Source organism: Physcomitrium patens, chromosome 9, assembly GCF_059467195.1.
Source record: "Physcomitrium patens ecotype Gransden chromosome 9, ASM5946719v1, whole genome shotgun sequence".
NCBI lineage: Eukaryota > Viridiplantae > Streptophyta > Bryopsida > Funariales > Funariaceae > Physcomitrium > Physcomitrium patens.
In genome coordinates, this window is record NC_143418.1 from 9588478 (window position 1) to 9660566 (window position 72089).

The window sequence follows — 72089 nt, forward strand, 5'->3', positions numbered from 1 at the left end:
GGATCTGGCTTTCTCCCATAAAATCCATACAAATATCCAACAATAAGAACTTCCTGCACTCCAAATGTAGATTATGCTCCTGAAAGTGTAAGATGAACCTCTTCAAGTCGTGTTAAAATCTTTTCATAATCTTGTATATGATCAACAATATATTTGCGACACCCCCTCTCATCTAAAGTTTCATCTTTTTTTCCTTCTTTACAACCTTTGATAGAAACATCATCTAAAAAAGGCATGGTTTTTTCAAGAATGAGGTCTCTTAATACCTTTTTCATCTCATTCATCATATGTACAACTTAGTTAGTAGCACCTTATAAGAGAGTACACATTTTAAGTAATCCAAGTGGCGTTCTTATTGTTGTTAGATCTCTACTTCCATATGCAAGTTGAAATTGATCATAATCCAAATATAAATCGTCCATTGAATAAATTACCCTTCACGCAAACGCTTCTGCAAACTCATCTACTAAAGGTCTTATACTTACATTTCTTATAGTTACTACATTCATTGGCTGCATATCTTAAATAAAATGTAACGATCCATTTTTCTTAGGCATCGTAAACCAACGACTAGAATATGGAGCAAAAGAAGGCTCTAAAATTTTGTTTCGCATCTTTTCTTTCAATAATTCCATCAATTTAGGTAAATGTGCCCTCGGCATGGGAATTGGCATTAAGTTCCTAGGCACATGAGGTACTGTAAAGATAATCATAGGAGCAAAAAAATTAGGATCTACACATCCTATTTCATGAGACCCAAAGGTAAATGATTTACCTTGTTTCGTAAAATTTTTTTTAAAATATTCAATTTTTGTTGGAAATAAAGAACCATCACATCCAATCTTCAATTCTTCAAAAGTCTCCTTTGTAAACTGATGTCCAATCTTCTTTAGATTTCTTAAACTCTCTTTTTTTGATGCTTCTTCTATTTATTCTTTAGAATCTTTTGATAAAGGTCCGACAACAGATTTTACCTTTTTATCTACTATTTTATATTTTGTTTCTAGAATAACTTCTGGTACTTGAAAAGATTCAAGTATAGTATAAACCTCCCTTGAATGAATTTCCACAATCTTATCATTCTTCCCTAATCCAATAGATGCAATTAATTCCAAAGAATCCTTCAATTCATTTTCTTCATAAACATCTAAAATCCTCTCATCATCTTCTAATGTCCCTAACTTGCATAATTTCCTTTCAATACTATTTAATCTTTTTTTTTTTTTTTTAAAAAAATCATCAACTTTCTTATACATAATAGTTCCATTTTCAAAAATATCAATAAAACTTGCATCAAAGGTACCTATATCTCACGAGAGTACCTCCTCTTTTGTACCTCTATAATCCTGCTTTATAGTGGTACTTTTCCAAAATCCTTAAATTCTTCAACAATCCTTGGCAATGGTTTCTCCCTCAACCTATCTTGGTTTCGTTTATGAATAGGAGGTATTGTTAGAAATTGTACAACTTTCCTTCTATCTTCACTATATATCCTTGCAAAAGCAGAATCATCATCAAGTAGTTTTGTTTCTATTTGTTGTCGTAATACATGAAGTCTTGCTTGAAAATGTACCGAGCACTTGGATGTAGAAGAAAGAATGGAAATTGCAATAACAAAATCTTTATTCTAATAGAATACTAACAATGCTCTAATTAGAACATAATAATACTAAGCAAACTTAATCAAATTCAAAAAAAACCTCAAAGAAATTTCAAACAAATAATAAGAATTCTTAAAGAAATATTAGAAGAATGACAAATATCACTCAAATACATCTAACTTCAATCTTAATTTAATTCTAGTTAAAATCCTATTGAACTTCATTCAAAATTTAGGCCAAAATTAATTGAATCTTAAATCCTAATAAAATCCTAAACTCTAAATCAAACCCTAAACAAACCTTAAATAAAATCCTAACTAAATCCTAAATCAAATCCTAAATCCTAAATCAAACTCTAACCAAATCCTAATCCAAATCCTAAATCCTAAACAAAACCCTAATCCAAATCCTTAATAAAATCCTAATCAAATCCTAAACCAAATCCTAAACCAAACCCTAAACCAAATCCTAAATCAAACCCTAAAAAAACCTTAAACCAAACCCAAACCAAATCTTAAACCAAACCCTAACTAAATCCTAACCAAATCCTAAACCAAATCCTAATACAAACCTTAAATACTAAACCAAACCCTAACCAAATTCTAAACCATAAACTAAATCTTAATCAAACCCTAAACTCTAAATCAAATTCTAATCCAAATCCTAAACCCTCAACCAAACTCTAACCAAATATTAAACCAAACCCTAGTAATTTCTACAACAAATTTTAATCTCAATAACTAATGAATGAACCATTGATCATAACTCAAATTTTGCATACTTCTTAAAAAATAAGTTAAAAATAAGCACAAAAAATTTGAAAAGGATCGAAATATCCAAATTGATGATAGCTTCAAAAATGTACTTAGATATTGGCCGGCCTCCTTCTCCAATCTTGATGCCAATCTTCCAGAGCCGATATCTCTCTTTTACACCGTTCAATTGATTTCAAACTTCTAGTGCACATAGAAAAATAAGTCTTATATCTTCTTAAGTAAGTTTTACTCCAATCCAACCAATAGATTGCAAGAAATCTTAAAAGCCCTCACTAGACATAAAATTCTATTTTCTAAGTCCTTGACCTACTTAAACCTCAATATCCTTTAATTCAACCGTTAGATCAAGCTCAAATTCATGAAACACAATAAACACAACTATAATCACATATGTACAAAATTTTATCCATAGATCTATTAGAAAACTCTTGAAATCATCCTAAACATAAATCATATTTCTTTTTATAAAACACAAGTCATCCGAAACAAACCTTGACTTTGCAAAGCTCTTACAAAGTCATTTAAACTCCAAATCACTCAAAATCAATATCCATAGAAATTTTATCCAATCTTCTCTCAAATCCCACTCTCCGATCTACCAAAGAATCTTAGAATCGTTGTAGAGACATGGTTTTGTATCCCATGGTCTGATTTTGATCCTGGTTCATAACCGGCCCTCTTTGGGTATCAATATCTAGTTTTTCTAAGTAATTTTTACTAGAATTTACTCTTAACTTCTTCCTAAAGATGCTTGTATTATTTGATTTTCCAATCTACCTTGTTTTTCCTTATTTATGGTCCTACAAAGTAAGTAGAAGTCACCATTCTAAAAAGGCAGCATTGCTACTAAAAGTTTTACTACCTTCTTATCTTTTATCCATATTTTTCTATTTTTCTTTTAACTTGGCTCTTCTATAATAAGATCCATATTATCATCTTTCACTATATACTCGTGTTATAATACGACACCATACTGCTGTAATATAAGGTTGTCCTAAAATCAATGGATAAGACATTGTATCTTGAACAAAGAAATGGTGTTCTGTCGCAACATCTCCATTCCGAATTTTGACATCTAGACAAGCTCCATATAATTCACCTCGTGTTTTATTAGTTGCTCGTATTACCCATCCATGTTCCATATCAATTGGTCATTTTTGCTTCTTATAAAGATCCTTAGACATAAGATTTATTTCAAAATTATGGTCGACTAAAGCAACAATTGGTTCTTCTATATCTCCTACTTTCACCAATACTTCAGTAGTTGCTCTTGCCCAATGCTTTCAAGTATAATGGCTTGAAGTTTCTATTTCCTTATCACTATAATCTTCAAAATATACTCGTTGATTATACCCATTCTTTTCATTTGTTGATTACTCTAACCATTATCAACCTCTTCTTCATCTTTATATAATCTTGCATCAATAGCATGACTCATTTCAGCTTTGCCTATTAATTGTCTCTTTTGCTTAATGCTATCAATGATAACATCATGAAATTTCTTCTTTGTAATTTCTAAAATTTCTTTTAATGTAAATTCCACCTTAACATTTAATATACATTCTTTCAAAACCGATTTAAATTTGTTGCCGCTTCAATATCAGAAAGTAGCTTATAAGCAATTGATTTATCCTTATCTTTTGTCTCTTTTGTTTTTTCTTCTAATAATACTGAAGTATCCTTTATAGGCAATTCTTGTGAAGCCGCCTCACGAGCCTTGTCTCTTCGAGTTTGCCTCTTAAAAGAATTTCCTTCTCTTGTATCATCAAAATTTCTTCATCTCTTTTCTTCCATCAAAGCTTCATATTGGCTCTTAGTAATATATTCATGAACTGAAAGAGACTCAACAAGATCTTTCCAACGTGTTGCACATCGTATTCTAGGTGCAATCCTCAATAACATTTCTCTAGGCATTTTTCTTTTTTGCATTGTAGAAATGGTAGAAGCCCAAAATTCACTAGTTTCTATACTTCCACCAAAGTCATCATCTACTCTAGCACCATAACTTGCACTCTCTCGTGTTGCTATTTCATATTCTATTAAATAATCTTGAATCAATGCTCTCATACCTCTTTTGCCAAAATTGGTTTGAAGGAGATCTTATGTATACTTTAATGCAATCTTTCCATCTTTCCAATAAATAACTTCTTGTTATATTATATTATTAAATTCATTGCAATCCTTCATAGTATATAAAGCGTCATCACACCAAATACTTCATTGTACATACCCTTATTTTGAAACATTCTTCAAATTGTTTGTAGAAGTATTTTCTTCAAGTCTTATCAATTTGATTTGAAGATCTCGCATTCCACATATAATTTCTTCAATCCCCACATCTCTTTTCTTTGATAAAGATGATGAAGGTTGAACAATAGACATTGTTAGTCGTGTTGTATGTACTCGAATTTTAGGTGGTTGTACTGCTTTTGGAATATTACTCCTATCCTTCCACTTTTCTCTTTTTGTAAGCAAACTTACCATATTTTTAATATTTTTCCACTTTGTTGTCAATCTTTCATCTTCTTCTTTGTCTTCAAGAAGCAACTCTAGTTTTCCTTGCAATTCTCCATTAACAGCTTGAAGAAATAATTCAACCTTGTTCACCTCTAATGTCAACTTTTCTACCTTCGATAATTGAGAATAATGCCTCCCAAATTCCCTTAGTAACTCTATTCTTTGTAAATTCTTGTTAGGCTGCTCAATTCATTCTAGAAATAATTTCTTAGTAATACGATCGGTGTCCTCAAAGAAATATTTGTCTTTTAATGCATGTAAAAAAATCTCCCATGAATTTCTATAATGCTCCATACTTAATGTAACATGCTCTCTTATTTCGATATCGTAACAAGTCCAAATTATTCAACCATCTTCTTCTTAGAAACCCGATTTAATTTCATTTCTTCAACATAATATCTTAAATAATGCTAACTTGCTTGAGCATGCACCGAGCCTCTAGCTGTGGAAGATAAAATGATGTTTTGCAAGTATCCAAGTAGTCTAGTGGGCTTCAACCATCTAAATACAAACTATTTCGGATTTTAATGTAAAAGCTTAATCCCAATACAAAGTACTTAGAAACACTATTTCTAATAACTTCAAAATATTATAAGTACAAATTCTTTTGTTATTTGTTAGTTTTTTTTATTTAATTTTTTTTATTTAATTTATTTTTATTTTTATTCTTATTCTTATTTTTTATTTTTTTATTTTTTATTTTTTATTTTTTAAACCCTAATCCTAGACAACGAGCTTTGGCAAGCTGTTATTCTCAATCTGACCGTCCAATTGTTGTAAAACTTCTACTACTAGTGTCTTTGCAAGTCTTCTAAATGCTCAAGAAGTTTCAATCCAATCTAACTTACAGATTGCAAAAAAATGCCATAAATCCGCATTGATGTCTCTTGACCGCCGCTTAGAAAGTTGATGATGAACCTTGACTTGCAATTTCTCCTTCTTCAACCGTTAATTCTCATTCAAACCTTGTGTGCAGCTCTGTCTTTAAGTCTTCGACTTACCACGTCAAAATTCATCTTATTCTAGCCCATAGATCTCCAGATATTACAGAAATCCTAAAAAACCCCAATATGTCGACTTCTGATATATCTTTACACTAATGTTCAAATATCCTTTATTTATACCATTAGATTAATATAAATTTTTACATGCGCTTGGCATACTCAACTATATAGACATCTCTAAAATTTCAACCACAGATGTTTCTCCAATTTCACAAAACAATCAAGAGTACTAGCCTTAACTTTATTGCAAAAAAACCCAATTTACTAATACAAACACTAACTTTGAGCAATGATTGCAAAGTCCTCCCAAATCCTATGAAATCAAGTCCTACACCTTTTGAAGGAGCTTGAAGCTAGCTCTCAGATCTCAAAATCTCAATCTCCAAATGCCTTCTTTTTTTTCCTCTCTTTTCCTTTAACTCTAAGAGGTTTTATATTCTTCTATCCTAGACTCGAAATTAGAACAGCTTGAAATAGAACCAAAGCCTTTGTAATCAGGACCTCATTGGATTGCCCAACCGAGTCAGGTCTCATACTGAGTAAGAAGCTCATAATAGGACCTGGATTGGATGTCTCCGTAATTGGGTCAAATTGGCCTTTTGCATCAGGCTCACCTGAATGTTGAATTGGTCCTTTCTCCTTTTGTCGACTCCTAATAAGAATGGCTTGGACACATTCCACCCAATTTATTGAAGTATCTTGAGGACCTCAATTTATCTCTTCAATTTTTTCTTGACTTTGGATTTGGTAATCTCAATTATTGAAATTGAACGAAGCATTATATTGCTGATAAGTATGCCCCGATTGTTTGCAATTCCCACAGACTAGCGTGTAATCATCACTGGCTCTGGGATTGGGACATTCATTAGTAAAATGACCAATCTGTCTGCAACAAAAACAACAAAGTGGTCTTTTTGTACCTCTATCAAGCATATTGGGTGTCTCCACTGGTATATACCTACTAGGCTTGTTCCATGTAGGGTTAGAAAATGATCCTGGTTGTCTCGTTGGTACGGAGGGTATTTGGTTTGATGATGCCGATGGATCATATTGCTGATGTCATGTACGATGGTATAGCTTGCAATAGGGTGACATTAAGTGACCCTTGGATATTGGCACTGGAATTGACTACTATTCCTAACATCCAAGATGACTAAATATTAATAAAATCTTTTTCATTTATATTTTTGCTATATAATCGTGTTACAACACAAGACCGATAGGTGTAAATGATATACAACTGGATTGATTTATATTGAAATAGAAAATGGTCTAAGCCATTGATAGTCCAACTTGTCACAAGGAGAAGTAGTCCTCATGTTGTGATGAAGTAACCATACCTTATCTCCCATGTAGAATCGTGGTTATTCCTTTCGATAGACCTCCGCATTGATCTTTAATTATTCTTCAGCTTTTTTTAACTGCCCCTTCATTGTTGCTTGTAGCTCTGACAAATGATTTGCCAAATCTTCCACTACAGGATTATCAACTTTTGAAAAGTCAAAAGTATCAAGTTGTGGATGATAACCATAATTAGTAAAGAAAGGTGTTTGTTTTGTAGAGGAATGTACCATATTATTATAAGCAAACTCTGTCAATGGCAAATGAGTTATCTAATTATCTTGTTTGGAGTTGATGGTAGATCTTAAATACTGCTCTAAAACTTGATTAACATGCTTTGTTTGTCCATTAATTTGAGGATAGAATGTCGAAGATAGTTTTATATCCACTTTTAAAATCTTGAAAAGAATCCACTTAAATCTTGATACAAAGTGAGTTCCTTATCTGATATAATATCCTTGGATAATCCATAATATCAATACATGTTGTCAAGAAAGAGCTTGGCTGTTTCTTCACCTGTGATAGATTTTGTACAAAGTACAAAATGTGCCATCTTGATAAAACAATCTATTATCATGAATATAGAGTCATAAGAACCTGAGATTGAAAGATCTTTGATGAAATCCATAGACACAGAAGACCATGGTTGTTTTGGAATGGGTAATGGCTAAAAAAGTTCGTAAGGTCGATCACAAGGAGTTTTTGATCTTCAGCAAATATTATAAGATTGTACAAAATCTTTAACTGCCTTGCAAATTTAGGGCCACCAAAAATCCTTAGGTATTAGTTTCAAAGTTTTATTGTACTCAAAATATCCTACTACTAAAAAGTCATGATGAACTTGAAGAATATGTAATCGAGCTTCACCTTGTGGAACATATATGCATCTCTTGAAATATAATAAATTGTTCTTGAATTCAAACTTAGAAGTATCATGAGACTTTGAAGGATTTTCCTTAATATCACGAATAAAAGGATCAGAAGACATACTTAACTGAACTTACTTAATGAAAGTTGAATCAACAGTCAATGTTGATTTCATTGCTCGAAGATGAAGATGCTGAGGCTTCAAGAGATTTTTTTTTTGCTGATTAAAAGATGCATTTTCTTTCTTTGGTGCAAGGTAAGATCATATAGAGAGTACATTTGACAAACCTTATTATTTTTTCAGCCAATAAGTGATCTTGAATTAAAATCTTGACAAAGACATATTGCAACCAGCTTGGCGACGATTCAAAATACGTACTCACATAAAATATTCAAGGTTCTTATGATCCATATATGGATTAACTGAACTAAGAGCACCTTCTAGATAATGGCACCATTCTAGAAACAAATCCACAATTACAAGAAGTTCTTTACCATAGATCTCATAGTTGATCTTGGTTGCTGAAATTTTTTTGAAATGAAAAGCTATTAGTGAAGTTTATCATCTGTTCCCATTTGTGACAATACGGCATTTAAAGCAAAGTTTGATGTATTTATTTCTCTTAAAAATAACTTGTAAAAATTATCACAATACAAGTTTGGTGCAGAAATAAAGGTTGTCTTCAAAGTTTCAAATACTACTTCCGCTTCTTGATTCCATTGAAGTTTGTCTTTACAAGTCAAACATATAAGTAGAGCTACAACTTGAGAGAAGTGTTTGATGAAGATCCAATAGTAGTTGGCAAAGCTCAAAAAGCATTGGACATCTCTTACTATTTTTGAGATCTTTCAATCCATAATAGCTTGAGCTTTCTTAAGATCCATCATAATTCCATCATTTGAAATGATATATCCTAAGAAGTTGACTTGAATAGTGTAAAATACCCACTTTTCTATTTTGGCATAGAGTCTTGCATCTCTTAGTTTTTGTAATACATGACAAACATAAAGTTTATGTTCTTCTGAATTCTTAAAATAGATTAAGTTGTCGTCTAGGTACCAAACAACAAAATCATCTAAAAACTCCCAAAAGACATTATTCATTAGATGTTGGAATGCTGCTGGTGCATTTATAAGTCCAAAAGGCATGATGTTGTATTTGAAATGTCCATACCTTGTTCAAAACATAGTCTTCCATTCATCTCCTTCTTTGATGCATATCAGATTATATACTCCATGTAGATCTATTTTTGTATGGATCTTAGCTTGATTCAATTCATCAAGGAGTTTAGATATCAAAAGTAGTGGATATCTATTCTTGATGGTGATTTTGTTGAGTCCTCGATAATCGACATACATCTACAATGATCCATCTTTTTTCTTCACAAAAAAAATTGGAGTTCTTACTGGAAATTTGGAATGGCATATGAAGTTCTTGGCTAGATTTTCTTCAATATATTCCTTGAGTTCAGCCAATTCATTTTGTGATAAACTGTAGATTTGTCCAAATGGAAGTTGTGCTCCTTCTTGAAGGTCAATTGAGCAGTCATAGGAACAATGTTTTAGAAGAGTATCCGCATTCTTCTTCTCAAATATAACTTGAAAATCTTGATATTGGCTTGGAATGCTACTATAAATCTTTCTACTAATAGAAACAAGTGCGACATAAATGATACAATATAATCTTTCTTTTGTAGCATGTAAGAAAGCTCTTGCACTTACAAATTTAGGTTTAATTGTACTAGACTTATGACTTTTTACTTGATTAACTATACTCTTACTTATACTTTTAATAAAGTCAAGACTATAAGAAGTCCAATTTATTTGAGGGTTATATTTTTCTAGCCATGATAAACCTAAAATGATTAGATTAGAGGGAGATCTAATGATATTAAATATTACAAAGCTACTATGACCATTAGTTGTTACTTCTATAGGAAGGATTTCTTGAGTAACATCTTTTGAAGACAACATACGACCATCTATGATTTCTAAATGAACAGGTTTAGTTTTCTTCATTAAAAGTTTGCTATGTTTTTTTAGCAAATTCATCATCTAAGAAATATGCTAAGGCTTTTGAATCAAATAAGGCAGAGGCTGCGTGATGTTTAGGTCCTAAAATAATATTTATCGTAAAACAAAGAGAGGCTTTGAGGAGAAAATAAGACCTTCACTAGGTATTGTACAAGGTTTCAACCGCACTGTCCCTATTGTAGCTGGAAAAATTCATTTTCTAACATACTATCTTCTTTGATAGCCGTACTTTTCATTTTATGGTTGCGTCGCTTCTTTGGGCAATGTTGAGCAATGTGCTTAGGTTCTCTACGATATAAGTACAATCCTTCCTAACGACAACAAGTCTTTTCTTGCTCAGTAAGAGGTTTGAAACATACCGCATCAATTTGCATATCTTTTACTTTTGAATATATGTGTTCAAGAGATGTTAATATTGCCATTGAATTATAATAACGTTGAGGTCCACGTGTATGGTTCTCAGATTGAAATTCGAAAAGAAAATTATCATACTTCACAGTAAAATCAATTGCTTGACTCAATGTTTGAGGATCAAGTAAGTTGAACATTAATTTTTTTATCTCATATTGTAATCCGTAGAAAAATTGGCCAACAAGTGCAGCATCATTCCACTTGATATCAGTTGCAAGTTGTCAAAATTATGAAGCATACAATGTTATTGATCGATTGCCTTGTCGCAAAATATGGATCTTGTTGGTTGCAACACGAATTGTATCATGTTTTCTAAGCATGGATCAAAATTCTGTCAAAAAAAATGTATAGATTATTCAATATTGAATCTTGTCGTTCAAGAATAGATGAAAATCATAATAATGCTGAACCTAAAAGAAGCGTATCAATGAATGTAACTTGCGATCCTAGAGTTGGATAGCTTTGGAGTTGAAGTTCAATCAAAAGTTATACTTGATTGATAAATCTTCTAAACTTTGATCTGGTGCCATCAAAATTCTTGTGTAGGGTAATTCTAGATTCTCTAAAATTTGAAGGATGTTCCACCATAGGAAAAGGGACATGATTTATTGCAGACGTTGAAGCTGCTCCAATTATTTTTATATCTTCACTTCCTGTCAATCTTGTTGCTCTTTGTAGTAGAAAATTGAGTTGATGCATTACAAGCATTATTTCCTTCAATTGGTCTTGCATTTATCTCATTGCATTCTTCATTTCAGCAAGTTTTGCCATGAGAATATTTAGAATAGAAAAGATGTGTAATATCACTCAAGACAAATAGAAGAGAGGACTTGAGAACAAAGAAAATACTAAGAACAATATCAGTTTAAAGGAGGGTAATCCACAACTTCTAATATGCTTATGTATTATCAAGAGAAAGGGGTAATCTATTCTTAATCAAGATTAGACAAAGCTCTGATATTGTAAGTGCATTCTTGTCAATCTGTCAAGGACAGGAACTTGATAAAAATAAATAAATAAGTGAAACTTTTTTCAAAGAAAGATGACAAAATAGAAATAATTAAATATGTATATTAAGAATGAAATTAGAATAGCTATTGCCAAAAGTTAAGAAAACTAGAAATCCTTGAAACTAGACTAGAAGGAAGAAAGGAATTGAAAGAGTGAAGAAGGCTTCACTCTTACCTCTATATATACTATCTATCTAGGAGCTACATGGCGACATTCTATAGGACCTCCAAAAACATGTTGACTTTGCACAACACATATCTTAACTTGTAAGGCAAGTTTTCTATGTGGGCGTCGTATAATTAGCTTATTTCGTAAGCTACCGACATGTGTGGGACATGATTAACATGTTCACTAAGTTTTTAACCTAGCAATCAAGTATAAACACATGTAAGTCAAAGCAATATCTATAAAGTTTTTAAGAAGCTTCTCTAGAAGATATTATGAAATTCATCTACTTTTACTTATTTCTATCTATTCATATCACTTAGGTAACAATTACAATAAATATATATTCGTGACACTAAGATTTTTACGTGAACAAGTTTAATTTTCCTTAGTAAAGATATGTTAAGTCTTTCAACTAATTCTTCATCTAAGAAATACACTAAGTCTCATGAATCTAAAAAAAAAAAAACTTTGTAATGTATAGGTCATAAAATAATGTTTAATGTAAAATAAGGAGAGGTTTTTGAAGAGAAGATATGACCTTCATTAGATATTGTATAAGATTTGAATCGCAAAATCCGTATTATAGCTGAACAAACTCATTTTTTGATATATTCTCTTCTTTGATATTTGTACTTCTCATTTTATAATTGCCTCGCTTCTTTGGATAATGTTCAACAGTGTGCTTATATTCTCCACAATAAAAGTACAATCATTTTTTATTGCAACAAGTTTTTTCTTACTCAGTAAGAGGTTTGAAATGTATTACATTAATTTTCATATCTTCTACTTCTAAATGCATGTATTGAGGAGGCATTGATATTGCCATTGAATTGTAATAATGTTAAGGCCTGCTTATTCGACTTTCAGATTGAAATTCAAAAAATTGATTGTCAAACTTCACAGTAAAATCAATTGCTTAACTCAATGTTTGAGGATCGGGTAAGTTGAGCATTAATTTCTTTATATCATTTTGTAATCCATAGAAAAATTGGATAATCAATACAACATCATCCTACTTGATATCAGTTTTAAGTTATTAAAATTGTGAAGCATATAATGTTATGGATCAATTGCCTTATTGTAGAAAACGGATCTTGTTGATTTCAATACGAGTTGCATTATGTTTTCCATACATCAATCAAAACTTTGCTAAAAAAGCCTTCAAATTATCTAATATTAGATCTTATCATTTAAGAAAAGATGAAAACCATGATAATGCTAAACTTCAAAGAACTGTATCAATGAATCTAACTTGTGATCTTGGAGTTAAATGGGTTTGGAATTGAAGTTCAATCACAAGTTATACTTGATTGATAAATCCACAAAACTTGGATCTTGTGCCATGAAACTTTTCATGCAAGGCAATTCTTAGTTCTTTAGTATTAGAAGGATATTCTACCATATGAGAAGGGATATGATTGGATGCAAATATTGAAGCAACTCCAATCATATCTATGTCTTCACTTCCTGCCATTATTATTGTTCTTTATAGTGATAAACTGAGTTGATGCATCGCAAGCATTAACTCCTTCAATTGTTCTTATATTTGTATTATTACACTCTTTATTTCAAGAAGCTCTACTATGATAATATTTAAAAAATTAATGTCTAATATTTTTCAAGATAAGAAGAAGATGGGACTTGAGAACGAAGAAGATACTAAGAACAATCTTAGTTTAGAAGAGAGTAATTTGTAACTTCTAATACGCTAATGTCTTATCAAGAAAAAAAGGTAATTCTTTCTTAATCAAGAGAAGATAAAAATCTAATATTATAAGTATACTCTTATCAATTTGTCAAAGATATGAACTAGAAGAAGATGCATAAACTTAAAAAATCTATATAAAAAAAAAAGTAGCAAAATAAAAATAAAGTAGTATGTATATTTAAAAGAAACTTGAATGGTTATTTCCTAATAACAAGGAAACTAGAGACTCTTAAATCTAAACTAGAAGCAAGAAAAGAATTGATAAGAGTGAAGAGGGCTTCAGTCTTGTCTCTATCTATATTATCTTACTAGGAGTTATGTGGCAATGTTCTTCAAGCTACCAACATGTGTAGCACATGGCTAACTGGTTGACTATGTTTCTAACCTAAAAAATCAATTAAAAACACATATAAAGTCAAAGCAGCATCTATAAAGCTTCTAAAAAGCTTCTATAGAAGATATTATAGAATTGACATACTTTTACCTACTATTATCTAAACCATATAAATAATTTTTGGTTTGCATGTGTATGTTCATGACAGGTGAGCCTTGACCAAAGCAAGCAAGGAATGTGAATGTAGATATTTATTTATATATTTATTTCAATAATGGATCAACTATGAAACATACCATTAGGGCCAAATTTCGCATTTTTCTTGAAGCCAAATAACTAACTACTTTCATGGAGAGCTACCATCTAATGTAAGCATCAATTTTTTTTTTAATGCCATTTTTTATTTTTTTATTTATTTTTTGCTATTGGCTCTCTTTTTCATTTGTGATTGAAATCATCACAATATATATTACATAATATTATAGAATAAATTATATTAAAATTATTAAAAACATAGATTGCCCATTGTGCTTATTTGATATTTATCAAGATTACTAATTTGTTACATGGACATCTCTTTAAATAAAATAAATAAATAAAATCAAATAAATAAGTAGGACCTTGAATTCATGTATTTGACTTCTAGTATCTTTGTGACAGATGATAAAAGAATCTGTAAATTGTAAATAAAATAATCCTTAAAATTCAAAAACTAAATATATAATATAGACTTTAGTATCATTAAAGTGAATTGTCAAAGTGAATGTTTGAAATTAAAAACCACAATTGAAGAAAAATATGTGAAGGAATACTATTGCCTTGAATGTCATTAAAATGAAACCTATAATTTATTTATTTCTTAAGCATTCATGTAAAAAATTAATTTGAGTAAATATTTTGTATTTAAGAGGAAAGATCATAGGTCTAAATTTTTAATTATTTTGATTGGTTGAAATCAAGAAACCTCCTTTAACTTAGTTTTTTATTTAGAAAAATAAGTCCAAAACCACTAATAGAAAAAAATAAGGTAGAAATCATTGTTTTTATTACATGGCAAGAATAGTGCTATACTTTATAATTTATATTGGATCTTTTGTAAAGATGTGGTTTTTTAAAAAAACATCAAAAAGCCATATCATAAAATACTATTAACAACCATTGTAAAAAAATTAAATAAATATTTTTTTTTTATAATTTTATTTAATTTTAGACTATATTTAAAGAACAATACTTCTAAAAGAAGGATTTTCTTCACTAAGTAAGTGACCTTAGCAAAGCTTTTAAACCATGGCCTTTCAAAATGGACTTATAAGTATAAAGTGCTTTTAAAGATCACCACAATTGGAGATAAGAGTAAAAATATAAAAATCACTAAACAATATAATAACTAGAATCACTTAAATTTGTTAACAATCTTTAAAAATATCAAATATTAAATAAGACGTTATTTTTTGGAACTTTTTGAAGTAATTAAAAATATTAATTTATTTTAAATAAAAAATAAAAATATCTCTAAAAAAATAAAAAAATAAATTTAATTTAAAAAACTTAAATATACACATTTATATATAAATTAATAAAATTTCTATGCATGTATCAAAGTTGTTTAGAGTGTTTTTTGATGGCATGGTCTACAACATATCTTTGCTATTGGAAATTTTATTTGAATTGATGTTTTGCAAATTTATTTCATTTCAGAGGGATTAAGTTACTATTATTTTTAATGTCAATATTACTAAAAGCAATTAGATGTACTAAAACTTTAAAATATATTAAAAATTTTAATTTTATTACATTTGTCAACTTAAATATATATTATTTGTATTTTTAGATATTATTTTATAATTATTTTTTATTATAAGAATAACTTGGTTATAATATCGATGCAGTTATATATCAATTTAAGCTTTTTAATAAATTAATATTATTTATCTATATAACACTCTTAAAGAAATTGTAGATTTATGATGAAAGATTGAATTTTAAACTTCTTTGTGCAATTGGACAAATGCCAAGAATAAACTCGATAATTAAAAAAAAGTGTCAAAGAAAAATTGAAAATATTTGAAATAAATAGATCTGAATACTATGAGATAATAGATTGGATTTTATAGATTTTGATGTGTTTAAAATGTATAAACTTCGTGCTATTTACTTATTTGTGAGATCTCAAAATATATATAGTTTAGCTCTAAAGAAGAAAAAAAGAAAAATAAAGAAAAAATAAATAAAAATAGAATTGACAAAATTTAATGTAAAAAATGCACAGAAATAATCATCAGATATATTTAAATTCGTGCACTGATACATATTTTAATAGAAAAATATTGTAAGTTTTGAAGTATTAATGGATTTTAAATATTAAATTTAAAGATCAGTCTATTATTATTTTTCTAAATTTGATTAAATGATTCATGAATTTGATGTTAATAAATATCAATGAATATTAATTTTCATATTTATGAAAATTAAAAATAAACCAAGTTATTTCAAAATTTTATTCTTTAAAACCTACTATAATATAAAATTTTACTTTAAATGCATAAAAGATAATATATTTTAATTATATATTATTTTAGTATTCATGAAATTATATATTATAAGAAATACATCAATTTTTCTATGAACTACACATAATTTAGAATTCTTAATCCTTTATAAGTTGTATTTACAATGATATAAATTTTATAGTATTAAACAACGTGAGTAGAAATAAAACCTTCCTTAGATGGTAGTTTGAAAATTATTTGGAAAAACTTCATATTCTATATTTTGGAAAATATTCTTTGTTAAGTTACTACAAGATTTTCTTAAAATAGAAGAATTAATTCAAAATGTGAAGTCTTTCTTTTTCACTGAAGCATATTATTGTTTGGATTTTTAAAATCAAACCCCATTGAATGAAAAATAATAATAATAGTTTTCCAATCATATACAAGAATGAATCATTATTATGCTCATGAAGTAGTTATGATTTCATTTTTATTTTAAAATTTGGCCACAGTAGTTTGAAAGCTCCATCATTAAACAATTGTGATCAAGGATGATATGCTTCATATACATCCTTAAAAGATTTATTTATTATTTATTATTTAAAACATTATGGTGACACTTGAATAGACAATAAAATACTTTTTGTATTTAAAAGTACATTTCAAACGACAAATCCCCAATTATCCAGCATGAGAAGGTGCTATTAGCCTGTTTGTCAAATATGTCTATGTTCCAGTACAACATTGTTTCATATTAATTCACATTCAAAACACATTTTTCTTCTGAACTTGCAATAAACGAACTAACTATAGTGTATAACCTTCATACAAACTGTGTTTGGAAATAGTAAAAACATAATAAATTTGAGGTTATTCTCTATATCTTGCAAATTATCTTGTGATACTATTTTATCTTTATCAAGTGCAAAATGGGTCATAACAATGGTACATCATATCTTCTAGCTTCACATCATTTCAACATCATCAATTGTGGTCAAAGAATGAAACTATGAGTTGACCATGTATCAATCAAATAAAATAAAAGTGCAATATAACGTCAATGTTTACCAATAAAATATATAGAGAGAGAGAGAGCTTTGGGAGAAGCACAAGCCGTATTTCAATGACATTGGATCACGAGCATCCCCTTTGTTGGGAATACATCCATGGATGAATACGATTCATACATCAATGTGACCACTTCATCACTCATTCATCCATCACTGCTTTCACGATAACAAGTGCTCCCTGGATACGGTGGCTGGGGTTTCATTGGCTCGGAACTCGTATCCTTCCAGCTAGGACACTGACGTGGAGACCTTCCGGATGCCTGCGGATCTGCCACGTGGTCCAATCTCAGCCTTTCCCTCCTTCCCTCATGGCGCCAGGACAATGGATCTTATTTGTGGATGGCTCATCCCTACTGCTTGCGCTATCTGGATGAGGCGTTTATTCATTTCTTCATCGTTGTTTAAATGTGTTTTTATATAATTTTTATTCTTTGGTTAGTGTCTAGTTTTATGTCATCTAATATTTAGATCATATTACTATAAATTAGATGACATAAAATTCAGATCATATTACTATAAATTAGATGACATAAAATTCAGATCATATTACTATAAATTAGATGACATAAAATTCAGATCATATTACTATAAATTAGATGACATAAAATTCAGATCATATTACTATAAATTAGATGACATAAAATTCAGATCATATTACTATAAATTAGATGACATAAAATTCAGATCATATTACTATAAATTAGATGACATAAAATTCAGATCATATTACTATAAATTAGATGACATAAAATTCAGATCATATTACTATAAATTAGATGACATAAAATTCAGATCATATTACTATAAATTAGATGACATAAAATTCAGATCATATTACTATAAATTAGATGACATAAAATTCAGATCATATTACTATAAATTAGATGACATAAAATTCAGATCATATTACTATAAATTAGATGACATAAAATTCAGATCATATTACTATAAATTAGATGACATAAAATTCAGATCATATTACTATAATATTCTGGTTAGTGTCTAGTTTTATGTTCTGAATTCTTAATTTTTTGTATTTACATGATTTTTTAATTAAAAAAAATGTGTCTTAAGATTTATTTCTTATCATAATATTTAAAAAATTGTGGATTTTGATGGTGAATCTTACATTTTACATGACTTCAGTAGATAGTTATACAAACTATATGTATATATATATATATATATATATATAATCCAATTTGTGCAATTCTTTTAATGATCAAACTTCAAATTGCCACCAAAATTTTTAAACCTAAAAGATTAAATTAATAACATTGTCAATTTCAATGTATATAGATAGACATATAAATATTCCAGCATATTTAAAAATCTAACACTTCAACTTCAGCACAATTGTCAATTTTGTCAAACTTCCTTGAGGACCTCTTTGAGAAGTAAGTTGTTAAAACATAAACATGATGCTAAGACAAAAGATAGTTTAGTCTTTCCAATAAAAACTCTAGAATAATCTAAGTATTACCTTAGTCTAAAGTTATATATATATATATATATATATATATATATTTACTATAGAGATATTAAATATATATATATATATATATATATATATGTGTGTGTGTATAAATTTAAATATGAATATTGAAAATTAGTGTTGATTTATATCAATTGCAATATTAATGTTGTTGATTGGTTTGAACCATTTTTGTGAGCTTTGTTTATCAAATTTTATTGAGTGCATTTTAATATTTAAAAGTTTTTTATTTTTTATTTTGGTAAATATTAATATTATTAAAAATATTTTTTATAATTGAAAACGAGATGTATTTTTTTAATCGATAAGTTATAGAAAGACTCAATATTATTATTTTTTCTTCAAAACATGTTGAGATTTTTGATATAAGAATTTGAAAGTTTATGCCTTTTAAAATTTTGGATATTTTTCCTTCTATCCTTCTTAAGTATTTTTTTTCTATTCTATATATATATATATATATATATATATATATATATATATATTTATATATATTTATATTCTTCATGCACTTATTATTGCCATGTGAATTTTTTCTTTAACATCCATAAAATCCATTGTCAAAATGCTTACAATTCAATATCAAAAAAATTCTACATCAAACTTACACTAAGGATTAAAAAACTGATTATTTGCATTCCTCACACATCTTTTTCTGTTCGCTTCTTTTTTATTCTTCTTTTTTTGAAGACATTTAGTATTTAATGAGAATAACCTACTTATTAATTTAGAAGTTAGACAATGATGAGAAAAACAGATTAACAGGAGAATTTGCATTGATTATATATTTTCTTCAGAAAAGAATAAATTCTAAATATGTACAAGAGCCATTAATTTATTCAGATAGCAAATATTAAACTTATGTCATTGTCAAACACAATTATAATCTGCAAGCAAATGCAATTTTTTAAACTTTGATTAATATTCTTTATTTTTTTCTACGGCTGTAAACAAGGAAATGAGGTGTACTAAAATACTGTAAAATTTGATCTTAAATAAGTATCAGAAAATATAAAATATGAGTTGAGTACTTATTTCATATTTAATGAAGAATAAAAACACATTATTATGACTTATTCAAATGATTATTTATGTATATCTCTATATATCTACACATAAAACCATTTATTAAAAATAAAACATTGAAACTTTATTAATTTTGATTCATTGATCCTCTGTGGTGTAAATATATTGACATACTTTTAATTTAAAATTCCACACCTTGTATGAATTTTGTTTTACAGTAAATGATAATAATGTAACTACTACAGTTGAAGTTTTAAATTATGAAATAATTAAATTCTAATTGCAATCATATTATGAATATCTTGTATAAATTTTTATTGATTACACTTACTAGATATTTATAACATTTACACAAGTTAATGTTAAAAAATAATATAAAACAAAACCTGACATTCAAAAAGAAAATTGTACTCTGTTTGTTGATATTAATAATTTGTATTAATTTGATAATTTTTCCATCATGGTTTTATAATAATTTTTATATTTTCCCATGTGGATTTATGGTTAGCATTGTTATACACTTATATCTATGATCTATTCAATTATATTTTTGTGATCCAGTTACTGTTATAAATTGACATATGCACTGTATTCCTTATTTGTTTGGCTTATTTTTTTGTAAGTCATTCATCATTTCAGATTGCCCATCTGATCATACGCTGTCCTTATTAAGTGTCATCTTACAGTTTTATTTAATAAACCATTTAATGTACAATGGTTTTTCAAATAAGAAGCAACCCCAATTAACATTGAACACATGTCATGCAGAATTAAAAGTTATATATAAATAATACAATCAGACTTTTTTTTTTTTTCTCATTGGGCCAAACACAAAGTGAATCCAATTTTGAATGAAGTACATCAAAAAAAGTAATCAATACATCAACAATGCGTATTTCATCAAATTTTCTATATGTGGATAGATAAGATTCTCAATACAATTTCAATCCCAAAACTTATACCATATTTATTTTGAAATAGTTTCATAAATTAATACATTGTCGTACAGGCTGAAAAACATGTCTTATTTTATTAGGAAACATGTTTAAACATTTTAGTTAAACTTTCATGCCAACTTGTACAGCTGAAGGTGGACCTACATACGTACATACATATGGTAGATTCACAAAAATACGACAATGTAATTACACTAATGAATTCAAAAGTTTACAAATTTTCACCATAAAGGTACAATGTTTACATTAACATAAAATAAATGAATGTTGGTAACACATTGGTTGATCTAAAACAATAGAACAAATCTATATGGAAAATTTAGATAAAAAAAGAAAATCACCAAAGTCGGTTTTATTTGACAATCCCAGACAATAAATCCTGCGAAAATTTAGTATTTCAAGAACATGTGTCATTTCTAAAATAATCGTAACAACAAAAAACTAATTGATTTTTATCATATTATTTTATTTTTGAGCATTACAACACTGAGTTTTTTTTTTTTTTTTTTTTTTTTTTTTTCTAGCGATTAAAAAATAAAACTAAAAAACTAAAACTCTGTTGCAATTTTTTTCAACAAGAGGTTAACAGTGTAAAACCGCAGGTTTGAAGAAAATCTCGACATGTGAACAAAGCAATCAGTCAATAGTGAAAAGGGGTTTTCTCCACATGGAGCCACATGACTTCCTGAAAACGGAGTGCCTCGAATTAGGGTTAGGGTTTAGGGCTTGGGCTTGGCACCTTGTGTCGTCGCAGCGTCGAGCAGCTCTGGCGCTGCCTTTGTTTCATGGGAAAGTTGGCTTTCGCGGTTGAATTTGGACTAGGTTTTGTGTGTGTGTGTCTCCCTGAATCGAGAGACGCAAAATCTCCCATTGTCGAGAGACGCTACTGTGGCACCGTTGGAAGGGGATGAGTTTCAGCGGGAGAGGGAGCGCATGTTGCGGTTTTTTCCTTTGAATTGCATCAGGGTTTTAAGCGGGGTTTAGGATTCAAAATGAATAAGGACTTTGTGTTTGAGCTTGAAGGCGGAGAGAATGCGGTGAAGAATGTGGCGGTTCAGTCACCGTGGGAGTTCTCGAGTTACACTGCGGATGAAAATGGACATGGTACTGAGTGGAAGGTTAATACCATCGACCAGAAAATTTCGCAAGTCAGGTCTAGTATGAATGGTTACAAGAGAGGACTGGGTAGTGAGAGTGAGGATGAAGAGGACGAAGACGCAGAGGATGATGATAATGGCGAGGTAGAGAATGTGGACATGGAGGGTGATAGCGACGAGGGAGAAAGTGGTGACGACGACAGTGATGAAGTTGATGAGGAAGACAATGTGGACGGAGAGGAAGAGGTCGACGAGCCAGCTGTGAGTTCCGAATGAATTTGAATTTTTCTATGAGTTTCCTTCGGCAATACGCAGTTTGCAGTCACTCAATAGACTTAGCGTGCTTGAACATGGGAGCGCTAAATTGTGTCAAAGGGAGCCTTGCTGCAAGGTTTCATGCGTGTTATCCACTGTGAATTTCTACTTAACTCGCATTGCTTTTTTGAACAGTCTGAGGTTAGTGATGAGAGTGAAGGTGAAGAAGGTGACGAGAGTGAGGATGAAGAAGATGACGATGACGAAGACGATATTGACGAGAGAATTGAAGAGCTCCCCAAGAAGAAATCAAAACTGCCCAAAGTTCATGTGGAAGATGTACACAGTCCAGGGGAGGGTAAGGAAGCAAGTAGCTTTTTCTCTTCTTCGGCAGGTGCCTCATTTAGTGCAAAATCTTTTGGAGAGCTTAACCTGTCTAGGCCTCTGATTCGTGCTTGCGAAACCCTAGGCTACAGAGAGCCCACTCCAATTCAGGTAATTTGATATTGGATTCTACTCATCCGTTTTCAGTTTTTCTTTCCAACTTGTTTGCCAGTGTACATGTTGATTCTCATCAGAGTCGTCAGGATTTACAGTGTTTCTTGTGTTCTGAACTTGGCTACGGTTGTTGCAGGCTGCTTGCATACCTTTGGCTTTGACGGGGCGTGATATCTGTGGTAGTGCAGTTACAGGATCTGGCAAAGTGAGTTGCTAACCGTATAATCGAAATTATCGTCCATTTGGTTGTAACTCTTTGAACACAAGCGATTTTAAAATTATTCACATGACTCTAATGGCCATTTTTCAGACTGGAGCTTTTGCTTTACCTATGTTGGAGCGGTTGCTGTATCGTCCACGTCGTATTCCTGCCATTCGATGTTTGATTTTGACTCCCACTAGGGAGCTCGCAGTTCAGTATGTTATTTTCTTTTCTTGCTCTTCTGTCGCGCTTTTTATGCTTTTATTGTCGAATGTGTGGTCACTCTATATGATTCCATAAATTCATTTATGTTTTCATTGTCTTCGATGTACACTCCGCCCTCTCGATGTCGCAAATACTCTCTGTGGTCGTGTGCAACATAATAATAGGAACCAGCTAACAATCTGTCTCGTGCTCTCAGGGTGCACAGTATGGTGCAAAAATTAGCTCAATTTACTGATGTTACTTCCGCCATTGTTGTCGGTGGCCTGTCGTCGAAGGTGTGTGCTGAGTTGTGGACTCTAGAAACTTGGTTAAAGATCTTAATTACTTGTCGCTTGTCGCTTTTGCTGGATCGTTACAGTCCTAGTTGTCATTGTCACATTTTAAAGTAGAACCAACCTCGTTGTTGATGTCAGTGTTTTAGTGAAGATTTTTGGGGTTAGTGAATGAATCTCCTTTCCCGTGCATTTGATGTTTTGATTAGGAATACAGAACGTGTTCATGCTGTTCTAGTGTTTGAGTTGTGTGAGGTTTAGGGTTTAGGGTTGCATTCACCCTTTTTGTTTTAAAGCATCGGATGCCTATAGTAGCCATAGCTGAAACATTTTTGTACCTGTCAAGATTTCATATCATTTTTGCCTTTCTAATGTATATTTGATTTGGAATTTTCCTTCGTTGTCACTTCTGGTTACTGCAGGTGCAAGAGGTTGCCCTGAGGGCTCGACCAGATATTGTGGTGGCTACACCTGGACGGATGTTGGATCATTTGCAAAATTCTCTTTCTGTGGGATTGGAGGATCTCTCTATTCTTGTACTGGATGAGGCTGATCGTCTTCTTGAGCTCGGTTTTACTCAAGAAGTTCATGAATTGGTACGCATTCTTGTACATAGCTGTTTTTAGAATATTACCTATCGCTGTTGGGTTGCCCATGATGTGCTTTCACCTACTTGATGAGGAGCATGATTGTCTTTTTGATTTTCTCCTTTGCCTTTTCTTGTCCATCATCTGATGCAATCTCGTTCTACATTCTTCAGGTACGCCAATGTCCAAAAAGAAGGCAAACTATGTTATTTTCTGCAACAATGACAGAGGAGGTGTCTAATCTCATCAATCTGTCACTTAATAGTCCTGTACGCCTCTCAGCTGATCCATCTACCAAGAGACCTGTATCTTTATCTGAAGAGTATACACCTCAACCTATCGTGCTTGTGTGAATCTTGGAAGTCGTTTTGATTGTTTATTTTAGCATCAATGACCTTTCCTACCAAGAGTCCTTTCAATGCCTTCGAGCATTAGAATATTTTTGGATGCATCTTTTCAAATTGCTTGAATGTTTCTTAATCTCGGAAAGCCCTTTTGTTAGGATATACCTGATGCATGTCTTTCTGCATTTCAGAGTGGTGAAGATTCGGCCCGCTCTTGAGAATGATAAAGAGGCTGTTTTGCTGGCTCTGTGTACTCGAACGTTTAAAGAAAAAGTTATAATTTTCAGGTTTGTGGCTCCATTCGACTATCCTGAATCAGCACAATTCGTTTTCGGATATTTTTGTGGGTATCGTCATGCTGTTTTATCTTTGCAGCTTATTTCAACTCATTTGGGAGATAAATTCTATTAGATTTCGTATTTGAAATTGTAGATGTGCTTGGAGCATGTATAGATTGGTGTCCTTGTTAGATACATGGTGGAGGTATTAACACTTACGTGCATCATGTATGAGTAGTGGAATGAAGGTAGAAGCGCACCGGTTGAAGATATTATTTGGCCTAGCTGGCTTGAAAGCAGCTGAACTACATGGAAATCTCACCCAAGCTATGCGACTTGATGTAAGTCGCTTAGCTACTGGTTTAACTTTCACTTGAAGCAGTTTTATGGGAAAGTTTAGGTACTGAATGGCTGTACATTTTAATAGTAATGTTTTGTGGCAGAAATTTCACTCATCTGATCTTAGGCCATTCCAATTGAATGTAGCATAGACTTTTTCTCCTTTTCTTGCCCACGTCTCGTTTCTTGGGAACTTTACGATTGAAGTGTCGTCTTCTTTTGAAATTGTGTTGTAGTATTATGTTTTCCTAACTAAGACTTTATTTTTTGTTATCATTATGGTTTGTGCTGCTAGGCTTTGGAGAGCTTCAGGAAGCAAGAAGTAGATTTCCTAATCGCTACAGATGTTGCTGCTCGTGTAAGTGTTTGTGTAATTTGATTGTTTATTTCGAAATTTCAGTAGGTTATGCATTTCATCAATATTTTTGGAGCGTTTTCTATTTTTTTATATAATTCACCTGGGTATTCAGGGCCTTGACATTGTTGGAGTGGAGACCGTCATCAACTTTCATTGTCCGTCAGACATAACTGTGTGAGACATCAAGCCTTCACACATGGGCGAACGCTGCAAATATATACTATTCTATTGTTTGACTAAAACTTTGTGTAATGATGATGAACTACAGTTGGATTATTCCTATTACCCTGTCTATCACAGTTTCTTGTGAGCTGAATCTTTCTTGTAAGTTTTGGACCACAGTGGATTGTCAACTTTTACAATTGAGATATCTTGTTATTTAATTAGCATGACTTTGAACTCAAACCTGCTCTTGATGGCTTGCAGATACGTGCATAGAGTTGGTCGAACTGCCAGAGCTGGAAGGAAAGGATGTGCTGTCACATTTGTTACAGAACGGGAGCGCTCTTTACTAAAAGCGATTGTAAGGAATCACATGATGATCACAAATCTAGTCATTTTAGTCTAGAAGGTCTGTTTACAACGAAGATGATTATATATCTAACTTTTGTATTTGATTGTGATTGAATCGCTCAGGCCAAGAAGGCTGGCTCTCAACTACAAAATCGTCAGGTTGCTCCTACCTCTATTTACAATTGGAGATCCAAGATTGAGGAGATGGAAGATGGTGTGAGAGAGGTGATGCAAGCTGAACGGTACGTGTGTACATTTTTTCCACCATTTTTATGGCTTTTTTTCTTCCCTGCTTAGTGGTTTTTGTGTATTATTTGGTTTCGGTGAGATTGTTTGCTATTTCATGTACGTTGGACTTTCGTTAAATTCACGTTCCTATCATAAGCTGAATATGAAGGATTAATTCCTTATCTGTGCGTCGTAGGTTGTGGTTCTAATCGACTGCCTTCTAACGTTGAGTCAGTTTGTCTGGCTTTTCTGGACTGTTTAGATTTACATATGTTTCATTTCTCGTGGTGCAGGGAGGAAAAGGCTCTTAGAAAAGCAGAGATGGAAGTCAATAAGGTGTTTCCTTTTGTAACTTTTTTGTTATACTGTAAGCATTAGCTGCATACTGCCGAGGCTTCAGTTCTTGAACAACTTTTTGTGCCTTACCACTTCCTTACTGTAGCTTGTCGAATTTTTTAACGAATGTTCAGGCGCAAAATATGATGGACCACGAGAAGGAGATATTTTCCCGACCTAAACGAGAGTGGTTCTTATCTACTAAGGAAAAGAAGACAACCATAGCCGCCGCCAAAGTAAGACTATCCGGTTCACGAAGTTCCGTCATGATGATTTATCTACCAGAAAACGTTTTTTTTTTTTTTTTTTTTTTTTTTTTTTTTTTTTTTGTCTAAATGACATTTTTGTCTCGCACCATTGACTGGTAGTATCGTTTTGAAGGAGATCTCAACCTTAATGAGTTTTGACGTTGTCGTAGAATATGACTGTTTTTAAAGTATGAATGAGTATTCTTACCTGACAAGTATGATCAAGTAATTCATCCATTATGGGTTTTATTCTTGATTGAAACTGAATGGGTGCTTGCTCTTGCAGGCAAGAAAAGAGGGTAAAGGAGAAAAGGCTCCTGCAGCGATGATTAGTGTAGAGGAAGCGGATGAGGCAAAACGTAAAGACAAGCGGAAACGAGATAGGGAGGTATGTATTTGTAGTGATTTGAATAAAATTGGAAAACATCTCACTTGGACTAGGTTTGTTCCTCTGTGTCTGCGTAATTAAGGTGCTGCTTGTTCACTAGATTGTCTGGATCGAGGCGGTGCAAGAATCCTTTCCTGAGCTGCTCTCTTAATTATAAGAAGCTGCTAAATAACTTCTCGTCGCATCGTTTATTTGGCTAGAATGCTAAGAATCTAGCCATTCTTTACTTATTTTTGACTTCGTTACTGTCCCTATCTTAGAAAAACATGACCCGAAAGCAACGAAGGAAGTTGGAGGCAGAGCGTGAGGATGCTGAAGATGCGGATGATGGGCCCGATTCTGACGCAGATGTAGAGGTGTTTATATTTTTGGCAACCTTCTACCTTGTCAAGAATTGCTTGCACCATAAAGCTGGCTGTTGTAATTTCTTTCGGGCTCTCCATTGATGGAGATGGAGCTCTACATGTTTCATCTTTTATTGATTTCTTGGTGATGTTGAATTCCAGATGAAAACAATGAAGGGTAAGAAGGGAAAATCTTCGGAGGAAAAGGGTGGCAAGACGTCACTCGTAGATCTCGCATATCGTCGTGCTAAGGCAGCTAAATCAGTTGATAGGCTGGTGAAGGCTGGGAAGATTGGTCCTCAAAAGAAACTCAAGGGTTCAAAAACAACTGATCAAAAAACCAAAAGCAGGAAAGCTGAGGTTGAAGAATTGTTTGAAAGTGATTTTGGTGATGATAAGCGGAAGAAAGGCAAAAAGGAGTTTCAGCCTAAAAAGCCAACAAGGAAGCCTGGAGTTTCAAAAAGATCGTTCAAGAGTAAATCAAGGTATTGCACTTAGGCAGTACCTTCTTAGTCGAAGCCCATTCTTTTCCTGTGCATTTTTTTCTTAAGTTTGTCCATTTTACAGCAAAAATATTTTCCTGCATTTAAGCTGCTCTGTGAACACTGCGTTATTCTAAAATTAAGATCCGTGGATGCCAGGTACAAACGCAGGAAATAGAATTTTGTAGATGGGATTTCAAGCTGGAAGCATTTCTGCAGTCATTGGTAGCTATCAATCAATGTGTGGTAACCCATTCAATTCACCTGCGATAGAAAAACCATTGGGGTCGGTTATTAACACTCCGTGGAAGACCCCTGGTAGTGCGCTGGTGGGGTTTCGTGGGATTTCTTGAAGACTATACGTTATAACCATATGATGTTAAAATCTTAAATTGAATTAGCATTGACTGTTTGACATGTGAACTTACATGTACCGACTCTGTCTGCACGTTAAGTGCGGATTTCAGAATTGGATTTGTCGCAATCTAATTTAGCGACTTCTGTATTACATCTCCTGGATAGCAGGATGGAAGGGTATCAGTACATGAGGAAAAGGCAGTGCATGACTCTGACGAGTTAGATGTACTTTGTAGAGCTATGCTTATGCCTAGCTTACTTCTGGCAAAAGTATGTATGGCGAAAGATGAACTAGCATTTTTTTTAACTTCATCTTGGAAGTCTTAGTGAGGAAATATGTGGGTTGGAAAACTCAAGTTTTGGAGCAACTCTAGGTGCAAGGAGAGTAGTACTCTTTCGTATGAAGTATTTTGTCCTTTCTTCGGAAAACATGTCTGTTTTTTCAAGATTTTCTCTTAGTGCATGTGGAATAATGAGATGTCAATAGAGCCACTCCATTCCGGAAAACTTTATGCGACAGCACAATTCTCATAAGAATAATTCTGAGAAAGGTATTATTCTCTGAATGTTCGCAAATTCACAACTCGCTGACATGAGGCAATGACGCAATCGAAAGGTTCTCGCTTTTCGCATAAATATGTATGTCACAAGTTGCAATTATGACCAAAGAGTAGACAAGTTGTTATGTAAATTTGGTAGATGTTGCAACTTGTGTCATCAGTCATTGAGCTGCAAATTGATTTGATAATGGAGATTGTTTGTATAGTCACTTAATAAAAGACATTGCTTTAAATAGATTCAGTGTTTGTTTTGTGTGCATCCATATAATATAAACGTTATTTTATTTTATTTTATTTTTTATGTGCTTATCTACCTATGGGTTTACTTTCAAATTTTTATTATAACTTTTAGTCAATGTTTGTCTTGTTAAGTGTCAATAAATAAGATAAGTAGTAAGAGATCCAACATCTAAGTCTAAGGTTGTTGTGATGATAGTTTAAGATATTTTAAAAAATCAGCTCCTTACAATGTTTGATTTCTACATCCCAACATGCTTTTAAGGTTCCATAAAGGGAATTCAGACTTAAGTTTTTGGGAAACCAAATATCACAGATCACTTGAAAAATCACCTCCCAAAATATCACCGTACAATCTTTATTACCCCTTGATATTATCCCCTGATTCAAACTTTATTATCCCCTTGGTATGGAGTCAAAGAGGGGGAGAGTTAAAGCAAGGGAGGCAATTTTTGATATTTCACCAGCCCCTCTTTTGATAATTGGATCTAAAAGTACTTATAAAGATTACAAAGATTGTAATCAAACAATAAAACAAATTTAAAATGCAAAACTTTTAAGAAACAAATTTGAAACAAAGTACAACAATAAACAATAAAGTATGGCAACAAAATACAATTGGATGTTTTTTTTTAATTACCTTTAATTAAAATTTATAATTTTAAGTAATAAAGTACATTGTCTATAAGCTTTAAAATCTTACTTATATAAAAAATTTGATATATATTTTTCTGATTTTTTATTTTTTATATTTTTTTTAATTAAAATAATTAAAAGAGAACATTTGTCAATATTTCGAGTACTTTTAAAATGTCAAGTAGTATATTGAATATCAATCAAGGGTTCTAAATAGATTCCGAAAAATGTTATTGTAACTTAAGTAAATATTCATTTTAAATCTTATGTTTGATCTAATTTTATTTAATTCGTTGTTTGAGTAGGTTTTGATAACATTGTGTAGGCATTGAAGAACATAAAAACATAATTGGTAGCTAATCTATATGGATTTTTAAAAAATATCCACAAGTTTTTAATATAAAAATTTAATGGCTGTTTTTATTGTATAATAAAGCTAAATTATAAAAGTAGTACTGTGAAATATTATATGTATATTTAAAAAATAAAGTTATTTTAAATATTATATATGTGAGTATTTTAAATACTATTTTTAATTATTAATTTTACATATTAGATATTATCATCATAATTTAATTTTTTCTCATTCAAATATTGATATTAAAAAATCTCAATTTTTTTATATATATTTTTAAATGCAAAAAATTTATTTTTGAAAAAAACATTTAGCTCATGTTTTTGTATTCTATGTAATTTAGAAAAGTCATCAAGACGTTAGATGTGTAATTAGAGAAAAATCTATATGTATCAAAAACTAATGTAGTTTTAAAGAAATATTAGATCTAATAAAAGAAAACAAGAATGTTAGTGTAAATTTTATTAATACTTCTAAAAGAAACAAATTTTAATAATTATGATATTAAGGCTTTTAAAAGCAAGGATTGAGCTTATTTTTCTCTTGGAATTAGAAAAAAAATATTAATAAAGATTTTATGATTTTTATAGGTTCTTACATATTATCTCAAAAATTAAATACAAAAAAGTCTTAGGGGCCATTGTAAGTCATTAAAACAAGATTTTTAGGTATTCTAGCTTAAAATACTATTCTGAATTATAAATATGTTTAAGCACTATGATAAAGTTAGATTCAAAAAAAAAATCTAATAAACAATTATTAAAATTTTAAATCTAGAAATAACTTGGATTTAATTATCAAATAAGAGTTGTGGTTATGTTTTTGTTGGTATAATAACTAGATTCTTAAGTCTATTTTGAATAACATTTACTTTTAATTGTACTTTTTAAGATTTACAACTAAAAAACAATTACTATAAATTATTATTCCTGGTAATGTTGATGTACTTAAAAAACAACTTTTATTACTCAAAATTTTATTATGGTTTAAATTAAAATTAGCATGTAATTATTTTTAATTGTTTTTATAAATATTCTAATCTAAGTATGAATAAAATATATATTAAAAAAACTTTGGTAAAACATATCTTAAAAAAATTCAAAATTCAATTTAAAAAATATCAATATGTAGTTTTAAAATTTTAATATTTGATAAAAATATTTTATAATATATAATTTACAAGGTTTTATCTTCTTTAATAATAAGAGAATATTTGATACTTTATTTTATCTAGATCTTAAAATATTTTGTATAAGAATTAATTACAAAAAAAAATTAGATTTAAGTTTTAAATTTAGAATTAGCAATTGTGTTGTTTAGTGATTGTATATGTATTATTCATTTTTTAAAATTCTTCTTGTGGCTTTAGAATTTAGTTATAACATCTTAATTTTTAAATTTAAAAAAATGGTTTTGAGTATTAAACTAATCTTACAAAGTTTACTATTATTATTTTGAAAACATGTAAATAGATTTATCTATTTTCTTTCAAACAATTTCTTCTAAAGATTTAGTGAACAAGTCTTTCATTATTGTCATAACTTGCAGATAAAACTTCCTTGAACTTAAGATATTCTTAAAGAGTTTTTTGATAAAATCTACAAAATATATACTAGTTAAGATTTTAGAAAAGCTAGAAAAGAACATCAATAATTATATAATAAACATATTCCTATTATAATATATGTTATTATTCACTATATAATCAAATATAATTCCATATGTTACATATTCTACACAACAAATGATATTATGTATAAATTTATATAAAACAAGTTTAATCTTTATTTTAATAAAACATCATTACTTTAACAATCATTTTTTTTATTTTTTTATTTTTTTATTTTTATCATTACATTATTATGCAAGATTGAAAAAATCACTAATTCAAATAATAAAATTTTATATTAATTTAATCCTATAATCAATTATTTTATATTTATTTACACTACTTATATATTTAAGCATATATTTTGTTTATAATATATATATATATATATATATATATATATTTTATTCTTATTGATAAAAAGAAAAAGTATAATAAACAAGTAAAAGAAGGAAAAGAATTGAGATCTATAACACACACACACACACATACATACATATATATATATATATATATATATACATATATATAAATCTTATTTAAAAGTATTGCTAGTAAAAAGATAGATAGAAACTAGGTTAAATAGCAGAACTATTATTAATAAGAAATAATTAATTTTAATTATAAAAATATATTAGATTTAATCCTATTAAAAAAACCTAACATGCAATAATGATTGCAAAATAGACATGTAATTCAAGTAGATATCATTGGCTTATCCAAAACTCTAATTTTAACAAAAAAATGATGATTATTAAATAAATGAATACTTATTTTTTGCATAATAATTTTAATCAAATAAATTAAAATTATTTTTTTGTTGCATCTATACAAGTAATTATAGCAATGTTTAAGGCATTATAAGTAAAAGAGTAATTAAACCCATAAAAAATAAAATCTATAATCTATAAAAATATCTAAAATTAATTCTTAATATGAAAAAATAAGGTTTTTATACAAGCCAATAAAAAAATTAAAATTTTATCCTTGAGATATTTCTTTTTATAAAATATCTAAAATAAATATATGTTTTACTAGTATTACTAATATTTTTTTAATTTTTTGGTATTTTAATTTATTTGTGAATGATTTTTTATAAGAATTTTTTTAACTTAATATTATTTTAATTAATATTTTTATTTAAGAAAATAAATTATATATTTTAATGCAAGTTATAGAACTATTTATTTTTTTAGTTAGTTAAAGTTATAATGATAATATAGATAGTTTTAAATTTTAAATAGATTATTTATTTTGATTCTAATATTTAAAATTTTAGAATCAATTTTTATTTAATACTTTCTAAAATTTTATAATTTTTTTAAAAATATACTAAATAAAATCTTAGAATATTATGTATTTCTAAAAACTCATATTAATTTTAGAATAATAATTTTATATTTATTTTATAACTTGGATTTTACTTAGATATAATTTAAATATTAGATTTTAATAATTATTTGTGATTTGTGCAATTGAGTATTGCAATCTTTGGCACATCCATCAATTCCCTCATTTCCATGTTCTCTCATTCTTGTTATTCCAACGTTCTTCAAGTTCCTTACATTCTCTTCTTCACGGCCAATCAAAAGACTTCATTGTCTCTTTATGTTATACCAAAGTTTTCTTGTATAATAGATAAATATATAATCTTTGATAAAATTATTTACATACTAGTATGTTAAAAATGTCACCTACAAAGTGAAATTTGGACCTAATCATTATTAGCATACTTAGTTCTAAATTTCAACACAAAAGAGCATGCAACAAAGACTTTGGCATGATTGAGATAAATAAGATCCTTACCACTCTTGTTAAAGTCCATTTCCAATAAAAGATAAACAGCTGCAATGAGGAAATCTGAATCTACTCAAATTTTTCATTTGTATAAGCAACACGACAAATATTCATCCTCCATAACTTCGAGTTTAGGAAAATATTTCTCCGAAACCCATACGTACACTTGCATGCATACACATATTCTAACACACGCACAAAGAGAAACATAAAAGAAGTTCAAATGTAAGGCAAAACACCACTTGTATGTACATATCACGTAAGTATGTAGAGAGGCAGAGCAAGGCCACGGAAGAAGAAGCAACACAAGGGATAAAGCAAGCAGAGCTCAGCCCAGAAGGGAGAGACGCACCGTGGCCCAAGTGGGATGGTCCATTCCTCCCCATCCATCGACGCTGCTTAGGACCCAGCAAAGCAACTTTCGGTTGGTTTGTCGCGGAATCTGCATCCGGGTTTAGCTGAATTCTCGGCGAGTCCTCCCCGACGATGGATGAGCTGATTGCCGTGCTCACATGGCTGCATCTCGCCACAGATTCCCATTCACTCCCTTCCTGGTATGTGAGCTCGTGTAAGTTCCAGCCTTGCGTTATGGCGGTATGCATTGCTCAGCTTGCCTCATCTGCTGCATGAAAGAGTGCTCCTTGGGTGATCTAATCACCACGCCCCCTGAAATAGGCTCTCTGGTCTGGCTCTGCCTGATTCACTGTCTGCGTGTTCTGTGCACCGTTTTCACAAATTTTGTGCAAATGGAATATGTGGGAGACTTATATATATATATATATATATATATTTCAGTAGACTACTCGGTGGAAGTGCGCTGTCGGAGCTGATAAAAGAGTTCGGAGGTCGAGTCTGAAGCATGCTCCACGCTTATGCAGTTGCAGCGTCTTCGGACATAGAGCGCATCCGTGGCCAATTGACCTGGACGCTGAAACCGTTTCAGCAGCTATCCGTCTTCGGTAGGCTTAAGGTCGATGTCGTAGTCATACAACGTGCAAGGGTTGCTGGATGAGGATGCATATCCCGTAACTTGGCTTGCAATAGTTCACGGTTGAAATGTGGCTGTGGTCTGTGGCTGACAGCAACAGAAACTCAGTTCTCCTTGCTGGAGGTGCAAGCACCAGCAACTGGTCCTGCTTCCTTATTACTCAAAGCACACTGTCTAAGCAATGAACTCTAGCTGTACTGACCGTGTAGGAGCAAAGTTCAGAATCGTCTCTCAGTAGAAGGTGTACACTAGCTTGTTAAAGATTTTCACTACTATCAGATAGTCTATCCGACACCAGCTGTGTCTAAGCTCTGCAAACATTCAGCAAATACTATACACGTGAACGGAATCCTAGCAGCAGATTTTCTGTCAGCTTCATATCGTAAGAAATCGTACCTTGTGATACACCCCTTTATTCGTGCCACAGGACAGTTGCGTCTGACTACGAGGTCCAGAAAATGATCTAAGAGTTGTCATAGGCGAGGTGTTCCTACAATCTTGACACAGTGAAATCAGGCATAGTTTCTCTGCAAATGCATTGTCGGTTGGGGGCCTTGATAGACTTGTCTGCAAGGGGATATGTCTGCAACTCTGATGAAATCCATTGTATCTTGTTCAGTGAAAAGCGTTCGCGGTGCCAATGCAATGTATCGAGCGTAAATCACCTGAAACGAGAATGAAAACCATGGCTTATAGATTCCAGTGATCACTGGTCAATGCACTGGAGCTAGTGTAAAAAAAGTACGCTTTTTGACGAGGCAATGCACTGCACTACCCCGGACAGTAGTTCACGTACTCTTGCCGCAAATTTATGACGTATTGATTGAGTTTAAGCCACCCAAGATCTCTCTGTCGAAAGGACCGCTAACACAAATGGAAATTTCTTGGTACACCAATCATTTGGAACAATGGAAAGCCTATCTAACCCATTTTAAGCCAAAAACAGAATGGACACCTCAATGCACATACTAGTATAAATAGGCTTTACTGATCATGAGTTGCAAAAATGCAGTTTCGTTATAAAACCTTAAGTAAAATCAAGTCTGCTTGAAGTTACGTTTAGTCTATCCTGGACATATATATCATACGATATATATATATATATATATATATATATCTATATGCAAAACCCTCAATATGCACATGGGTACTCTCATGCTGCACTTAGATTCAGCGTCTCGCACAGACGATCCGAAACCACAAGTCTGCTTGAAACTTGACAGGTGCTATCCTTCACTTGTACATGAGGACAATGTAAGTTGTACATGTATTCAATGACCATCAGACACACATGTTCAAAGACTGTTGAGCTTCCGAATGGCTTAATTGCCTTCAAAGGCTGCAATACCTCAATTTCTCCGATCCTGTTCAAATGGTTGCATTACTGTCCAGAAACGATGTAAAGAAAAACTTTTTGGCCGTAGACTTTTTCTGGTGGAAGTATCATAATCCCAAGTTCATCCCAAGATAAAACGTGCTCATCTGTAGCATGTACGAACACAATAGTGTAATCGAATTGAAAACTATTTTATTACAAAAAGTATAATAATAAGCATGGTGGTCACCTCACGACCATATCTAAATCCACACATGCATTTCGAAACTCAAGGCAGAAATGCAGATATTATTTTGGCAATGCAAACCCGACGAGTAGAGCAATGTGAAACCATGTTCCTCATCTTGGTTGCAAAAGTCTTCTGTAACGTCATCTCCTGTGGAAACAACTTGATGCCGGCGTCAACAAGACAAATGAATTTGGGTTAGAATGTAAAAGCGTGGAGGAAAAAGTTCCCTGCATTGTGTTCAAATACTGTAATCCCCAACATGCATGTGGTATCTCCACTACTTTCAGATTAATGGAGTGAAGATATCCCTTAGAACGACTCAAAAGCTGCCGATAAGCATGTAGTACCTAATCTAGAGCAGATCTAGGAGCGAGCCAATGCAGTCCCAGATGGGACGTGCGCTACATGTTCCCTTGGCCAATCGGTAGGTGTACCCACAGGGGTCGAGAGGACCTGGTCAATTGGCATCTGCACCTGTTTGGAAGTGCTGACAGAAAGTGGTTCTCAATCGATGGGACCCGGATGAGGCAAGAGAAAGGTCTGTCTGGCTCCCTGGATGCCAGCTATGCAGCCTGGCAATCATTTTGACAAGCCCCGCAGGTGGCATACAGGGAGCCAGGCAGTCCAACTCCCCACCGTTCAACCATGAACCCCACTTCCAACGTCGCCTCATGGTCTCTCTTTGGATTCTTGCATTGAGATCGATACGCTCATGCACAAACAGAGGACATATTTCCTCATCCTCTCAGCTCCTGGAGTATAATGATACAGCATCGAAGCTAGTTCTCAGCTCGGCTTGACGCACATGCAATGCCGCCCAGCTTGCTTTGATCCTCCGTGTCTTGATGGGCAGTGTTAGCGTCACTGAAAGATCCAAGTGGGAAGTTATTTAGATCTCTGAGATATCAGTAAGAAGATATTACAAAGTAAGGTCATCTACGAATTCCTTGCAAGCCCCTCCAGAACAAGATGTGAACAAAGAGAACATCCCAAAGATGGAGTAGGTGCAATACTACACTAGACGTCACATGCAACTTGATGACGAACAAGGTTCTAGCGGATTCCCCAGCTGTATTGAAGCTGATTGTACATCACACGCACCGAAACCAATTGGCATTTCAACAAGCTCAAATGACTGCATCCGTCGACTGATGTAACTGTCAACTGAGCGAACGGGTTGCCTTCTCATGAAAGTTGATAGGATCTGAACAAGGCCACACTCGACCCTAAGTACAACATATGAACTTGATAACGTATCTACTATCCGCCGGATGCAACTGCTATAAATCGAATACAAATTACAAACTTTAAAGCGGTATGGGAAGCCTGGTACCATGACCAACATGGTGAACATAGAGAAAAGAAGTTCGCTGATAAGTTCAGCTTACGCTTTACATCAACTTCCCACGAAGAAGCGGTAGATGCGTCCGCATAAATTCGAAAGAGGTAGCTTTGGAGGTTTAGGGCTTATGAGGAATCAGTGTAGTTTGTCTTCTACACGCTTGAGTTCAGACGGTCAGACTGATCTAACGGATTCCGGCACACAGATTCTGCAATTCTTGAATACCAGCACATCCAACATTTTTTTAACCAGCTACGATGACCTTGGAGGTTACGCACTCCACAGAGTTTCGCTGAAGAATAATGACTTGGCCTTAAATGATGCGGATACACTCCACGATGGTCAGTGGGGACATTTTATTGGAGGCAAAGAGATGGATATATGACTTAGTCATTCTGCTCTGGCAAGGCAGGAGTTCTGTCGAACATGTAAATGTAACGTACACCCACTCAAGATGAGACATGAGACATGAGACATGAAGAAGCTCTCCGACACAGTGAACGAGGGTATTACGTAGTTCACCACAGAAGTTCTCGACACCACCCAAAGAGAGAGAGGGAGAGAGAGGCGGGGGAGCGAGAGACATCATAGCTGTATGTTGGTGCAAATCACAGGATCTAGTGATAACGAAAATACTACAAGACGGGCTCTTAAGTCACTGCCATACACGTACAATAGCAATTATGGATGCTCAGTACAATCATATACTACTTAACATTTGAGGTAATGTACTGGGATTGCATTCATCTGTCACACAACATGAGACATGAGTAAGTTCAAACCTTCGTCTCTAGGAAAAGGATGCATATCCAGAAAGTGGAGATTTAGAGGTACAGATGCATCTACAAAAAATCTAGTGCACTATACGGAAGCCATGTGAGAGTGTGATTAGAGTAACTATGCTTAAGCCACTGCTTCGAGAGAGCTCTCACATGGAGAGTATGAGATTAGAAACTGGAGGAAAGAGTTGACTGGATCAAACCTTCTTTTTCAAGAGAATATCGTGCCATGTGCTAGGATCACTTACTTGGAAGCACAACATTGTATACGGTAAGACTCACATCCATTTCAGACTACTCTTAATTACGATTGGTTTTGACCAGAGCTGAGCACCGGGACCCGATTCGGCTTTGAAAGCGTTCCACTTATTCGGTGAACCATTAAGGAGCTGTAGACCATGACTCATGAAAGCTCGATTTGTCAATGCTCTGAGGTGGCAAGGACAACTTCCGCTTGGTCGCAGCTAGCCTCTAAGAGCTGCACACAGCAAGAAAACATGCCTTCAGCTGGGGCACCTCTGCAGACGCAAGATCCTGCGAACTGCTGAGTTTATACTAGAGTTGGCTTTGAACCACAAACACACAATAACAACAACAACAACAACAACAATTTTCCCGTCTCCCAGCTCAAACCTATCAACACTTACAAATTGCGGTTCAAGCAGCATCGGCGATAGGACGAAGACGACGATGACAATAACAATAACAAGCCTAACAGCCAGCCTCAAGCAATGTCAGCTTCGAGCAACCAACCCAACGCTTGAAGCAGGCGAGCACCCAACAACGAAGCGCAATAAGGTGAAGAAGAGGACGAAGAGAAGAGAGGTAAAGCTCGAAGGAGAATGGGAATGAAACGTAAAGGAATGAGAGAGCAGTGGATTGGAGTGAGATGCGGACGCATCGTATAAGTAGTTGCAGCATCGCATGAGGGAACATAGGCCGAGGAGGGCGGCCAGGAAGGCACCAGTTGTTGTACCCTTCTACTACATCGCCTACTCTACTGCTACTGCTACTACGACTACTACTACTACTACTCGTCGTCGTCGTCGTGGTCCTGGCTGCAGCAGAGGGAGTCTCAGAGCTAAAAGCATGCTTGCCCTGCAGGTGAAAGGGTGAAAGGGTGCAAACGTGCAAACAGGCAAGAGATCCCAAAGCACTCACTTCTGCATCGGGCTCATAACCACTACTACAACTCCGTCAGAGCCCCCCTTTGGCCTTGGCCAGGTGGAGAGCCGCGACCCAGGTGGGTGGGGTGGGGGGTGGGGCTCCAGACTAGTTGCACCCTGCTTGCTGCTCATGACGCGATCTCCTTTTGCTTTTCACGTCGGATCCTCGACTCATCAGCCGTTTTTGTTTGCTCCTTGCCCTTCCTTCTCCCTCCACAGCACAAAAACCTGTGCAGTTTTTTTCATTTAAAAATAAATCCATTAAATTCTTGTTACCTTAGTGTAGGGTGGAGGGGCAGCTTTCCGAATTCCTCTCGGATGCATATATTTATTACACCGGCGGAGACCGAGAATCAATGCAAGTCAAAGCCACTGAAGATCATAAGCCCATGATTCGATGGATTTTATTTAGAAAAATTCCGTTACTCATTTTGTCCCCCTAAATAAAGGGCGGATTGCAACTCCCGAGTCTCAACCTCCCCAAGCCTCCTGAGTTATCTCTCTTGTCCGCTAGCTCCCCTCCTCGACCTCTCCCTCATCAATCTCTAGCAAAAAAACTAAATAAGCAAATAATGTTAATAATAATCATACAAGCACTTATACTCATAAAATAATAGGACCAAGCTACAGGGCTGTGTCCCTCCTCAACATCAACGCTCATCAACTTCATAAACGGTTGACCCTTCCTGTTCTACCCCTTCAGTAGATTCTGCTGGAAAATTATCATGAAAAAAGAAAAAAGAATACAAAAAACACATTATATACAAATATATATATATATATATATATATATAATGAAAAGAGGCAGCAAGAAGGCTCACTTGGCCTGGAGGTTTTCATTGCAGGAATAGAAGCATAAGCAGTAAGTTAGAGGAGGAGGAGCCATGTGTGAGGTTGCTGGCAGCAGCATCATAGAGGTGCAACTAGGCTGGCATGGGAGTAAGCAATAGTGGTGAGGTCCCTGGTCTGGGCTGGTCTGGTTTGGTCTGGTCTGATCTGGAAGCAAGGTAGCAAGCAAGCAAGGCTTTGTCAGGAGTGTCCATGCACATGACTCTCTCTCTCTCTCTCTCTCTCTCTCTTTACTTGGGAGAGGAGAGGAGGGCCTTGGAGCTAGTGCCCTTACCCAGTCCAAAGGGTGCTTTGCTTCCATATCTTTATTCTTCATACACAACAAAAGATGAGCAGAGCAAATGGATACAAAATTAAACTCTCAAAACACACACATCCCCCCCCCCCCCCCCAACCCAGTTTCAATACAAGCAATGGGAGGGAGGCAGCTTCACTCTGCCCCCTATATTGTGAAGTCAAGTCAAGTGGCCTTTAGGCAATTTGCTCTTCCTTCCTTGATGATCTTACCCAGATTGTTTGCACTCTTCTCCACCTTTGGGTTTGGGTTCGGGTTTGGCTTCTTCATCTCCCTCAACCCCCATTTCCACATATATTTTGGTGGACCCCTCCTGACATGTCATGCTTACCTTTGTTTTGTCAATTTGTGCCACCAGTTTCTCCCATTTGCATGGACTTATCTGGATGAATGAAAAATGTTACTAATACAAAATACAACACTAAAAGGGAAAGTTAAGAAAGAAAGCATGAGAGAACCTTCATCCATGACCCCAATTCCATCGTATACCATTCAAATGCCTGCCCACTCCAACATCCAAGGCCTCCCTCCCCCCTATAGTAGAGTGCCCACCTGCCATTAAGATGCTTCTTGTTTACAAAATCTATTTGATCATATATAATTGATTAAATTATTGATATGTATTAAAAATAAAAAAATAAAGTAAAAAACACATGTGCATTTTTTTGGTTTTACAGCGTCACAAAAACTGTAATAAAATTTATCAGAAAAGAAATAATTTAAAATCCGTTACAGATTAAGCATAGAATGCTGTTGTATCACTACAATACTAACAACAACAAAAAATAAATAAAAAATAAAAATAAAAATCCGTAAGAGCTGCAAATCGGCTTTTTACTTATTTATTTTGGAATTAATTATAAATATTAAATAATAATAATAATTTTTTAATACTTTTAAATTATATATATATATATATATATGTAATTTGGTTTATTTTTTCTTCTAGAAGTAACCACTATAGTTTTGCAATTAGAACTTCTCTTATATATTTAAATGTATATATATATATATATATATATATATGTGTGTGTGTGTGTGTGTGTGTGTGTGTGTGTATTAATCAAAATTTAAGTATAAGATTTTGTATTGACTAATAATTAGGTTTCAAATTAGAGACTTATGCCATAAAGTACTCTAGTCAATAACATATAAAACCACAATAAAATTATATATATATATATATATATATATATATTTTACACTACAGTAGTTGCTTCTAGAAGAAATAAAACTAATACGTATATATATATATATATATATATATACATATATCAAATTTAGAGATGTAAAAATGAGTTGTAAAATAATATAACATGACACGAATAAAAGCTGGTTTGGTGTCTAATTTAGATCAAGGCAAGATCCTTTGTCACTTACTTTCAATTATTAGTAGAAGTTGAATGGATTGACCCTATTATATTGACATTCCATATTGTTGGGTTTAAAACCTAGATTTTGAATAACTTAGCGCAAAGATAGATCTAAGCTACAATGTGATCCTTCCACCTTTTAATAGAGAATGGTTACAGCTGGTGCTGTGAAACTAAATATTATTGTCATTATAATTATTATCATATAGAAACACAATAAAAAGAAGGACGACAACGAGAAGCCTTGATTGGGGCCTCTGCACATCCATCTCCAAATCTCACTTCGACTGGACTGGCGCATATGAAGAAGAATTCATCCATACACGCCACATTCATCCGTAAACACATCCATAAAATACACATATTCATCCATTGGTCCATCCATTGACATCGGGCCGACTCCCTTGTCTGAATGGGTGCTGCTGCTCTGGACTTTTTGCTGTGGACTGGCTTGCTTTCGAGGAGGAGAGAGGGAGGGGCATGCACTGAATTCACTCACTCACTCACTCACACTCTCTCTCTCACTCACTCACTCTGGGCAGGAAAGCAAGCAGGCAAGCAGGGCAGGGCAGGTCGTAGCCACTGCTCTTCCGATCCCATGTTGGAACGCAGTCGATCCTCCGCAGCTGCCTTGCCTGTCAGGTCTGGATGGATCTTACCACCACCAGGACATGGCTGGAGCCGGCACACACACTCACACACAAACACAGACACTTGCTGATCTCCGATGCGATGCGATGCGATGCGCTCAGGAAGTATCTTCGTGCAGAAACCGAGCCAACCCCCCTTCCCAACGTGGTGTGCGGCGCCTCTTTCCTGCCCCGTGCTGGAACCACCCTAAGCTACCAGCACAGCACCAGGGGGATCCTGCCGCTCTACTGATGCTTCTATGCCCAGTTGGGCAGTGCAGGCACTTCTTCTCCACCGCGACACAGACGGGGGCTGCAGTTTGGCGTGTGGGTTGTGGCGCTGGATGTGTCAATGTGTAGCTGGAGGAGAAAGTTGGTAAGCAGGGATCAGGTGATGACCCCACCTGATGCACGTGGATGTTTTCTCCGTTGCTCCGTTGGTTTCCTGCCTTTCTTCCTCCCGCGTCTGGTCCTGCTTTAGGTCCTCCTCCTCCGGCATCATCCTCTTCTTCTACTTCTTCCTCCTCCTCATCCTCCTTCTCCGATGTCCGCCACTGTTACAGTGCTGGTTCCAGCTCGAACCCCTCTCCCACACGCAGTGTATCATGTCACTGCATTCCCAAGTTGGACGTTGCATGTTTCGTCCAACAAGTTTCACAGTCTCATGTTCACTTCACTCACCCTCAACAATCCAACAAACGAACCTAACCTTTGTTCCTCACTTCTTCATGAATAGTACTAAATGTTTTCGAAACCATGAAAAGGATACTTCAGTACGGTTCGTTGTCAACTAATCCTTGCGTATGCTTTCTTTTTTATTTTTATTTTATTTTAGACATTTTATTTTTCAAAACCGCATCATTGGATAAATTCATGTTTGAAGTAAAATTTTTGTAATGAAAAAGTTAAAGATGCACGAAGTTAAATCACATATAATATATATTTTTTTTAATCTAAAAGCTAAAACAAATATTAGAATGCATGGTTTATTTGCAAATTTATTTTGGATTTTTTTTTCTTATTTATTTAATAAATTTATTTTTATTTTTTGTTAAACTCTTGTTTAAAATCTACAAGTTCTTTTTACCAGTAAATAAACAAATAAATACACCTTAAAGGGATATTGATTTTGTTGATGATGCTATAGAGCAATTTAAGACTTTCTTTTACTTCTATCTGCATGTAATGTGTAACATAGTTTAAAATATGGAAATATTACGCCTTTTCAAAGGTATGTTCTTTATAAAAATCAAAACAGAATGTTACCTTTAATTATTGCTATCCTTTGTAACTTGGTATTGACATCTCAAAATAAGATATTCTTTAACATTTTGATTTGTATTGACACAAATTGTGTGTTGTAGTGTCTTAATTCTTTACTGTAATTCCACATTTATGACCTTTGACTTTGGGATGATTTATTTTTTGTCTTTACAATGTAATAAGGATTTCCTAAGAGAAAGTTTGTAATAATTTCCAATATATATGTATATATATATATATATATATATAATTATATCTATATTTAAAGAATTGTAAATGCTACATTTTCAATTGATATTGTTATACCCCATGTGACCTCCATACAACTAAAATTGACTAAAAAGTGCACTTCTATACTTAGGGCACCTTTGGCAGTCCAAAATTAATCCTAATATTGATCCAAAAATAGAATAAATCAAAAAATAAGTTTTTTGTATTATTGGTAGCTAAATAAATAAAGAAAAAATTAGAATTTTGAATTAAATAATTTTTGAAGAAAATATTATGTTTTCTCTAAAAAAAAATAGTTCACAGACTATTTTTCATAAATAATCATTCTCTTCTTCTCAACCACTATTCTTTTTTAAAGCAAAGAAAGAAAAAAAAATGTGCATAAGAAAGATGCATATTATTAGCTATTTGTCTACAAAGAGGTCACAAGGGATGAAGCAATATCAATTAGAGATGCAGAGTTAACAATTTTTGATATATATATATATATATATATATATATATATATTTGTAATTTTTTTATCCACTTAGTCTTTATTGCACATGTAAAAAGAAATTAAAAATAAAGAAAATTAATATTTACCAATTGAAAAATATCCATATTAATATATAAAATATAATTTACCAATAAATGTTAATTTTTTTTTGTATTCTTGAAATATATACATTTACAACAAATTCTGTTTTCATGCAAGAAATTCTGCTCTGTCCAATTCTCTATTGAACCTCCAAATTGATCATATGCAACATGATCAGATACAACACATTTTAGTGATCAAGGTTACATGATATTGTGTGTATGTTTATACATGTGTGGTCACAACTTTGTTAAATATCATTTCCTATTTCATGTCAGCTCCATCATCCCAAGTGGCAGTTTGCCATGTGATATAGCCTCAATGAAAAAGCACTTGTCCCCTCATGAAAATGCATCATTGATTTAAGAATTCCAGCAAAAATGTGTTAAAAAATAAACATACACATATATTTATAAAAAAAATACTATTTTACTTGTCATTTTCATTTGCAGACACAAAACATCAGTTATTACAGACAATAAATAGAAAAGTAAAATTATAAAACTTACATCTATGCCACAACTTATGCCAAATGGATAAACACTGAAACCCCTACCATGTTTCAGACACCCTCCAGTCTCAGTCTCTCTATATTACTGAAATTCTATTGGGTCCATGACAAACACTTGACCTTTGTTTCTGTCCAAATAAGACTCCTTCCTGCCCAAATATAGCCAAACATGGTAAATCCAAAGGCAAGGCAAATTGAAGAAAAGGAGGAAGGAAGAAGATCAGTCTTTGTGGCCTTAGTGTTGACTGTGCTTCTCCATATGTTGGTCCATGTTCCAGCTCAGCACAATTGCCTAGAAAACAGGCGAGCTTCACATTTTCATTTTGGTTTATAAGGTTTATTTTTATTCTAATTTTCTCTTTGTTTAGAGAGGTTTTCAGACCTTTTTATTTTGTATTGTAGGGACTGAAGGCTCTATCAAATTTCCAGTAGTGAAATGAGGATTGGTGACAGAATCCTTTACTTTGAACACTTAGAGGACTTGTATGTGTATGTCACCCTTCTAACCTCTTGGATTGTAATAATTCTAGTTCATATTGTTAAATCAATCAACTTTTTAGATTAAAAAATAAAAAAATAGATTTTAAAATTCATGGAATTTCTGCTGAAGTACTTATTATAAGAGTATTACTGAGGTAGTTTCATTACAAACTGTTTATATATATATATATATATATACACACACACACACATATAAAAACTATAACATGACCCTCCAATATTCCATCTGTGGTTATTGATCATAATTTTCACAAGACCAGCAAATGTGTAATCACATGTGAACTTATTAATTGCATTTTTCTGATGTCCTTGTGTTATGATGTGGAAGCACAAATGGTTCAACCTGCACCATGAATTTTGAAGACCTTATTGTTCACATGTCAACTTTGTTGTCTACTTCAAAGAAAGTAGTCTCTACAGGATTTAGTTTTAGCGTACATTCAAATATTTGAAATAATACTCCATTTTTGGGCTTCCTTAGAAAGCCTTCAGTGACTCAGTTTTGTTTCAACCCATAACATGCATCAGGAAATCTAAACAAATGGGGTAGAATGCTGCCTTGGGAGGGAAGAATTTGAAGCCCAGCATCCTTTGTGGAAATCTCACATTCCACACCAACAACACCCACAACTTTTGTGGATCATCACAAGAGTGGGGAGCTAGAATGGCCTTCATTTTCAGAACTACAGTAAAAGCTGAGCACAACAACAACATCAACACAGACCTGCTGAACAGAATTCTCTGCACTGTGCACCAAGATCTGGCAGCTAACAAGCACTCTGCAAACCCTGAAGCACTGGCAGGGTGGGCTAGAGGGAGGGAGGGGGGCAGGGCCATGCATCCATGGATGCAGAGTTCTGGCATTTGTCAGAGCTCCAAATCTTTGTTCCTCAGCCCTGCACAATGAGAGTGCTAGCAACAACCCAGATTTGGGTGGGGGCATGGAGGCAGGGACAAGAAATACAAGGCAGGGGGGGGGAGAGATTGTTGCCAAACCAGACCATATCTCTGTGCAAGGCCATGCCATGCCCTTGCTCCTCGTCCTCCTCCTCTTCCCCCCTTTTCAAGTGGCAGGTGTGCTGCAAAAAGGATGTATAATTAGTTGGCACTCTAGGATTCTGCTAAACATGATCTCAATACTTGATCCTTTGTAATATATAAAAGAAGCAGTCTTTTGGGCATTAAGCAACTCAAATGTCTGCTCAATTAATTAAATGTTTATGACAGTGACAGTAGATGCTCCTCACTTTACTAATCTAAGGCAATGGACTAACTCAGGACAAGTCTAAAACAAAGGAATGGCAGGTGCAGTCCTAGTGAAGTGAAGTGAAGGCTCTGCCAGATTTGGCACAGGATCAAGGCAATCAATCAGTCACTGTGACCCCACCCCACCCCACCCCACCCACTCACCCACTGCACTCAGTTTGTGTGCAATGGGGCTGGGCAGGTGCAGGCAGGCAGGCAGGCAGGCAATCAAACTCTCAAGCAGGAAAACAGGCTGCGAGGTCACTTCCATGCAAGAGCATTGGACTTACAAACAGGCTCCTCCTGCTCCATATCTGCTTTGGCTGGGGGCTTGATGGCACTTCCTTTTGGTGACCCATCACCTGCTTGCTCACTTTTCTGATCCCAACTCTCTCTCTCTCTCTCTCTCTATATATATATACATACCTAAGCTTAGTAATATATATGTAAGATATTATCTTCATCTATATTATTTCAATGCACTAAAATGCTTCTTTGTTGGATAATTTCAACATTGGGTTGTTGATTGGAGGGCACAATGATACTCCATAAAATTTGGAAACAACCTAGAACTCAAACTCTTCCTCAAATGCTTTATTGTATGTATTGATTTGTAGTTTTTGCATACAAAAGTCAAGGTGAAAATGTGAAGAGTTAATGAAAGCATATATAGATGATTGTTGCGGTTTTGGAGATAAAAGAATCAATGGATTTACACAATTATTTGAAAAGTTTCAAAACACCCTAAAATTATTGATACTTATTTAGATTCGTTGCTTGATGTTCATATAAATATATAGTTGTATTTAATTAGCATAAAATCTACTTTAGGAGTAGACATATTCCCATCATAGGTGATATCACAACACTTGCCTAAGCACCATCCTAGTAAAAAAATGCTTAAGATCATCAAGGCCATTTTTTTTTTGTTTGGCCCAAAGTTGAGACCTTTATTTTCATTTGATGCCTTCGTATTCATAAAGAAAGATGCAAATACTTTATCGTGCATTGGATTAATACCAATCAAGCATCTATGTCAAATAAAATATCATATATATATATATATATATATATATATTTATTCCAATAATTACTTATATGAATAGATAGAAGTATGTAATAGTAGATTAATTTCATAATATCTTCTAAAAAAGCTTTTTAGAAGCTTCATAGATGTGGTTTTGATTTTATATGTGTTTGTAGTTGATTGGTAGATTAGAAACTTGATCAACAAGTTAATCACATATCACATGTATTGATAGCTTGTAGAAAAACTAACTATATGGCATACATGTAGAAAAATTGCTTTGCAAGTTAAGATATATTTTGCAAAGTCAACATGTGTTGGAAGTCTTATAGAACATGGCCATATAATTTTTAATTAGATAGTATATATGTTGGCAAAAGTAAAGCCTTCTTCACTCTTAATAATGCCATTCTAGTCCTTAATCTTGCTTCAAGTTCTTTTAATCTTCTTGTCTTTAGCAATAGTCATTGTAGTTTAATATTATATCATCTTTAAGTGATTATCAAGTCCTTTTTGGATTATTATCAGGGACATAAATTGGAAGAAGATGCATAAACTTAAAAAATCTATGTCAAAAGAAAAGTAGTAAAATAGAAATAAAGTAGAATGTATATTAAAAAGAAACAAGAATGGCTATTGTCAAATGACAAGGAAATTAGAGACTCTTAAATCTAGACTAAAAGCAAGAAAAGAATTGACAAGAGTGAAGAGGGCTTTACTCTTACCTCTATATATACTATCTAATTAGAAGCTACATGGTGATGTTCTATAGGACCTATAATATGTGTTGACTTTGCAAGACATATGTATTAGCTTACAAAGCAAGTTTTTTATGTGTGGGCCAGATAGTTAGCTTGTTCTTTAAGCTACCAACATGTGTGGCATATGGCCAACTTATTCACCATATTTCTAATTTAAAAAATCAATTAAATATACCTATAAAGCCAAAGCATCATCTATAATGCTTTTAAGAAGCTTCTATAGAAGATATTATAGAATTGACATACTTTTATCTATTATTATCTAAATCATATAAATAAATATTGATTTACATGTGTATATCAATGACATTATCCTCCCTTCTAGAGATGAGTTCCATGAAGATCAGTCTTCATATTTTAAAGAAATCCAAGATGTAGCAAATTGTATTTGTCACATATTCTAATTTTTATTCTCTTCAAAGATAGTTGATGGACCTTCTCAGCCATTGATGGTGTCCTATACTAGGACAAGAAGACCACCCTATTATTTGATCGTTGTTGAGGCCTTTGTAACTTCCTTCAAATAAAATATTTGAAATACTGTCAAAAGTTGTTTCTATCTCTAATAAAATCACCAAACATCGGGAGACTCTTCCAAGGCCATGATATCAAACATGTTGCATCTTGCCATCTATTTGAGGAAAGACATGTCATTCTTGAGGAACTTCATCTCGATTTTATCGTCTTAAAAGTTATAACAATTATAATGTCTCATTCGGTAAGTCCGCAAATGAAAGTTCTTAAGTTGAATCTTTTGGTTGTTGGTTCTCTATCTCCTAAGCATCACAAATATACAAAAGTTACAAAAAAAAATAGAAGGTAGAATGCAATCTTTCTTGGACCTTGTTTCTATTATAACAAAGACTTACTATTCTTCATCTTGATTTAGATGGATGTTGTTGATGAAAAGCCTCCACCACCTTTGTTATATTTTCAAGATTCTTTATTGGCTCCCATGTGTATTCACTAATATCATATCCGTGCCAATTGATAAGTTATTTCAATTTGATTTGATACCATTGTCGGGGTAGAGAGAATTTGCTTCAAGAAAGCATTGGGCTTTTGGATGCCACTAAATGCTCAATCAAGTCTAAGATATAAAGGTATCAAAATTATATATATATATATAATATTTTTTTCTTTTAAGGCAATTACATCAATACATAAGTCCAAGTACCAAAAAAACATCCAAATGTATGATAAAGTAGCTTAAAACCTTATATATCCTTATAAGAATGTTTCTCAAACTTCAACAACTCATATCTCATGATCGGACCGTCTAAACAATCTAAAATTTTACATGAAGTATTGATATACTTTCAAAAACTACTATAAAAAATTACAAATTCATTATGGATCTTGAGATATTATCAAAACCCTAATAGTAGTGTAGAATAGATATTAGTTCATTTTTGTAAGATATTAGTAAAATAGACTAATAGTCCATAGAATAGTCAATTTAAGAGGACAGATGATTGATTTAGTTATTAAAAGTGGTTAATTATAGGATTACGGTTAGAATCTGGAAATCATGAGCAATTATATAGGAGTTGTAGAAGTTTGTTGGAGTACCAGACTGTGATAGTTATGAGCCAGGGTAAGCTTGGTGCTACCTCTTTGTTTCTTTATTTATTTGTTTTCTTTGTTATTGAAGAGTAATGGATAGTTTTTGAATACTGAGAAGTGAGTCTGTAGAATAAATTAGAGATTGATTTATGAGTTATTGATTATGTAATTGGAGTACTGAGTGATTGAATTATATGAGGAGTTATTGGAAGATTATGATTGTTGTTTATTGAGAGTTGTGTGTGTTTTGAACAAAAAAAGCTTGTGGTTATAGAAATTATGTGAATTCAGATTGTTGGAGTGAAGTCTATTATTCCTAGTATTGGATGGAAATTATTATACTTTGAGCAATATTTTGAGACTGCAGAGTTGCACACTGTTGTTATCAGTTGATGAAGGAGTATTGTTATTGGGAGAAAGCATCGTAGTATTTTTTGGTATTTTAGTGGTTCAGAATTACATTTAATTGTATGATCCTAATAAGTAAAACCCATGCACTTAGTCTTTTCATGTATTCGAATTTCTTTATACAGGTTTATTTTGAAAGAAATTATAGAATAACTAAAACAACAATCACAAGTTGCTTTAAACCCTAACTTACATACACCCGCATGCTATTTTCTTCATATCTCACAAAATAATTATTCAAATACCATGAAATTTTGATTTATAGCTTTTCAACCTAATAACTCACACTTACAAAATATTTTAGCCAAAAATTCGTCCAAAAACTCAAGATATGGCTCCAACCATTACTATCAACAAAATAAATCACTTACTCCCTTTGAATTACATGTGCTATCTTCAATGCTATATAATTCCTTCATCTAGATTTGAAATTCGTCAAACAATATATGTTATGTATAATTAAGAAAGTGTTCTCTCTAACCCAGTTGCCGATCTTTCATTGCTTTGTATACGCATATGTTATGCTTCAAAGAGTGATAGTAGGTACAAATTTAACACCTTAATTTTGAATACCTATATCTCCTTCATAAAGACTCAAAATTATACAAACTCTACACCCAAATTATATCTAGAATCTTGAACTTACTACCCTAGCCTCCAAAGTTCCAATGACTTCAAAAGAAAAATCCTAATTTCTAATAAGGCCTCAAGCAGCATCTTCAAAGCCCATTGGAAATGGCCTTCGACCAATAGGAATGAAGATTTCCATTCCCTTGCCTTCATCCAACCATGCCTTGCTTTCATCTCTCCTAATAAGCCTCTTACTAGTTAAAAATTTACTCTTTAGACTCTAATTTCCTCTCAAGGCTTCATATTAAACATTTAGGTCCCAATTTTTTTTAAATGCTATAATCAAAATAGATAAAACTTAAAATAAAGTTTTTTATATGTACTATCTTTAAATTAATCTATTAACCATTCTAATATATATCTAGATTTATTAATATATAATATATTTTAACTAATTTTTACATATTATAAGTTTTTTCAGTATGACATTGCCTTGAATTTAGAACTTCTTCTACTTCAAACTCTTTATTATTATCGACTTTTGTAGGAGGAGGTGGAGCTTGAATTCTTTTTGTTATGTTCATAGTCTTGTATAGTTCAAGAAGAGACATGTAGAAGATAGGATGGATCTTCATTGCCTCTGGTAGATATAATCAATAAGTAACTTGATTGATTTGTCTACAAATAGGAAATGGTCCAAGCCTGCAATAGTCCAACTTATCACAAAGATGAGTAGTGTTGATATTACAATAAAGCAATCATATTTTGTCACCTATATTAAATTATAGTTTTTCTTTTTGATAGATATGTACATTGATCCTTAGTTGTTCTTGAGCTTCTTTTAATTATACCTTTATTATTGCATATAGCTTTGACAAATAATTTTCCAAATCTTCTGTCATAGGATTATCAACTTTTAAAAAGTCAAAAGTATGAAGTTATGGATGATAACCATAATTCACAAAGAAAGGTGTTTGTTGTAGAGAAGAATATATCGTATTATTATAAGCAAATTCTACCAATGGCAAGATAGTTCTCCAATCTTCTTTTTGATAATTGATAGTACATCCTAAGTATTGCTCCAAAACTTCGTTTACGTACTTTGTCTCTCTATCAATTTAAAGATGAAAGGCCAAAGAAAGCTTTATGCCCACCTTTAAAATCTTAAAAAGATTTTTCTAAAATCTTGATACAAATTGAGTCCCCTTATTTGATATAATATCTTTTGGCAATCCATGACATCAATAGATATTATCAAAAAAAAGCTTGGTAATTTCTTCACCTGTGATAGATTTATACATGGTACAAAATATGCTATTTTAGTAAAATGATCTACTATCACAAATATAAAATCAAGTAATCTTTAGACTAGAAGATCCATCATAAAATCCATAGAAATAAAAGACCGTGGTTGTTTTAGAATAGGTAATGGTTGAATAAGTCCATAAGGTCAATGCCGAGGAATTTTTGACCTTGAATAAATATCATATGATTGAATAAATTCTTTTATAGCCTTCTACATTTGCGGCCACCAAAAATTTCTAGGTATTAGCTCTAGAGTCTTATTGTATCCAAAATATCATGTTGTTGGAAATTTGTGATGTGTTTGAAGAACATATAAACGTGTTTTTTTTTTTGGCACATATAGGCATCCTTCGAAATATAGTAGGTTGTTCTTGAACTCAAACTTAGAAGTATGAGAAGACTTAAAAGAAGTATTCTTAATATCATAAATAAGAAGATTAGAGGACCTACTTGATTAAATTTGTTTAAAAAAAATTTAATCAATAGTCAATATTGATTACATTGCTCAAAGATGAAACTGTTTTGGTTTCAATAAAATTGTTCTTTGTTTATCAAAAGTTGCATCTCCTTCTTTAGGTACAAAATAAAAATAATTTGAAAGGGCATCAGACAAATCTTATTTTATTCCTATTCAATAAGTGATATTGAGCTTAAATCTTAACAAAAATATGCTCCAACGAGCTTGGCAAGAATTAAAAATACAAGCTGACATGAAATATGTGAGGTTCTTGTGACCCATATATATGGTGATTGGACTAGAAGCGCCTTCTAGATAATAATGTCATTCTTGAAAAGAATCTATAATTGTAAAAATCTATTTATAGAAAATCTCATAGTTAATCTCGACGATTAAAAATTTCTTCGAATGAAAAGCTATTAGGTGAAGTTTATTTCCATTTGTTTCCATCTATTTCCATTTGTAATAATACGACACGAAAAGCAAAGTCTAATACATCTATTTCCATAAAGAATGCCTTAGAGAAGTCAACACTGTCATATTATAATTGCTTATAGTATGTAAAAATTAATTAAGACATATAATATTTTTGTAAGTCTTGATGTAGATTAGAGTGGTTAGTAAATAAATTTAAAGAGAATTGATATAAGAAAATTGATTTGGAGATTTATCTATTTTGATTATAGTATTTATATTATCTAGGATTTAGATATTTAGTATAAATCTTAAGAGAAGGTTGGAGCTTAAAGGTGAAAGTCTAAACTATTAGGAGGATTATTGAGAAGGATGAAAGTAAGGTATGTTTGGATGAAGGCAAGGGGTGAAGACCTTCATCCCTATTGGTCAAATGTCATGCCCAATGGACTTTAAGGAGGCTGCCCAAGGCCTTATTAGGAATTAGGGTTTTTTTTTCAAGGGCATTTGAGCTTTGGAGGCTAGGATCAGCAAGTTCAGGATTTTGGGTATAATTTGGGTGAAGATTTTGTATGATTTTGACTCTTTGTGAAGGAAATATAGGTGTTCAAAGTTAAGATGTCAAATTTGTACCCATTGTCACTCTTTGAAGCATAATATATGCATAGAGAGAGCAATAAAAGATCGGCGATTAGAGTTAGAAAGAAAACTTTTTTAATTACACTTTACATATATTATTTGATGAATTCCAAGTCTAAATGAAGGAGTTATAGGGCATTGAAGACAGCACATGTAATTCAAAGGCAATAAGTGATTCATTTTGTTGATAGTAATGGTTGGAGCCATATCTTGAGTTTTTGGATGAATTTTTGGCTCAATTTTTTTGTAAGTGTGAGTTATTAGGTTGAAAAGCTATAAATCAAAGTTTCATGGTATTTAAGTACTTATTTTGTGAGATATAAAGAAAATAGCATGCAGGTGTATGTAAGCTAGGATTAAAAGCTATTATTAGGATTTTGGTGGTATCTCAAGATCCGTAATGAATTTATAGTTGAATTTTTTATTGGTAGTTTTTGAAAGTATATCAGTACTTTATGTATAATTTTAGGTTGTTTGGATAGTCCAATCATGAGATATGAGCTATTGAAGTTTAGAAAACATTTCTCATAAGAATATATAAGGTTTTAAGATACTTTATTATACATTTGGATATTTTCTTGGTACTTGGGCTTATGTATTGATGTAATTGCCCTAAAAGAAAAAATATTATATATATATAAACTTGATACTTTTATATCTTAGACTTGATTGAGAATTTAGTAGCAGCTAGAAGCCCAGCGCTTTCTTAAGGCAAATTCTCTCTATCCTGACAATATAATATAAGATTGGTGCAGAAACAAAAGTTGTCTTTAAAGCTTCAAATGTTGCTTTTGTTTCTTGATTCAATTGAATTTTTTCTTTATAAGTCAAATGTTTAAATAGAGCTACAATTTGAAAGAAGTCTTTGATGAAGATCTAATAGTAATCCACAAATCTCAAAAAATATTGGACATCTGAGACCGTTTTTTGGATCTTCCAATCTATAATCATTTGAACTTTCTTAGGATCCATTATAAGTCCATGGTTTGAGATGATGTAACCTAAGAAGTCAACTTGAATAGTGTAAAATATACATTTTTATTTTTTTAAAATTTTTTAAAATTTTTATTTTTTTTAATCTTGGTATAGAATCTTGCATCTCTTAATTTTTATAAGACACAATGAACATGAAGTTCATGTTCTTCTTTGTTTTTAGAATAGATTAAGATGTCGTTTAGATAAAAAATAATAAAATTTTTCAAAAATTCTCAAAACATCATTCATAAGATGTTGAAAAGCTATTGGTGCATTTGTAAGTCCAAAAGGCATGACATTATATTCAAAATGTCTGTACCTGGTTCAAAATGAAGTCTTCTATTTATCTCCTTCTTTGATGCATATCAAATTGTATACTCTTCTTAGATCTATTTTTGTATAGATCTTAGCTTGATTCAACTAATCAAGAAGTCTAGATATTAAAGATAGTGGGTCTCTATTTTTGATGGTGATCTTATTGAGTCCTAGATAATCAATACACATCTTCAATAATCCATCTTTTTTCTTCAAAAATAGAATTAGAGCTTGTGTTGGAGATTTGGAATGATGTATGAAGTTCTTGGCTAGATTCTTTTCAATATACTCTTTGAATTTGGCCAAATCATTTTGTAATGAATTATAAATTAGTCCAAATGGTGGTTGTACTCCTTTTTGAAGGTCAATTGAATAGACATAGGGAGAATGTTCTGAAAGAGTATTTCCATTCTTCTTCTCAAATACATCTTCAAAATCCTGATATTGGTTTAGAATAATCCTTGAAGTCTTTGCCCCATTAGAAATAGGTATAAATAAATGATATAAGATGATAGTTCTTTTGTAGTATGCAAAAAAGCTCTTGCACTTATAAACATAGGTTTAATTGTACTAGACTTATGATTTTTTACTTGATTAACTATACTATTAGTTATACTTTTAGAAAAATCAAGAATACAAGAAATTCAATGTACTTGAGGGTTGTATTTCTCTAACCACAATAAACCTAAAACGATTAGATTAGAAGGAGATCTAATGATATTAAATACTACAAAGTATTATGGACATACATATTTACTTTGATAATTATCTAGATAATAAGAATAGGTAAAAGTAAGTCAAAGTAGATAAATATGATAATATCTTATAGAAAGCTTCCTAGAAGCTTCATAGACACTACTTTGCCTCTATACATGTCTATAAGTGATTGATAGGTTGAAAACTTGGCCAACAAAGATGTCAAGTATTAATATGTTGATCACTTGTAGTACAAGGTACACATATGGCACACCTAGGAAACTTGCCTTGCGAATTAGACATGTGTCCTACAAGTTGGATACATATTAGAGGTTATATAATATATTGCTATGTATTTCTTAGTTAAGTAGTATATATAGAGCCAAGAGTGAGGCCTTCTTCACTCTTGTCAATTATTTTCTTGCTTTAAGTCTAGTTTCAAGAGTCTTATATTTTCTAATCTTTGATAATAGTCATTTCAGTTTTTTTTTTTGAATATACATACTTTATTCTATTTTGTCACTTTTCTTTTGATACAGATTCTATGAGTTTATATATCTTCTTCCGGTTTGTATCCTTGACATATTGACAAGAGTATACAAATAATAACAGAGCTTTGTCCTTTCTTGATTAAGAGTGGATTACTTCTTTCTCTTGATAAGACATAAGTATATTAGAAGTTGTAGATTACCCTCTTTTAAACTGATATTGTTTCTAGAATTCTTTTTTTTTTTGAATTCTTGAGTATTATATTTTGTGAAAATAGATATTTTTTATTTTTTATTTTTTATTTTTTTTATTGTAGTAGCATGGCAGAGCTTGTTGAAATGAAAAGTGCAATGGCTCAAATATAAGAACAAATGAGAGAATTAATGTTTGCAATGCATCAACTCACTTTACTACCACAAGGAGCAATAAGATTATCAGACAATGAAGATATAGAGATGATTGGAGTTGCTTCAACATCTATATCAAGCTATAATAATGCTTTCACAACAGAACATCATTCAAGTTTTAAAGAATCAAAAATTGAATTGCTTGAGAAGTTTGATAGTACAAGATCTAAGTTTTGAGGATTCATCAATCAGGTACAATTGGTGATTGAACTACAATGTCAAAGTTATTCAACTCAAAAATCACAAGTCAAGTTTATTGAAATATTACATTTAGATTCTGCTTTATTATGGTTTTCATCATTTCTTGAACAATGTAATATAATATTGGATAATTTGGAAGCATTCTTAGCAAAGTTTTGATCTATGTATGGAAAACATGATGCAATCCATGTTGCAACCAACAAGATTTATATCTTGCAACAAAGAAATTAATTAGTGATATTATATATTTTATAATTTTGATAATTAATGATATATATCAAGTAAGATTATGCAACACTCATCAATCAATTTTTTTACAAATTAAAATATGAAGTAAAGAAATTTATGTTCAATTTATGCTTTGAAATATAATAATTGGCTTTTTAAGTTTTTATTCAAGAATTGTACAAGAAAACCTCAACATTATTACAATTCAATGACAACACTAACAACTTCTCAATCTAAATATTTGAAAGTAAAAGACATATAAATTGATGTAATACGTTTTAAACCTCTTATTGAACAAGAAAAGACTCATTGTTGTCAAGAAGGACTATGTTTATATTGTAGAGAAGCTAAGCATACTATTCAATATTATCCAAAAAAACAACACAACTATAAAATGAGGAGTACTACTGTCAAAATAAAAACATGTTGAAAAATAAATTTATCCAACTACAATAGGAACCTTGTGGCTAGAATTTGGTACTATTCCTAATAAAGGTCCTATTCTCTCCTCAGAATCCTCTCTTTATTTTACAATAGATGTATATTTAGGATCTAATAAACACAAAGCCTCTGTCTTAATAGATTCAAGAACCTCAGCTTGTTTTTTAGATGAAGAATTTATTAAAAGTCATAATATATAGATAGTACAAAAAACTAAATCCGTACACATAGAAATCATAGATGGTCATCCATTATCTCTTGGAGATATTACTCATGAAATACTTCCTATAGATGTAGTAATAAATGGTCATAATAGTCACATAATTTTTATTATAATTAGATCTCCTTCAAATCCAATCATTTTAGGTTTATCATGGCTAGAAAAGTATAATCTTGTGATAGGTTGGATTTCTAATAAACTTGACTTTTTTTCAAACATCATTAAGAATTTTTCTAATCCAGTAGAAAGCCATGAGTCTAGTATAGCCAAACCTATATTTGTAGGTGCAAAAGCTTTTTTGCATGTTGTAAAAGAAAGATCGTCTTTTGTTATTTATGCCACATTTATTTTAAATGATGGAAAGATTTCAAGTAAAATTCCAAGTTAATATCAAGATTTTAAAGATATTTTTGAGAAGAAGAATGTATATATTTTCTCGAAGCATTCTCCATATGATTGCTCAATCGATCTTAAAAAAAGAACTCAACTGCCATTTGGTCCAATCTATAATTTATCACAAAATGAATTGGTTGAACTCAAGAAGTACATTGATGAGAACTTGGCAAAGAGTTTCGTATGTCATTTAAAATCTCTTACAGAAGCTTCTAGCTTATTTTTGAAGAAAAAAGATAGATCATTGCAAATATGTGTGGATTATCAAGGATTCAACAAGATTACCATCAAGAATAGATATCCTTTGCCTTTGATCTTTGGACTTCTTGATCAATTAAATCAAGCTAAGATCTATACAAAAATAGATCTACAAGGAACATATAATTTGATAGGCATTAAAGAAGGAGATGAATGGAAGACTACATTTTGAAAAAGATATGGATATTTTGAATATAATGTCATGTCTTTTGGACTCACGAATGTACCAGCTACTTTTCAACATCTTATGAATAATATTTTTTGTGAGTTTCTAGATGATTTTTTTGTCTTTTACTTAGACAATATTTTAATTTATTCTAAGAATATAAAAAAATATGAAGTTCATATTCGTTGCATATTACAAAAATTTAGAGATATGAGATTGTATACCTAGATAAAAAAATGTATATTCTATACTACTTAAATTGGCTTCTTAGGATACACCATTTCAAACAATTATCTAATGATGGATCTTAAAAAAATTCATACAATTATTGTCTAAAAGATTTCAAAAATAATAAGAGATGTACAATGCTTTTTGGAATTTTCCAATTACTATCAAATCTTCATCAAGAACTTTTTTCAAGTTACAGCACCCCTTACTTGCTTAACTTGTAAAGACAAGCTCGAGTGGAGTGAAGAAGTAGAAACATCATTTGAAGCTTTGAAGAAAGCTTTTACTTTTGTACCAATCTTGCATTGCGTTGATTTTTTCAAAGCATTTTTTATGGAAAGAGATGCATTTGAATTTGCCTTGGGTGCAATCTTATTACAAATAAAAGCACATGAAAAATTTCATCTAATAGCTTTTCATTCAAAATTTTTTTAAGAGCCAAGATTAATTATTAGATCTATGACAAGGAATTTCTTGCAATTATGGATTCTTTTCAAGAATGGCATTATTATTTAAAAGGTGCTTCAAGTCCACTTACTATGTATACGAATCACAAGAATCTTAAGTATTTCATATTAGCACGTATTTTGAATCATTGCCATGCTTGTTGGAGCATGTCTTTATCAAGATTCAAGTTCAATATTACTTATCGGCCTAAAAAATAATAAGGTTTGTTTGATGTCCTTTTCTAGACTTTCTTAACTTATACTAAATGAAGGAGAAGCAACTTTTGACTAACAAAAGATAATTTTATTGAAGCTAGAATAATTTCATCTCTGAGCAATGAAATCAACACTAACTGTTGATTTGACTTTTTTCAAGTAAATCCAAGCAAATATGTCTTCAGACCTTCTTATTCATGATATTAAAAATAATTTCTCTAAGTCTTAAGATACTTCTAAGTTTGAATTTAAGGAGAACCTACTCTATTTTGAAAGACATTTATATATTCCACAAGGAGAAGTACAATTATGTACTCTTGAAGTTCATCACAATTTCCTTGCAGTAGAATATTTTGGATATAATAAGACTTTAAAACTTATATCTAGAGATTTTTAGTGGCCTCAAATATAGAAGTCTGTTAAAGAATTTGTGTAGACATGTGATATTTTTTCAAGATCAAAAACTCCTCGTCATTAACTTTATGGACTTGTCCAACCATTACATATATCAATACAACCATGGTCTTCTATTTCTATGGGTTTTATCATGGATCTTCCAATTTCAAGTTCACATGATTTCATATTCATGATTATAGATCATTTCACTTAGATGGCACATTTTGTACTATGTACAAAATCTATCACACGTAAACGAATAAATAAACTTTTCTTTGACAATATCTATTGCTATCATAGATTATCAATGGATATTATATCAAATAGAAGAATACAATTTTTATCAAGATTTTGGAGAATTCTTTTCAAGATATTGAAGGTAGATATAAAACTATCTATGGCTTTTTATCCTAAAATTGATAGACAAATAAAATGGATAAATCAAGTTTTAAAAAAGTATTTGAGGTATATCATCAACAATCAATAAGATGATTGGACAACTCTTTTGTTATTGGTAAAGTTTGCTTACTATAATTTGATACATTCTTCTACTCAATAAACACCTTTTTTTGCCAATTACGGTTATCATTCACAATTTGACACTTTTGACTTTTCAAAAGTTGATAATCCTATGGTGAAAGATGTAGCAAATCGATTGTCAAAGCTACATACAATAATGAAGGTACAATTAAAAGAAGCTCAAGAAAGACAAAAAATCAATGCATATGTCTATTGCAAGAAACAACTTCAATTCTATGTAGAGGATAAGGTATGATTACTTCATCATAATATTAAAACTATTCATTCTTGTGACAAGCTGGATTATTATAGGTTTGGACCATTTCTCATTTATAAATAAATCAATCAAATTGCTTATCGATTGTACCTATTGAAGTCTATGAAAATCTATCTTACATTCCATGTGTCTTTACTTGAGCCATATAAGACAATGGATATACAAGGAAGGAGACAAATGCCACCACCTCTTATAGAAGTGGACAATAATAAAGAATTTGAGGTAGAAGAAGTCTTGGATTTAAGGCGGTGCCGAAATATGTTAGAATATGTAATTCATTGACATAAATATGACATTAATGAATGTACATGGGAGTCATCTAGGAATCTAGAAGATGCATCACTTAAAGTTAAAGCTTTTCATCAATGACATTCATGAAAACTAACATGAAGAATCAAGAAATTCTTTGCTATGAAGCAAAGCAAGGCCAATGGAGATTTCATTCTATCTTGTATCATTGTTTCTTTGGATTTTTTAGTGCTTAGGAGATGGAGAACCAAGAACTAGTAAATTCAACTCAAGAGCTATCATTTGTTGAGCTACCAAATGAGACATTACAACTATCACAACCTTCGAGATAGAAAAATTGACATGAAGATCCTCAGGAACGACATGTTCTTCTTTGAATAGATGGTGAGATACAACATGTTTGGTACCATGACCTTGGAAGGGACTTCCAATGTTTAGTGATACTTTTGGAGGTAGAAACCACTCTTGATGGTATTCTTAATGTTTTGTTTGAAGGAAGTTATGAAGGCCTTAATAATGATCAAATATTAGGAAGATCTTCTTGCCCTGGTATGAAACATTATCGATAGTTGAAGGAACCTATCAACTACCTTCGAAGGGAACAAAGATTTGAGTACGTGGCAAATACAATTTGATACATCTTAGACTTCATCAACATATAATCAGTGCTTCTCATGGAATTCATATCTAGAAAGAGGAATAATATCACAGACATACATATTTATCTTGATAATTATCTAGATAATAAAAATAGATAGAAATAAATCAAAATAAATAAATATGATAATATCTTATAAAAAGCTTTCTAGAAGCTTCATAGATGCTATTTTGTCTTTATACATGTCTATAAGTGATTCGTCAATAATGAGGCCACATGTTGACATATTGACTACTTATAGTATAAGTTGGACATATGGCGCATACTTAGGAAACTTATCTTGTAAATTAGACATGTGTCCTATAAGTTGGACGCATATTAGAAGTCATATAGTATATCGCTATATAGTTCTTAGTGAATTAGTATATATAGAGGCAAGAATGAGGCCTTCTTCACTCTTATCAACTCCTTTCTTACTTTTAGTCTAGTTTCAAGAGTCTTATATTATCTAGTCTTTTGCAATTGCCATTTTAGTTCTTCGTTAAATAAACATACTTTGTTCTATTTTGTCACTTTTTTTTTGACCTAGATTCCATGAGTTTATATAGCTTTGATACAAAGCTATTATTAATATTAGTTATTACTTCTATAGGAAGGATTTTGTGAGTAAAATCTCCTGAAGACAATGAGCGACCCTCTATGACTTCTACGTGAATAGGTTTAGTTTTCCTTATTAAAAATATGTTATATCTTTTAGCTAATTCTTCATCTAAGAAATATGTTGAGGCTCTTGAATCTAACAAAGCAAAGGCTTTGTAATGTATAGGTTCTTAAATAATATTTAATATAAAATAAGGAGAAGGTTTTGAGGAGAGAATATGAGTTATATTAGGTATTGTATAAGATTCCAGCCACATGGTCCCTATTATAGCTAGACAAACTTATATTCCAATGTCGCACTATAAATGCTTATAATATGTAAAAATTAGTTAAAACATATTATATGTTGATAAATCTAGATGTGTCTTAGAGTGGCTAGTAGATTAAATTAAAAGGAGTTGGTATAAGAAACTTTACTTTTTTTTTTACTTATTTTGATTTTGACATTAAAATATATATATATATATATATATATATGTAGGACCTAAATGTTTAATATGAAGCCTTGAGAGAAGGTGGAAACCTAAGGATGAAAATCTAAACTAATAGGAGGCTAATGGAGAGGGATGAAAGCAAGGCATGGTTGGATGAAGGAAAGGAATGGAGAACTTCATCCCTATTGGTCGAATACCATTCCCAATGGGCTTTGAGGAGGCTGCCTGCGACCTTAAGAAGGGTTTCGGTGACTTCAAAGAGAGCATTTGGAGATTAAAAGCTAGGGTTGTAAATTTTAAGGTTTGAGGTACAATTTGTGTGCAAAAATTAGAGGATTCGGAGTTAGGGTGAAGAAGTTATAGCCGTTTGAAGTTAAGGTATTAATTTAAGACATACTGTTACTCTTTTGAAGATACGAGGAGTTTTATAGTATCTTTTGAAGATCGGAAGGTGCAACTGGAACGGCGATTTCAAGGCCTACATCTTTCATGAAATAATTATTGCTTTTAGAATTATTATAAAGGAGTTATAAGGAATTAAAGGCGGCGCTTCCAAATCAAAGGCAGTAAGTAAGCGGTTTTGTTTGTAGTAATGGTTGGAACCATAACTTCAGTATTTGGACGAATTTTTGGCTCAAACTTTTTGGAGAATGTAAATTTTTGTGTTAAAAAGCTATACATACAAATTTCGTGGCATTTGAGCTTATATTTTGTGAAATATGAAGAAAATTGCATGCGGGTATATAAAGACAAAGGTTTGAAGTGATTATTAGGATTTTCAAGATATCTCAAGATCCGCAACGAATTTGTGGTTGAAAATTGTTTTAGAAGTTAATAAGAATACATCAGTATCTCACGTAAAATTTGAGTTTGTTTGGATGGTCGGATGAAGAGATATGAGGTGTTGAAATTCGGAAAAATCTCCACATAAGAATAAATAAGGTTTTAGAAGATTTTATCACATTTTGGAAGTTGTGGGTTACTTGAGGATTGTGTATTTGGTGTAATTACTCAAAAAGAAAAAATTATATATAAACTTAGGACTTCTCTTATTTTCAAGCTTCATTGAATAATTAGTGACAGCCAGAAGTCCAACGTTTTCTTGAGGCAAACTCTCTCTACCCCGACACCGATATATTGTCTTCTTTGATATTTATACTCTTCATTTTATAATTGTGTCACTTCTTTGGAAAATATTGAGCAATGTGCTTAGGTTCTTCACAATATAAGCACAATCCTTCTTGATGGCAATGATTCTTTTCTTGCTTAATAAGAGGTTTGAAACATATTGCATCAATTTAGATATCTTCTACTTCTTAATGTATGCGTTGAAGAGGTGTTGGTGTTGCTATTGAATTATAGTAATGTTGTCATACTATAATTACTTATAGTATGTAAAAATAAATTAAAACATATATTGTGTTCATAAGTCTTGATGTGTGTTAGAATAGTTGATAGATTGATTTAAAGAAAGTGGATATAAGAAACTTTATTTTGAGATTTATTTATTTTGATTTTGGTATTAAAAAAATAAAATATTGGACCTAAATATTTAGTATAAAGCCTTGGGAGAAGGTGGAAGCCTAAAGATGAAAATCTAAACTAGTAGGAGGCTAATTAGGAGGGATGAAAGTAAGGCATGGTCGGATGAAGGTAAGGAAAGGAGAATTATATCCCTATTAGTCAAATACCATGTCTAATGGGCTTTGAGGAGGATGCCTATGACCTTTACAAAGATTTGGCAACTTCAAAGAAGGCATTCAAGCATTAGAAGATAGGATTATAAAGTTTAGGGTTTGGACTACAGTTTGTATATAAAAATTATAGGATTTGGAGTTAGAATGAAGAAGATATAGCCGTTTGAAGTTAAGGTGTTAATTTAAGATATATTGTTACTCTCTTGAGAATAAGAGTTTTATGGTAGCTTTTGAAGATTGAAAGGTGCAGTTGGAATTGTGATTTCAAGGCCTATATCTTTCATAAAAGAGTTATTATTTTTAGAATTTATGTAATGGAGTTATAGGGAGTTGAAGGTGATACTTTCAAATCAAAGACAATAAGTGAGTAGTTTTGTTTATAGAAATGATTGGAGCCATCACTTGAATTTTCGGACAAATTTTTGGCTCAAATTTTTTAAAAAATATAACATTTTATGTTAAAAAGTTATACATATAAATTTCATTGTATTTGAGTTTTTATTTTGTGAAATATGAAGAAAGTTGCACATGAGTGTATAAAGTGAAGGATTTAAAGTGATAGGATTTTTAAGATATCTTAAGATCCGCAATGAATTTGTAGTTGAAATTTATTGTTAAAATTAATAAAAATACATCAATACCTCATGTAAAATTTTAATTTGTATAAACAGTCGGATTAAGAGATATGAAGTGTTGAAGTTCAAAAAAATTTCTACATAAGGATATATAAGGTTTTAGTGGATTTTATCATATTTTGGATGTTGTTGGTTACTTGAGGCTTGTGTATTTGGTGTAATTGCTCAAAAAAGAAAATTTTGTATATAAACTTGGTCTTTTTTATCTCAAGAATTTATTGAGTAATTAGTGATAGCTAGAAGTCTAACATTTTTTTAAGACAAATTCTCTCTATTTTGATAACGGTAAGGCCGACTTGTCTGACTCTCAAATCAAAATTCAAAAAGTTGATTGTCACACTTCATAGCAAAATCAATTGCTTGACTCAATGTTTGAAGATCAAATAAGTTGAGCATCAATTTCTTTACTTTATATTGAAATTCATAGAAAAATTGGCTAATTATTGCAGCATCATCCTTCTTGATATCAATTGCAAGTTGTCAAAATTGTGAAGTATATAATATTACAAATCGATTGCCTTTTTATAAAATATAAATTTTATTAGTTGCAACATAAGTTACATTATGTCTTCCATATATGGATCAAAATTTTGTTAAAAAAAGCCTCCAAATTATCCAATATTAGATCTCGTTGTTCAAGAAATGATAAAAATTATGATATTGCTAAACCTGAAAGAAGTGTACGAATGAATTTAACTTGTGATCTTGGAGTTAAATAGCTTTGGGATTGAAGTTCAATCATAAGTTGTACTTGAATGAAAAATCTTCAAAATTTGAATCTTGAGCCATCAAAATTTTTAGGTAGGGCAACTCTTGGTTCTTTAGTATTGAAAAGATATTCTATTGTAGGAGAAGGGACATGATTGGATGCAGATGTTGAAGCAGCTCCAATCATATCTATATCTTTACTTCCTGTCATTCTTGGTGTTTCTTATGATAGTAAACTGAGTTGATGCATCACAAGCATTAATTCCCTCAATTGCTCTTACATTTCTACCATTACACTCTTAATTTCAAAAAGCTTTGCCATAATAATATTTAGAAAATAAATGTCTAATATTTTTCAAGACAAAAAGAAGAAGAGACTTTAGAATAAAGAAGATACTAAGAATAATATTAGTTTAAAAAAAAGTAATCCGCAACTTCTAATATGCTTATGTCTTATAAAAAAAAAAGATAATCTACTCTTAATCAAGAGAAGACAAAGCTCTAATAATATAAATATACTCTTATCAATTTGTAAAGGACATGAATTAGAAGAATATTTAGAAACTTGAAAAACCTATGTGAAAAGAAAAGTGGAAAAATAGAAATAAAATAGTATGTAAATTGAAAAGAAAGTGAAATGGCTATTGCCAAATGATAAGGAAACTTGAGGCTATTAAATCTAGACTAGAAGTAAGAAAAGAGTTGTCAAGAGTGAAGAGGGCTTCACTCTTATCTCTATCTATACTATTTAACTAGGAGTGTTGTGGCAATGTTCTATAGGACCTTTAATATGTACCTCTATGATTCACATTAGAAATATGTAAGATTTCTACTCTTAGAATATTGACAAGATTATGAAGGTTTGCAATAGTTACAAATTTATTTTCACTTTTGTTAAAAATAGCATCTATGATCTTTTCTTCTATAGATAATTCAAAAAAATTCAAAAAATTAAATTAGAGGAAGATAATTTACAACCTCTAATATCAAATAAAAATTTCTATAAAGAGTGATATTTCACTTTCTTTAAGAAAAAAACCATTATTAAAAATAATTTTTTTTGTTTAAAAGTATATAATTTGTGACCTTCAAAATACAATAAGAGAAGTGAAATAATCCACTTTTAAAAAAAAATAATGAATTAATCTTCTTGTCAAATTATCAAAAACATGAATCTTGAAGAATTAAATAATCAATATACTCTTGTGTAATTATCACGGACATATACATGTAATCTAATAATTATTTATATGATATTGACAAAGCTCGTATCAATTAGTTTTGATATTGATTAAATGTCAAAGATTTGTTGTTGATAATTTTGAGAAAAAAATCATTAGAGGAATTTATTACTCAAGCCATTGCATGCAACAATTGACTATTTTAAAGATGCCAAGAACCTCTTATTAAAAAAAAAAGACTCATCATTGTAAAGAAAGTTTGTACTTATATTATAGAGAAACTAAGCACACCACTTAATATTATCTAAAAAAATAATGTAATCATAAAATAAAAAGCATAGTTACCAAAGAAGAAAAGGTGTTGGAAAATAAGTTTTTCCAGCTATAATAGGGACCTTGTAGCAGGAATCTTATTTAATTCCTAGTAAAAGTCTTATTCTGTCTTGAGATCCCTTATAATAGAAATTTGTTTAGGACCAAAAAATTACAAAATCTTAGCCTTTTCAAATTTAAGAGTGTTGTCATATTGTGGTTTGGCTACCATGTGAAAATAATGTATTTATACATTTAATACACAATATATTAGTTAATATGGTGAAAGCCATGTTAGTAGATTTTTGTTGGTTATAGGATGTGGATAGATTACAACTTCAAAAAGAGATACTTTACAAGGACTTCTATTAGAATTTATATAAGTTTATTTTCTCTTGATAGTGACTTTAAAGTTGATCTTATTAGTAGTAACTTTTAAATATTTAGAATCACCTTTGTTACATATTGGTGACCTTTAAAGTCTTATTCTGTTTCTTTAATATGGTGGTTAGGACATATATTGAGTAAATCTTGTAAAGAAAAGAATAAGAGAGGAGTTTTGGTAGCAAAAAGAGAATTTAGAGCATCCATATAGATGAATGGAGATGGATGATGAAAATTTCCATTCCTATTGGTCAAAAATCATGACCAATGGGCTTTAAGGAGGCTGCTTGGGGCCATATTAGAGATTAGGGTTAGTTTTACAGGGGCATTTGAGCTTTGAAGGCTAGATTCAGTAATTTTAGGTTTTTGGCTATGATTTTGGTACAAATTTTGAGTCATTTGGAGTTTATATGAAAGAGATATAGGTGTTCAAAGTTAGGGTGTTGATTTTGTACCTACTGTCACTCTTTTGGATATAACACACACTTATAGAAAGCAACATAGGATCGGCAATTGAGTTTGGAGAGAACACTCTTTTGGCTACACTTTTGGCATACTATTTGATGGATTTTAAGTTTGAGTAAAGGAGATATTGGAGGTTGAAGTCAGCGCTTGCAAATCTAAGGGTAGTAAGTAATCCGAATTACTAGTAGTTGTATTTTGAGCTTTATCTTGTGCAATTTGACAAGATTTTGGCTAAAATTTTTTAAGAATGTGTATTTTTATGTAATCAAACTTTATATATAAATTTTGTGAGATTTTGATTTTAGATTTGTGAGATATGAAGAAAATAGTATTTAAGTTCTTGTAAATTAGGGTTTTAGAGCACCCACTAGGATTTTTAAGATGCCAAACAATTGATAGCGAATTCATGGTTGAAGTTTTGTAAAGTAAAGTTCAAAGGTAGATTCTATAATATTTGTAAATTTGAAAAAATCTGAACACTTGGATCAAGAGATATGAATTTCTAAAGTTCAGAAAGAAGAAATCTTTTGCGGGAATATTATATTTTAAAAGTATTTTATTATAAATTGAGCATTTTATTACAAATTGAGCATTTTATACAAAGTAAAGGAATATTTTGGAAGCCAAGATTTTATGTATATGTTGAAGATAGATATACAGAGCTGTGGTTGAATTCTTATATAAAGATGAGTTTTTGAGAAGAGATTGTGGATTTCTTTTGAAGTTATTGAAAACTTAATCTATCAGCAAATGGTTAGCTATGATTTGGTATAGCCAAGAATGTTAGAAAATTTCTAGATATTTTAGAAAGCCTTATGTAGAAACCTTCTTAAATATAAAAAGGTTTATTAATATAATATCTTTTTGATATTATAGTATTTATTTATCTTCTATTTTTAAGGTTAAATAACTTATTGGAACTTGCCAAGAAGTTAAAACTAAACTCTCTACAGCTAGGTATCCAATGTATTCCCAAACAAAAAACCATGCAATACGACACCGTCATCTTCTTTTATAGATAAAGACTTGGTCAAAAAATAAGATATAATTTTAATTATGAAAATCAAACATGTGCATGTAGAAATAATAGATAATTGTTTATTATCTTTTGGAGATGTTATATATAACATTGTTCTTTTAAAAATAATAACTAATGGTTATAATGGTTTAATAATATTAAATGACATTTGATTTCTTTTCAATTTAATTATTTTAAGATTATCATGGCTAAAAAAAAATGTAATCTTTAGATAGACTAGATTTTTTGTAACCTTGATTTTTTCCATAGTTTAATCAAAGATTTTGCTAGACAGATAAAAATCTATAAGATTAATACATCTAAACCATTATTATTAGGTACAAAAGCTTTCATGCATTTTACAAAAGAAGGGCCAATTTTTGCTATATATGCTACACCTATTATTAATGGAAAAAAGATTTTAAGTAATATTTCAAGCTAATATCAAGATTATTAAGATATTAATAAAAAAATAAAATACACATATTCTTTCAAAGCATTGTCTTTATAATTATTCCATCAATCTTTAAGAAAGAGCTTAACCACCATTCCGACCAATCAATAGTCTATCACAAAATTATTTGGCTACAATCAAAGAATAGATTGATAAAAATTTGGCTATAAAATTCATATTCTATTTTAAATCTCCAATCAAGTCTCTTATCTTATTTGTGAAGAAAAAAGATAGATCTTTGTAGATATGTGTGGACTATTGAAAACTCAATAAGATCACCATCAAGAATAAATATCTTTTATCTTTGATTTTAAGACTTCTTTATTAATTAAATCAAACAAAGATCTATAGAAAAATAGATCTATAAGGAATATATAATTTGGTATGCATTAAAAATATGAGATGAATGAAAAATTATATTTTGAACTAGGTATGGATATTTCAAATATAATGTCATATCATTTGGACTCACAAATATACTAGATACTTTTCAATATCTAATAAATATTTTTTTTTGTGAATTTTTTGATGATTTTATTATCTATTATTTAGATGATATCTTAATCTACTTTAAAAATACAAAAGAATATGAAGTTTATATTTGTCTTGATTATAAAAATTGAAAGATGCAAGATTATATACTAAGATAGAAAAGTATATATTTTACACTACTTAAGTTAAATTCTTAAAATACATCATTTCAAATAATAGTTTTATAATGGATCTTAAGAAGGTCTAGACTACTATGGATTAGAAGATCTTATTAAAGTAAATGGAGGATGAATTAGAAGGTAAAAGATATTATTTTAGATAAGTTGCTAATGGTCAAAGGGCAGCAAAAAGATGAAGGAAAGTTATTAAGGTGGCGGGTACAGTTTTAAGTAACAGCTAGGATTATAGGTGGCGGCTAGGATTTAAAGTGGCGGCTAGGGTTTAGTTGGATGAAAGTAAGTTGAATACTAGCTAAAATGGATGTAACCTCTACCTATAAGTAAAAGGTGTTGGAAGTGAGAGGTATCGCATTCCACACTTCTCTTATGTCTAACCTTGCTGATTTCTACTTACTTGTGTCTTGCTTATTGTGTTTCTTCAATAGGTTATGGGCCCACACACACTTTTTTGTGCTATTCAAGTAAGTTGAAGTCATTTGCTGATTGTTGCTCTTGTGTAGAATAGATCTTATGGTGTTTGCTGATGTTAGAGATTCTATGATCTAATCTGGTGTTTTGACATGTGGAGGTTCTGATTTGGGCCTTATAGATCTCTTACATTAGTTTGAAGGTTCTTAACTCCTAGGATTGAATGATTAAGACCTTATATAAAGACCTTGATAGTGTCTTTGATTTTGTGGTAAAAAAGTGAGTTTTATGAGTGGAAGTACTTGATAGTGAGGTTGATTGGAGTTCACATACTTGTAAGAAGCTTCAAAATTTGATTTAGGAGTGTTTGGAGTGAAGAAACATTCATTTGTTCATAAGAGGGCATTATGAGTTTTTGCTAGTACGAAATTGTTTTAGTAATTTTAATCACATAGAGATTTTTTTTCTTGTTATTTTTTGATAGACCTCTTCTAAGACATGGCTTTAAGTGAGGGTGAAGATTTGAGAGTCCTTGAAAAGTTTAGAGGTGACAATTTCTACCATTGGAAGGTCAAATGGAGCTTTTGTTGGCGTCTTTGGACCTTTGGGACATTATAGATGAAAGTGAAGAGCCTTCAAGCACGCATGCTGATGCTAAAGAGAAGAAGGACTTCGCAAGATGAAAAAAAAGGCTTTTGGCATGATTGCCACTAATTTGGATGAAGCCAACTTTTCTCACATCAACTCTTGCAAAGGACCAGCAGAAGCATGGAAGACTCTTTGCAACATATATGAGAGCAAGAACTTATCCAATATCATCTTCAAAAGGAGGAAATTCTTCACTTGCAAGATGGAAGAACGTGAAGACCTCATGGCTCATGTCAACAAGGTAAAAGCCCTTGCTAATCAACTTGCTGTTGTTGACAAGCCTTTTAGAAGAAAGTGATATTGTCATGACCTTGCTTATGAGCCTTCCCGAGTCCTACAACTACCTCATTATGGCATTGGAGTCCATCAAGATAAAAGAACTCACAATGGATTATGTGACGTCAAGACTTGCCCATGAAGTGACTAAGAGAAAAGAAAAAGAGTCCCAAAGTGAGGATTCGGCTCTCTTTTCAAGGCAAGGCAAGGAGAGTCATCCCAACCAACGTGGCAATGTGAGAACTTGCTTCATTTGTGGAAAACCAGGTCACTTTGCTTGAAATTACTATAAGGCTAAGAAAGGAGATAGAGAAAGTACAAACAATGCTCGTGATGAATATGGAGGTGATGATTATGCATTCATGGCAAGTGAAGGCACTTCCATGGCTGCCATGTCTAAGTGGATCATTGATTCTAGTGCCACCAAGCACATGACTCCATACAAGTGTTCATTTGACACTTATGAAGAAATTTCAAGAGCAAATATCCTCATGAGAGACAATGGCATAGTATAAGCTATTGAAATGGGCTCCATTATTATAGAGATTGTTGTGAAAGGTCAAACCAAGAAGATCAGATTGAAGGACGTCTTACATGTGCCA

At 31.7% G+C, this 72089-nt stretch overlaps 2 protein-coding genes and 1 long non-coding RNA gene across 3 annotated transcripts; 1 reads left to right on the forward strand and 2 right to left on the reverse strand.

Moving 5' to 3' along the window:
• Positions 1-21564: 21564 nt before the first annotated feature.
• Positions 21565-28474, forward strand: LOC112287060 (DEAD-box ATP-dependent RNA helicase 28). The gene is made up of 19 exons (XM_024529681.3): positions 21565-22169; positions 22359-22658; positions 22798-22866; positions 22972-23078; positions 23285-23363; positions 23783-23956; positions 24121-24269; positions 24483-24578; positions 24808-24910; positions 25204-25266; positions 25379-25440; positions 25693-25789; positions 25903-26021; positions 26301-26343; positions 26478-26579; positions 26878-26979; positions 27240-27335; positions 27486-27808; positions 27965-28474. Exons 1-19 carry the CDS (start codon positions 21804-21806, stop codon positions 27981-27983), a joined length of 2469 nt encoding a protein of 822 aa, XP_024385449.1. The 5' UTR covers positions 21565-21803; the 3' UTR covers positions 27984-28474.
• Positions 28475-33340: 4866 nt separating this feature from the next.
• On the reverse strand, positions 33341-36108 carry LOC112286390 (uncharacterized). Its single transcript, XR_002971009.3, has 2 exons — positions 34741-36108; positions 33341-34431 (listed from the first exon to the last, which is right to left on the reverse strand). It is a non-coding gene; the product is annotated as an uncharacterized LOC112286390 (long non-coding RNA).
• Positions 36109-37968: 1860 nt separating this feature from the next.
• On the reverse strand, positions 37969-40626 carry LOC149988364 (uncharacterized). Its single transcript, XM_090253332.1, has 3 exons — positions 40553-40626; positions 38784-39216; positions 37969-38508 (listed from the first exon to the last, which is right to left on the reverse strand). Exons 1-3 carry the CDS (start codon positions 40624-40626, stop codon positions 38452-38454), a joined length of 564 nt encoding a protein of 187 aa, XP_090109458.1. The 3' UTR covers positions 37969-38451.
• Between the last annotated feature and the right edge of the window lie 31463 nt (positions 40627-72089).

Bases quoted from the DNA above. Each gene is read 5' to 3' on its own strand.
- LOC112287060 (XM_024529681.3), top strand. From the start codon at position 21,804: ATGAATAAGGACTTTGTGTTTGAGCTTGAAGGCGGAGAGAATGCGGTG. The intron at 24,911-25,203 runs GTAAGTCGCTTA...TTGTGCTGCTAG, and splicing joins CCCAAGCTATGCGACTTGAT to GCTTTGGAGAGCTTCAGGAA. The intron at 26,580-26,877 runs GTAAGACTATCC...TTGCTCTTGCAG, and splicing joins CAACCATAGCCGCCGCCAAA to GCAAGAAAAGAGGGTAAAGG.
- LOC149988364 (XM_090253332.1), bottom strand. From the start codon at position 40,626: ATGGGGGTTGAGGGAGATGAAGAAGCCAAACCCGAACCCAAACCCAAA. The intron at 39,217-40,552 runs GTAAGATCATCA...ACGGAGTTGTAG, and splicing joins GAAGAGTGCAAACAATCTGG to TAGTGGTTATGAGCCCGATG. The intron at 38,509-38,783 runs GTTGGTTGCTCG...TGCTGTGTGCAG, and splicing joins TCGCCTGCTTCAAGCGTTGG to CTCTTAGAGGCTAGCTGCGA.